The sequence below is a fragment of the Achroia grisella genome, unplaced genomic scaffold (assembly GCF_030625045.1).
Source record: "Achroia grisella isolate CSIRO2021 unplaced genomic scaffold, CSIRO_AGI_Agris_v1 utg1244, whole genome shotgun sequence".
Classification (NCBI taxonomy): Eukaryota; Metazoa; Arthropoda; class Insecta; order Lepidoptera; family Pyralidae; genus Achroia; species Achroia grisella.
In genome coordinates, this window is record NW_026712605.1 from 711769 (window position 1) to 783857 (window position 72089).

Genomic DNA, 72089 nt, shown 5'->3' on the forward strand with positions numbered 1-72089 from the left:
TCCCATTCCATAATATTGTATAAAACGGTTACTTTTGGCTTGTAGCTCTAGCTTGAATGTAGAGTACTCTACAGCTTTATTATCTTTAGCTATATTCTCTAAGAGCGAGACGAACTTCTTAGCATTCCATGGACTTCCCGGGGAACCGGATCCATCGTGTGACAGAGAGAGAAACTCCGAGCAGTTCCCGGAATTTATGACCCGGGTGTAGGTACAAGGGCCCATAATAATATTAGTACGATTTTTATTTATTAATCACTAATTCGGCAGTAAAGAGGTATATAATACTGCCCACAAACGATGTCGGTACACAGTTTCGCCAGCAATTCTTCTCAAGAAGCCTTCTTATCCGTGTGAAAAACCGCACGACAAGTTGAATAACAGTTGATAGCATCGTTCCATTGTGGTTTGGTACCGCATCGGGGCCTACTTCTTCGAGGAAGTAGCTTCAGGAGATAGGGTTGCCATCTCGTACTTATGAAATATATAAAAAGATGAAAAATTATGTCTGTTTATATTCTAACTAGGTGTGCCCGCGGTTTCACCCATTTCATGAAATTTATAGCCAATATTACTGTAAAGTTTCATTAAAATCCGTTCAGAAGTATTTATGTGAAAGAGGAACAAACATCCATCTATACATATTTATACTCAAAAACTTTACGTAAGATATATTATTTTTGAAATATAAACACATAAAAAGGTAAAAAAAACTCTGCTACCCGTATAAATTTTATTTTATTCGGTACTTTCTTTTATTTCTTTCCCATTCTAAACTCATATATCTAGATTTCAAAAGTTAAGGAATGGTAAAACAATATATTTTATATTCTACCTTCACAGCATTAAAGGTAAAATAAAAAACAAGTTGGTTTATTTTTAAGCTATAGAATAAGAATATCATAAAGAAAATATTCGTAGATACATATTTCAAATTAACGTTCGATTTTCAAAAAATACATAGAGCAAAATATTTTATTTTTACCATAATGACTCTTTCTGTCATGTATGTATTTTATGTATTGGGTATCTCGCTCATTCAGTCCTTTATTTCTCTATGTATGATAATAACAGAGTGGCATAAAAAAAATCGAGTGACAACCTTATCAATTGCGGTTTTAAGTATTACATCTGTATTATTTGAAATTAGTTATGTTGAATCACTAAATAATTGACACGCACCGATTATATTTTGTAATACAAAATTATAGATAACTATTTTTATCTATGACTTAGTTTACTTGACTTGTTCTTTGTGGACAACCAAGGCGATGCGTAATTTTTAGTTACCAGAAATGAAAAAAATAGCAATATTTCAGCTATATACTCAGCTATATAATGTAAATTCTTCTCCATTCCTAATACTACGTAAATTTAATAATGTTTGTAAATATATGTAAATTGTAATAAATTGATAAACAACCTCACTTTCATATTTATAATATTAGTCATTGAATGGAGTTTATTGTTTAAACAACGGATGCGAATTTATGCGAATGAAATATGAACAAATATATCAAATATTATCTCTGATTCATATTTAGTCTGTGGAATGAATTGGCGGGAAATCCGTTGAAGTTTTAAAACAATCCGTAATACTAGTGCTATTATGATACTGATATCCGAGATTCCATTACTTCAAAGCGGTATTATACATTCGATTTTTAAAATAATTCTTTTTTTCATGTTTTGCTTTTTTTTAAATAGTTTTACGTCCCTGTAATATCCTTTACAGCCAAATATTTGACTTTAGTATTTGTATTGCCATTATTACTTTGAGGGTGATTTTCTCAGAAGAAGCGATTAGCGGAAGACTCATTGGTTAGTCGACGTGTTTTGGTCTCGCTTTGTTAAGGGGTGTTTACCAACACTAATTCTGAGGAGAGCAGGACTAAACAGTGACCGTAGGAGGTAACCACCTCTGGCCGTATACTCCGTCAGTCACTGAAAATGCTGGTCAACTAGTAGACTTTTTTGCTTCTTTCTTTCTTCTTTCTTGCTAGTAGACTTTTAGTAAGATGTGACTATGTCACAGGAGGGTGGGATGTTACTGGCAGGTTGTCTACCATTTTTTTATAAACTTTATATTTATTATATCTATTTTTTATATGTCATGTCTTTTATTTGTATTGGGAAGAATACCATTACTAGTATTTCGTTTTTATTAAAATAGTAGTTGTGTTCCCGCTCCAGTAACAAGTTATTTAAGCTAACATAGAAGCATACGATCCGTTAAAATAATCAAATTTACATTGTGCATAATAATAATATTAATAATGACACTTTATATGGGCGTTGCTTAATTTTATTTCTCGATTAGATAGATAGATAGATAAATTCTTTATTCACAATTACAGACACATAACATACATGAGATAGAGAAAAAACACGATTAAATTGTGTTGCTAGATCACGTGAATGGAAATAAATAGTAATGATCTGAAAAATTAACATTTAAGAGCTAGTAATTACGACGAATTGGTTTAGAATAAAACAATATAGAATCACTTGGAAGAACTTTAATCAATATGTACTATATATAATATGACGATTCAATCGAAACAAACATTTACATTATACATATAATATTACGATAAATACTTACATATTGAGGTTTAACAATCATTTTCTAACACTAGTCTCATGAGAATCACAAACACATTAGTTCACTAATAAATTATACTATACTGAACCCTTACGTCAATTCACAGTTTGGCTTGGCCTAATTACATTTATTCTACAAAATAATAAACATATATACATAATCTTAGACCATTTTGCAGTCGAATTCAATGTTTGCATTTGAGGTTGTTTTTCTTATTTTTTTTTTAATGTAACTCGAATGGCAAAGACCAAATAGTCTGTATGATGGTAAGTCGTGTAAGCATCGATATATAGATTACCATTTTCCACCAAGTAGACTGTCAGGATGTTTGCCAATCGAATTATATAAAAAAAACCACTCAAATGTAAGCAACAACATTAGAACTAAGAAGATATTTGGAAAACGTTGATTTCGTATCATCTGTACATACAATATTTGATACGTAAAATTATCTATTTGAGTACAAATTCTATTTACTACCTACTTTATATAATATAGTCTACATGATATAGAGGTTTTACTAATTAATATTTGATTAATATTATTAATTGTTATAATTAAATAAATATTACGACTTATATATAAAATTAATAAAATCACGGGTTCCCACAATGTTTATTTATTAATATAAGTTTCTGATAATTCGGAAGTTTTACAAGCCGCCAAGAACACGAGTAAACACATGTGATTTTATTAGTTTTACATATAAAAAATGGTCACGTCAAATTGAAAAAAGTATAATATTGTGACTCGCCATCAACAAATACTTTGAAATACAATAAGTAACTAGTATTTGAATTAATCTAAACATTTCATTAAAGCATTGGATCTTATCTATTTGAACATTTATTTACCACAAAAACTCTACTTATAATAAATTGTTTATGGTTACAATTGAACAACATAAATGTACCTAGTCTATGAAATACATTTATTTTTTATTATACCCAAAGAGTTATACTTAATACAGAGCATAAAACTCCTTGAATATACCTATTCTTTATATAAAAGTTTATAGATATTATACTAACTTTTTTGTTGGCCTCTTACTCTAGCCATAAAGTTCTGTCTGTTAATAAAAAAAGTAAAAAATATTGTTCACTAGAATAAGTTCCTATATTTTAACACCGAAAACAATTTTTTTTTAATTATTCACGCCAAATTTGTATTACTTCTACCACAGAACAAAGAACTTATATAATACCAATGTTTAATACGACATATTTGCAAGCAATTGTTTTTAAGAGTGTTCTAATATACAAGACGGGTCTTGCATTGACTTAGAACAAAACAATTTTTGTTATATGGACTTTTTTTGTGTGGAATTTTCGAATTTTTGATGTTCTCATAAATTATTAGAGATCATGTATCGGGATAAAATATGGCTAACAGACTGGTCTTGTATATGTATTATATCGCATCTAAGAAACGGTTTAATGTTTGTTTTCTTATTTTATTAATATAATTAATCGGGTTTTAACACGAAGAATTTTATGGCAAATAAAGGTATTTACCTCTCTCGACGTCTCAACTAGGTTGCACTAGCCGTGGTCACGAGCAGACTGGAGTAATAGCGAATGTCACGGTTGATAGCCGGCAGTTTGTTCAACTACCGTCATTAGATTATCCGACGAAATAGGGACTGACGGTTCTATATTAATAATGTGTACTAAACGCGAAAGTTTAAAATATCAATTTTTCTTACTGGCAACTCCACGACAATTTTGAACATTAATATGATGACCTGAACATTTATATTAAATAATACATTTATATTGAATAATTAATGATATAGCATAACTGTTATGTAATTTGCTTGCTCTGAGCCGTATGGATCTAGCTGCAGTGGATCTTCAGCCACCTTGTAAGTTCTCCCTTGGGTTTGGAGAACCATGTACACTCACCTCCCTTTTTGTCCGCTGTTATGGCTGCGAATGAGTATTGGAATTTAAAAAATAAAATGCTCTATCCATAAAGCCGAGATATTCGAGCTATTACTCCGTCATACAATGGTTTACACAATTTATTTTTATCTAACGATTTTACAAAATCCTACTTATTAAATACATTTACTAACATCCTTTTTAATTTAAATACCCGAATTTGTCTATACTTACCCAGCTACTATCCTAGAACGTTGTAACATGAAACGTATTTCACCTTTCTATCCCCTCGAAAGGTTGAAAAATTTGCTATATATTAATAAAGACCATTCAATAATGTTTATTAATAATTATTAGGCAATTAAACTGCGGTATGACAAAAATATTTGCAAGTTATGTTATATTTATAGAAGAGAATAGTATTTATTGACTCATATACAATAATAATCACATAAAAAATAAACAATTTACACATATTATAAAACTGAGTCAATGTAGACCACAACACAGCATAATGCTGTTAATATATTTCATAAATTAAGTTTTTATCTTTTCATCTGTAGATAATAAATACAGAAATAAAATAACAGTAATATTCTTTTTTATTTTTAAATATGGCCACATTTTTATATGTTTTTAAAGTACATCATAAGAAAAAAATATTGATATAGATAACTAAAAATGTGCCTGTACTTGCAGGATAATCAATTTTATAAATTAATTATAATAATAAAAAAACTGAGTTTATTCTGCTGGAAATCAAATGTTATTGAGTATATACTCTCCCATAATTAATAGTAAAACTTTCAATACTATTTCCAACATTACAGTATTTTGACATTTTCAGAAGTAGACAATAATGGGTTTATATAATATTTGATGTTTTTATGAAAAAATTAAGTGTTAGTTTTTCTACAGGAGTGGATTATTACTGTTTCTAAAGAAATCACACGTTTAATTTAATATATTAGCACAAATTTTTAATTATATATTTCTATTACCTTTTTAAATTATAATATCTACTTGCGTTGTTCTTTGTTTTTTGCCTTGTGGGCAGGCTAATGTATTTGGACCATACCGCCTAATATCTTAGGTGACCTCTATGAACTTTTAATATTCCTAATTTAAAATTGATATGACATTTAAGAGACGTATACCTGATTGTACTGTAACATGATCGAATAAGTATAATAAATATAAAACTCGTACAGAAGTCTAGTGTCTCACAATTATTAGATTCACACAATTTCTTGACAGTCAATAGTTAACTCGCAATAACCAATTTGGCACAAAATTTTGAAAAAAGAATACGATTTTCTATTTCACGCTTTGAATGCGTAGCTGAAAGGAATAAAAATAATAAAGTCTAAGTTGCCAGTTGCAAAAACATTGCAACTATGTAATTTGATAGACATTTGAAAACCACTTGAATTTAGTTTAATGAGATTAAGTAATGAACGCAATGGAACACTATTTGTTAATGCCTATTGACGATATTTAATTGTGATAAAGTATAATATTTTGCTATTTCACAGAAATAAAACTAACTCGTGAAATCGACGCATAGGTACTTTAGCAATATGGAATTCGACTGTCTGACAATTTTTTTTTACTAATACTAATATTTGGTTTGTATGACTTGAGATCAAATTTTTGTAACTATTTAGAAAGTAATTTGCAACATATGCACCTCAATGCACCACTGTAAGTAGTGCATAACAGATGTATGTATAGGTATCTACTATTATATCTTGATTAATAATGGTTCGGCATGATATTGAGAAATAATGGCTCGGTTTAAAACAATGGATGGCTATTATGCAATATATGACATTCTGGAATCTAGAATTGGTCTTCATCAGTCATAAAAATTTAAATACTATCATCTATGAACATCTACAGTTAGTATAGTAAGAGCTTAAAGATCTGTGGTCTTTTCCATACATGATGCTACAATTCACAGTCAATAATTCTTTTGCCTAATTAAAGAAAAAAAAAACACTTGATTGTCTACGGTAGCCCGCCCGAACCGACTCTAACTCAGCTGTCACGAGGTCACGCTCTACCCAACATGGCGGCCACATCACCAGCTGACTGGGAGTGGAGCAACGCGCTCCGAGTGGGCCTGGGTGGCGCAAGTCGCGGTAGAGCCAGAACACCCGCCGAAGTCGTTCCTAATGCGCATCCAGTCACGAATTCATGTCTAGAAGCTTCCGTCGGTGTAATTCGCCGTTTTGGATCCCATCTGAAATAAATAATACCTATTTAATAACAAGCATTTATGTCTATGAGTGGCCCATTGTTCGAAATTGGAGCATAATTTTTTTTTCCCATATTCGTCCATCTCCTTTTCAGTGATGGAACAGGCAAAGATCCTTAGACCGTACAGCCTTGGACCATAATTAATTTAACATTCAGTAAGATATTATAGACAAATAATATTAATCTATTCTCAATTTAAGCACAGACTTTAACAATAAACAAAAGAGCATATATGTGGGTCGTGATTGATAAATGTGTACTGTGTGTAATATGTTTATTTTTAATTATTTAATGTATTATTCATACTTAATTAAAAAACAATGTTTTGTGCACTCCTTCACTATTTAAATTATAAGTATGCGAAATTTCATACTACTCCGTAAGAGCGATTTTAATAAAAAGGGGTACAAACTTTTTGCTTGACATATTAATATATAGATTTCGTTCGTACCATTTCTTTATTAAATTGTATTCTTCAGAAATATACCAGGGAGGAATATGGAAATCAGATCAAGGAATTAATCCAAAAGTTTCCGACGGGAATACAACAGAAGTTAACATGCTATTATATCTATGTCTGTATGTATTATATATGTATATTGCTAACAATATGCCACTCATAGATATGAGTGTGTACATATACAAATTAATAAAATTTAAGTATCTGTAATTTTAAATTACCAGCTTTTCACTAAATGCGTATAAAAGTCTGTTTGTTCTTGCTAATCACTAAAAGTGCGGGACCGATTTTAATGAGACAATCACTAGCAGAGATCTAATATTGTAAGGACTTAGGTTACTTTAACTTAAGAACAAAGATAAATTCTTCATGCATAAAGTTTCAGGTTTACTAGTTGAGCATATAAACGCAGAAAGTTATGTTTATTCAATTCCTTATAGGACCAGGGTCAATTCGAAAGTGGCGGTCAAGCAACTATGATTTATCATAGTTTTTGCAGTATAAACAGCATATTATATCTTAGTATATAACTAGCTGGAACGAGCAATATTTTTCATTCCAGCTCCGCTCGTATTAGTCATAGCGTAATGTTATCTATACATATAAATAAAATTGAAGTGTCTGTTTGTAATATTGAAATACCCGCTTTTTACTACATGCATATGAATATAAATACGGTACATACACCAAAGTAACATTTACAATTTTTGTTTGTCTGTCTGTCTGGCTGTTCCGGCTAATCTCTGAAATGGCTGGACCGATTTTGACGAGACTATTATTGGCAGGTAACTGATGTAATAAGGAGTAACTTAGGCTACTTTGATTTTAGAAAAATAAAGTTCCACGCGGACGAAGTCGCGGGAACAGCTAGTATAGTATATATTTATATATTGTAAACACGTACAACATTTATTTGAAAAGAATACGAGCTGAATTTCTTGTCAATTCTTGTGATCTCGTAATCATTCCGAACTGATGGTAGATTTGACATATCATAAGAGTCTGTAATAGACCTACATGAATACAGATATTTTGAATTTGAATATGTATAATCTTCCTCGATAAATGAATTATCAAATACTAAAAGAATGTTGATAAACGATTTAGTAGTATCGGAAATTACACCCGATAGAAACTCACATACTTTATATGTATATAATTGAATATATGGAGTTATATGTGGGTGTTTACACACCCGTACTGACTTGTGTGGTTCCTGCCAAGGTTGTTTTGATAGAGCTAAGTGTAATAAGTGTTCTTATACGACATTTTTATTTATATTATCATTACTTATAATTAGCCTGAAATAAACAAAATAAAATAACTAAAAAATATAAAATAATAAATATATGACAAAATAAATATATATATAAATAAATTAGTGCTAATTGGTGGTTTGTACTCGCACGTTTCGAATTATAAAATTACAATGATTATTTAAAAGAGCAACACGCAAGTTTCTTCCTCGTTCTTCTTGTGATGAGACAGCTTTCCGAATGAGCGGTAGATTAAAAAAATGTAATGACTATTCAAAAGTGTTTCAATGTAAGTTTATTTGAATAAATGATTTTCTATTCTATTCTATTCTAGTTGTCTAGTACTACTATTCTATTCTTTCCGAAGAGAGCGGTAGATCAAAATAATAATAACTATGACTATTCAAAAGTGCTTAAATTAAGTTTATTTGAATAAATGATTTTCTATTCTATTCTATTCTAAAATATTATTCGTTACAATGAGTTTAAGAAGTGAATCCTTAGAATTATAGGTATACAATCAGATTTATATTAAACTAATTATTCCCGCGACTTCATCTGATTACATACAGATAGAGATCAATGTATCTTCACGCCAAATAAAGTTTGGGGTGGACAACCCTTATTATTTAGGGGTATGAAAAATAGATAGTAGCCGATTCTCAAACCTACTGAATATGCATATAAAATTTCATAAAAATCGGTCAAGCCGTTTTAGAGGAGTATGGTAACTAACATTGTGACACGAGAATTTTATATATAAGATTATGAAATTCAATTTTTATTTTAATCTGTTAAGGGCGATATCAACTCTAATAAAATGTACTGATATTAGATCTGTGTAACAGTTTAAATCAACCAAACATAATCTTAACGTTTATGAGACATAATAGAGTGACTGAAATTTATTGTAGCAAAGAAATTTATAAATTGCCCACGCAAATACCAACTCACTACACTAGGTGCAGTGAAATAATTAATTGTCTGTGGCAAAATTATTTACATTGGTATTTGCGCTTAGACTTAACAAAGTAGTTTCAAGTTAATATTGTGTGTATCAACTACAAAATAAAGAAGGTTGTCATATCGGCGAAATATTTATGTATATTGTAATATTGCAAAAAATAATTCAAATTCAAATTTGAAAAAGAATATTCTTTTCCAAATGTTGTATTAATTTCCCGCGTCTTAGTGTTGTTGTTAAGATTGCAAGTCGATTTAGGCTGTACGGTCTAAGGATCTTTGCCTGTTCCATCACTGAAAAGGAGATGGACGAATATGGGAAAAAAAAATTGCAAGTCGATTTTAGAGATTAGTAAATGTTTATTCTTAATTTTCATAAACATTCCATATTCAAATATTATTTAATTCTAAATTTAATAGGTACATATTATTATATAACTAGTATTTACATAACCTAATTGTACAACTATGAACTAAAATAAAAAGCTTAAAAAAAAAAAATATAATATGATGACTAAAATATATTTAATTATGCGAGATACGAGTCACCCATTACGAAAAATGTCCCGTAACAAATTTGGACGGCGAAAACGTATTAATAATTATCATAATTATAAAGTTTGATTATATAATAATATAAAGATCTATGTTTTCGCTCCTAAATCTTGTAAACCGAAATGATATATTATCAAACTTGATGGAAAGTATAAAAATGGAAAGATAGAAATATTATCTACTTAATGGATTTGGAATTTAAAAAATATAACTTAACTTAACCAGCCAAAAACTCACGAAATCTTTAATACTGTTTAAAAAAAAAAACAAACTGAAGCATAAATAGATCGACGGAACATAAGATCTTCCAAATTCATCACAATTTTAAATTTCCTTAAAATATTATGTCGATCTGTATCAACCATTATCATATTCATCTAATACATCCAATTCACACGAAACATCAAACGGATGTTGGGTAATTGTGAGATCGTTTCATCCAATTTAGATGAAAAAGGACGTGATACATGCAGATAATATTCTATTACATTATATGTAGAATATTTCGCAATTCAATTGAGTGCTTCTAACATTTAGCAATATACTTACGATTTGTCTCTGTATATTATCACATTTTAAAGTATTGAAAGGTTGATTTGAATAGACTATACGATATTAAAATATATATGTAACTAGCTGTTCCCGCGACTTCGTCAGCGTGGAATTAAATATAATTTTTCTAAAATAAAAGTAGCCTAAGTTACTCCCTATTACATCAGCTACCTGCCAAAAAAGTCTCGTTAAAATCGGTTCAGCCATTTCAGAGATTAGCCGGAACAAACAGACCGACAGACAGACAGACAGACGAAAATTTTAAGAAGTGGTTTTTTGGTGTATGTACCATATTTATATTCAAATGCATGCAGTAAAAAATTGTTATTTCAATATTACAAATAGACACTCCAATTTTATTTATATGTATAGATAAAAAGTCCATTATAATTGTACATAAAAGCTACAATAAAGGCGGAAATTTCTGTCTGTATATTATTTATAATGCATGCACATGCAATATATAGATGAGAAGGAAAATAAAACAAACAATTCAAGAAAGAACAAGAGGTAAAGAAGAGTCGTTCTCTTCCAGATAACCTTATGAAAGAGAATGTTGCTAAAAATAAAGATGTTGTTTTTAAGATAAAATCTATCTCTATTTTTGGTTGTCTATTATTTGTTACTGTTTATTGCTGTTTAAGACAGAACACGGCCAATGTCCGTAATCGAGATATATTTCATCTATATGTCAAATTTCATAAAGATCTGTACATACATTTAGTCGTGAAAATGTTATAAACAGACAGATCGAGAGACGAACAGACTATTATATTTATAATATTAGTAAGGACGTGAAGTTATAGTAATAAATATTAGTAATTATTGTCTCCACATTCTTTCAACTATCAATTAATATATCTAAAAAATAGTTATACATTACGTTTATATTTATACCCCAGTATTAGCAAAGAGGCATAGTTATCTGTTAGTAAACGATTACTATAGTCTATGGATACCATAAATATATAAAATAAAAAAAAAACTATACCGTAGTCATATCTACTCGTTCTTAGGTCACAGTACAGTTTCCAACATTTACGAGATTGATATGTCTACAAGTAAAGTCAAAACGGGCTCAAGGCGACACACTGTCACTTTTGCTCCTAATTAGTGGTCCTAGAACATTCTCGATATAAACACCTTTATTTCATTATAAATCGGTACTAGCAGATACCTATATCAGTTTCTTAAGGGTCGGCAACGCCCATGTCTCAGGTGTCCATAAGCTACGATAACCATTTACCATCAGATGGGCCGTAGGCTTCTTTTCCACCATCGTAGTATAAAAAGAAGTATGTAATCAGAGTAGAACCCCACTAAATTAAATAAACAAATGACAACCTTAAGCCTGTGTTTAAAAGAGACTTGCAGATTGTGCCAAATGGAAATATGCCAAATGGAGAGAAAACGCCAATACACAGCCTATGTGGTTGTAGCCCACTCATGTATAACCTCTCATCTGCGAAGGAGCCAATTTTTGGACTCGGACACTATAGCCCTGTCTGTGAGAAGTCCTGTAATTGGTCTCAAAGATCGCGCGTTAATGTCATTTTGACAGCTAACCGTTGAAAGGTTTAAAATATTTCTTTTGAAAAGTACACGGTCTATCCTGAGGAGATAAAAACCATCGCTAATAAGAATATCCTTCTCTTCCTATCCCATTCTTTAAAAAGAGAAGATGGTGCATAACTTTTATGACACATATCCATGGAAAGTCATAAGGAAACAGGACTATGAGAAAAGTAAAAGTAGAACTAAAGACCTTTCCCTTTAGTTCTACTTTTGCGATTGGATGAGATTTAACTGATACTTTATTTAATTTATTATAATTACAATATCGTCGATTAAATAGAAAAATGACATTTTAGAAAATGACATTTTTCTAATTTCGAAGCTAGAATTGCTTCCTTTTATATAAGTCAATCAAATTAACCACGGCGTCTTAATCATTATCTAAATACTTTTAAAATGATATCCACTACTTCTGTGTAAATTTAAAACTTTAAAGGAAAAAATAATTTAAGTAAATTTAAAAACTTTAATTGCTTGTCTATAAGACAAGACAAAATGTACATTTTGAATATTGCCAGTTTTCTATTTAACCGACGATATGTAACATTCCACCACCAAAAATGATTTAACATTGCAGATATATAAAACCTGATATATAACTAAAAAGAATGCCTAATTTTATCCGAGATGATCAAATAGCAATCATTGCTGTGCCAACAGTGTGGTCTGCATGCAATCGAAGAATGTTCTCAATTCAGTGCGACAGCATCCCAGCATCTAATCTAACATCTCATCTGCAGAGGGGCACGCACCGTACATATTTTCGTTATGTAAACGCAGATTAAATTAATATCATATAGATCAAATAATTTTATCAATGCGCAGAGTAGACAAGTAGGTAAATATTTATAGTATACAAGAAAAGTTTCTCAACCAATATTGTAAAATTATGTTTCATAAATAGAATTGAATGAAAAACACTATTAAAAAAAAATCTAAATTGGGCCCGACATCGCATAGATAATGTATTCATAAAGTAGACTTGACTTTCATGTACATATTTCACAAGATACATATCTTAAAAAAATCTATATTCAAAATCGTAAGCGTATCATAAAAAAAATACATATTATATAGGGACTAAGATGTTAGTATTATATAGTAAAGGACATGCCACGTAAATGCAGATGTAAATAAAAAATAATAGGTAGTAGAGAGTCCATCAAACTTTATGCTAATTTTTTTTTATTCCAGTACATATCATATTTAAAAAAACTTAATACATTTACTGCGAATTAACTCCAATAATTATTTTTGACTTAGTTACAAGTTACTAGTAACTGTATAGAGTTTACATATGTATAATACTAGTTACTCGCCTTGGCTTCGCCCGGGAGTATATGTATTATACATATAAACCATCCTCTTGAATCACTCTATCTATTAAAAAATACCGCTTAAAATTCCGTTGCGTAGTTTTAAAGATTTAAGCCTACATATACAGACGGACAGACAGACAGCGACAGCGACTTTATTTTATACTATGTAATGACATGATAGTAGAGACAAATCAATTTGTTATAGTAATTTCGAGTCGCAGTATAAGATTTCTACTGTCACATTGGAACGTATATAAAATTCATATGCGAGTAGTATATGGCCTGTAGGTCTTAACTATGAAGTGTCCTGTCTGCTTCCAATTATTTAATCTAAGTTCACGGAACAGTCCGCGAGCCCGTGGCACGGTTGCGTCACCTGTAACCTTTCACTGAATGCCGGCGCGACGCTGCGCACACGCATCTCCTACAATATTTGCGGCAGCTTGTTTATTAGAAAACAATGACGGTTTTGTAAGTCTAATGAGTGATTTAGAATTAATAGGAACCACTTAGTTATGCAAACATTACTATGTAATAATAATATTGATAGGTGAAGCAAAATCTCTATATTCCTTTTTATAAAAATAGGGCGGACGGACGAGAATAAAATTTCACAGCAGTATACATATATATATGTATATGGACTGGCTGATCCAGCAAACATTCTTTTGCTATATAAAAGGTAGTAATATTACTATAAAACATAGGGGTTGATCGGGTGAAAGTATAATAATAATAATCAAAGTCGGGTTTTTTCAAACAAGTTTAAATCTAGAACGCCTGGAGCGATCCTAATTGGTTTTAATTTGTTGTATTTGTCGCCATCACGAATAACAGAATAATGGACAGTAGACGTAACAAAAACTACCGGGCGACCAATGCAATGCATGCATGGAGAGGTCCTTGTTATTATTAATTATTTATTTATTATAGCAGCTAAAGAAAAATTTGAACGTACGGATCCAACGTGTAGACCCTACATACTCAAACAAAAAACATCAAAGAGATTAGCAATGATTGTAGCGTTATCAATAAAAATATATTACCCTACTATTTACATGGAGAATTAAATTTCAATCAACTACATACATTAATTTATGTCGCAGCATATACTGCAGCAACATGCAATGGAGCCATAGTTAAAACAAGTAAGATGAGATTTTTTTTGGAAGTTAGGAATAATAATAATCAGATATATATATGTATAATTTGTGTTAATATAAATCAACACAGGTGTACAGGTCTGCTTCACTTGGGACTAGATAGCGCTGTATGAACTGTTCAGAGATATTAAAAAGTAGATAGAATCAAAATATTTATCATAACGGTACATAATTATCATAACAAGAAGAAAGTAAATTTAACTTATAAACTAAATTTAACCAAATGGCTATTGGCATATTGTTTTTACAGTGTCACAGAATTTATTCAATTTAGTAATTCAATGCATAACCTATAATAATTATATATGCCAATAATTGCAATGCTATATTGATTTTAATTTAATTATTGATTAATTAGAATAATATAAATATAATAATATATAAAAATTTGCACGCCTGTATGCAGGCTGAATACACTACACATTATATGTAATATACCTATATGCAGTGTATTCTAAATATAAATGATTTCATTTGAAGAATTGTTATTATCGTAATAATTATAATTATTATAGTAAGTGATTACTTATATAAAATTACCACAAGAAATAGTGGGCAATCATAATAATTTGTCGCATCTGGAGGCGATGTCACGATCAGCGCGGTCGACCTTTGGATCCACGAATGTAGTGAAAGTACTAAGCCTTAGGGCAAAACGCTATTGGTGCGAGAAACCTGTCGCTTGCTTTTCCTTATTCGATATATTTAATTGTATTATAATATGAAGCGACAATCTGAGTATCTCTCTAACTTCCGATAGCTGGGCAAATAAACACTAAGGTCTATTGCAGACTCTTATAATATGTGAAATCTACCGGCAGACAGGGAAACTCCGAACAGAAGCCGGGACTTAAAAGATGCAAATTTAAGTAGGAAATTACTAGTGTTGCTTTAGATACAAATTCAAATTCAAATTCAAAATATCTTTATTCATCTAGCTCTATTGCAGACTCCTATTATTTGTCAAATCTACTAGTCACTTCGTAATGATTTCGAAATGAGAAGAACTGATAAGACACTCAGCTCGTATTCTTTTCGAATAAATGTTATACATAAAACAGATTAATTTTTTTATGTCAAATTTGGGAGAATAGAATGACCTCCAGCATATGCTATTGCAAAAGCAAAAACTCTAATCAGTGTTCGTAACCCTAACAGACCAGTCCCACAAGCAGCACCCGTTCTCTAGTACGACGGATGAGCCACATCATTGCACTCAACCATATTAGAGGTATACATTTTTTAGTACAATAAATATAACAAAAATACTAGTTCAGATTCTTGTCAGTTCTTCTTAACAGATGTAGCTAGCCGAACTGGTCGATACGTCGGTTGGACTCCATTTTCCGCAATTGGCCTCTCATTCGGGCCGTTGTGCATGTAGTTGGTCGATACGTATGGTTAGTTATATTAAACCTAAATGAAACTATGTAAAAACAAGTTTTAATTGACCCTCAAATAGAAAATTCTAACAATAGTTAAAAGCCAACACGATTACGCATGCATTTATACTAAAAACACATCACAATCGGTTCGTTTAGCAGCTACGATGCCACAGACAAACACACCTTTTTCGTCAATAGTTCCATCCAGAAAAGGCTTGTTCTGAATAATTGCCGGCCTTTTTATGAGGACTTAGTTAAAATCTATACAACAAAATATTTGCGAATATTTAATTATAAAAAAAATAGTTTAAAATAATCCTAACCTAAAAAGTATGAAACAACAAATATTCTGATCTTAATTGTTAAAATTACTATTCAATAAATACCACACTAATACCCGTTTTCTGTAATGATATTACTATATCTATAAAAAAATTACGTAAAAATTTTTAGTATAATACTAACAATAGCATAATACTTTTCTCGTTGAGGTATAGAAAATATTTGCCTATTGACTTCTCTATTGATGCACAAATCAAAGACAACAATAACCGGCGCAACAATATTAGTGTCTACTCCACAGTTTCCTGTTCCGCCTCATGCACTTGAAGTTTGAAGAAACTGTCGTTAAAAAAGTGTGAATTTGGAGGGAAAGTTTTCTTTTTGTTGCTATGTTCATGCTACAATTACTTAAGCGTATTCAATCTGTGCTCGTCTCAATTACCAAGCTATATTCAACTGTAATTCGGAGAGGTAAAGGTTATTTTTGCGTATGGTGTTTTAAGATTAAGTACTTTTTTATGGCGATAAATGTATGAATGAACGTTTTTTATTCGATTCTGCTTTACTAAATGTTTATTGAATTATTTAGCGTGCTATTTTATTGGAATTACCAATATATTGTATTGATATTATTATTTACAACTATACTGTGTGTTTACCCTAATTATGACTCTTATTTATATAGTATATATACTAGCTACTTGCCCCGGTTTTGCACGGGTGTGCATGTATTATATATATAAACCTTCTCCTAGAATGTCAGGTTGACCTCCACGCGGTTCCCCCTGGAAACGATGTGTCACGATGTCACGATGGGCTAACTAACCTGACCTCATGTTCATCTTATCATCCTCCACTGGTGCCCCGCCAGCGTAAACCGTTAGCACAGGCGGGTGCTGCATTCCATTATCATCCATAAAAAAAAACCTTCTCCTAAAATCACTCTATCTATTAAAAAAACGTTTAAAATCCGTTGCGTAGTTTTAAAGATTTAAGCATACATAGGGACGGACAGAAATGTAAAATATTATTATTCACTTCACTAGCTATCATATCATATCATATTCACTAGCTGTTACCCGCAACTTCGTTCGCGTGGAATTTAAATTTTTTATTATAAAAAAATAAAATAAATAAATAACTCTAAAACTAGCCCAAGTTATCTCTTATAACATTAGCAATCTGCGAGTGAATGCCCCTTCAGAATTGGCCCAGCCGTTTCAGAGATTAGCAAGAACAAACGGATAGACAAAACTAGTCCCGACAAATCGACCAACTTATCCGGTGACAAATCGTGTCATGTAGAGACGGTATAATGTTACCACGTGCGGCAAAGAAAGTATCTACCATGGCGAGATTATGTAAAACGACAGATAATATAATGTTACATAGTATATATTGTAGAAATATGTAGTAAAACTATTTATAAAGCCATAAATGTTTTAATGGTAGACAGAGAAGTGACATATTATATACCCCGGCGGGGCACCAGTGAAGAATGATAAGATGAGTGTGAGAGTCAGGTCAGTTAGCGTATAGTGACAAATTCGTTAGGAATTTAACATGATAGACTTCAGAGGGACTGCGTGGATGTCAACCTGACATGGTACATTACAATGGGGTTATTAAGGGTGAAAGGGATTGTTAGTAATGGGAACTAGTAACTCCCATTGCTAGCAATGTACCATATTAGGTCGCCCTCCACGCAGTTCCCCCTGGAAAGCATCGTGATAAATTCTTGGTGAATTTGTGACTTGACCTCATGGTCATCTTATCATCTTCCACTGGTGCCCCGCCAGCGTATACTGTTAGCAGGCGGGTGCACCATTATCATACACAAATACATAAAAATGGGATTATTAAGCTACGTTACTAATAATTTGTTTTATATGTTTTTGTTAAAGAATATAAAAAAAAATATCTTCTGTAACTTATCTAAATGGTCAAGTGGCATTTTTTTTTTACGAACACATACAGAGTTATGGTAGTGTAGAGAATCATCTGGTCTGGGAATTGAACCAGCTTCCCGAAGCACTGGCTTACTGCTTAGACAGAGTACCCATCATCAATTTTATCAAAAGAGTTTCTCAACAGTAAAACTAATAAATGTATTATTTCTAGGTCACCATTCTTTGTGGCCATTGCCCATAAAAAAGGTACTATATGAAATCGAAATGCAAAATATCTAATGATGCAACAGTTATAAACAATGTAATCATAGAATGTCACTGAACTGAGAGAAAACCACGTAGGTGGGCGCAATCAAATATAACCCAACCCAAAAAATGAGAAGTAGATTCTCAATATGGTTGTAAACTTTTTAATGTTTGTTACTTCTTATCTCAACTTATCTTCTTATTATTTAAAAGAGCAACACACAAGTTTCTTGCTCATTCTTCTTGTGATGAGTCTGCATTCCGAATGAGCGGTAGAATAAAAAAACTTGACTTATAGAATAAAAAGTCCTTATATTAAGTTTATTTGAATAAAGATTATTTCTATTTCTATTTCTTCATAATACGTCATTTATAAACACATTTAAAAAATCTTTTTTATGAGAAAAAATTTCAACGTTCAGATTGGTCGCAATTTTTTTTAAGTTTTAGAAGTATTTTTTTAAAATTAAATATTAAATTAATTAATATAGGAAGAAGAAACGGTCCAGATATAGACATATGATAGAGTGACACAAAAAGTAACCCGTACACTTTTCTATGGTAAATAATAATATAATTAACACAGTGCCATCTAGTTCCAAGCTAAGTAGAGGTTGTGTTTTTGATACAAGATAACTGTTATATCTTATATGTGTTATATGTTACACTTAGATATTTTTTTTGTAAATGCATACATATTATTTATAGAAAACCCTTAGATCACACAGACAAACACAACGAACAAATACAAATACTCAGCAACAGTGGTACAGACCACAGCGGCTTAGCTTTACTTCTGATGATCGCGGGTTTGATTCCTCGCACGATGCCAACATTTATATTTAACTATGCATGTATTGATTTGGATATTTTTACGTATATTATGTATGTATTTACAAATAAATATATTTCTATCAGTTGTCTATTACCCATAACACAAGCTTCGCTTGGGACTAGATGGCGCTGTGTGAATTGTCCTGGATTCTATTATATACGGATTATTGCGAAATTTTCGCTGCACTGTACTGTAACGTAAGTCTAAGTAGTTACAATAAAACGTTACGCCACGAGGTGACTAATAAAACAGTTACAACTAAATTGTTTAACATATACGACCTAACCGGCGGTAATCTAAAAGAAACGAGTTCTTTTTATATACTTTCTACAAACATATTAAGTTGTTACATAAAAATAGAAACTGCTATGTTGACATCTGTGTCGCGGATAGCACAAATCATTTCGAATTAAAATTAGTTACACCTAATTCTACCTATAATTACTTAATTTACACTATAAAAAAATGAACGGATATATCTAAGTCCTGGATTAAATAAAAAAAAATGGAGTCGTCCAAATTGACGACGTCGGTGGTCCAGCGATATAGCAGACTCCTTCTGATGGTCGCGTGTTCAATTCCTCGCACGGTGGAAGCATTTCTATTAATGAGTATAATTGTTTATATCGATCTGAGTGTTTTCTATGTATATTATGTACGTATTTAAAAAAATGTATCTTAGTATTTACATGAGTTGTCTAGTACCCATAACACAAACTCTGCTTGGCTGGAGACCAAATAACGCTATGTGAATTGTGATTATTATTAAATACATAAACTTGTACATAGAAAAAGACTTATAAAAATAAAAAAATAAAAAATTATATCGTGCAAGTATCTAACCCGTAACCATTGGAAGTAAAGCGATGTACTCAATCACTACTTCACTGAGGCTGTCAATTTTGCCCCTAGCGTCTTTAAAACCTATTGAGTGGTTTGAGACTTGACAGCAAAATTTTAGGGCCTCAAGGCATAATAAGGCAAGGCATTACATGATCATATATTTTATCGGATTAGGTGATTATTTTGCGGAAGTTCATTTAATTACTTAATGGATTTATACTATTTTGTTTAATCCGTCATATGTATGAACGGGTGCTGCTTTTGGGGATTGGTCTGTTCAAGTTACGAACACTGATTAGACTTTTTGCTTTTGCAATATCATATGCTGGTGGTCACTCTATTCTCCCAAATTTGAATTTAGAAATGAATCTGTATTATTGTAAACATGTACAACATTTATTTGAAAAGAATACGAGCTGAGTTTCTTGTTACTTCTTGTTCTTATCTCGAAATAATTTCGAACTGACGGTAGATTTGACATATCATAAGAGTCTGTAATAGACCTACATGAATAAAGATATATTGAATTTGATATTTTTAATTTACTTACTGCTGTTACCATGCAGCAAGTGTGGGAATTACAAATATTCAGTTCAGAATCTTGAGAACCGCTACTGGAAGCATTACGACCTTTATTATAATATATATATATATAGCTTAACATCTCAAAATTAATAACTAAACGGGAAGCACTAAATCACTGGCATTTCCTGCCTGAATTAGTACTATTTGTAATGCCAGGATTAGTACATTCAAAAACCCTAATAACTCTAATAGCCTATTGCTATTGAGTAAAAACAATATATGCATCATGACTAAGGCCCTCACTGGTCACTGGAAATTAAATAAACAAATGGCAAACTTAGGCCTGAGCGCAACAAATATTTGCAGATTTTGCCAAATAGAAGAGGAAACACCACTACACATCCTATGTAGTTAACTCTACAAGCATAAACGAAATATGTCCTTCGTAAAGTGTACACTCTACACTCTCCTGAGGAGATAAAAACCATCGCTCCTAAATTAAATAAACACATGGCAAACCTAGGCCTAGGCGTAACAAAAATTAGCAGATGTTGCCAAGTATAAGAGAAAACACCACTCTATCCTGAGGAGATAAAAACTATCGTTATTAAGAATAGCTTTTTAGCACGTAGCTGAACCCCTTCTATTCCTAAGAATATCCTTAAATTCTCGTCCTTGACGGGCCTAAGCAGCTCTATAAAAGGGCGAGCACAGTAGATCTATGCAGACCACAGTGCTACAGGTTCTTTTTACCTGAACTCCTTTTATAGAAAAAAATACATAAATATATATGATATATGACCTGTGTATAATGTAGAGTTCACATATTACATAAGTGTTGCGTCTACGCATACCTAACATAATCACATCAAACACACCTTGATTCGTAAAACATTTCCGTGTTTGAAACGCTATAACATTCTATGGGATTGGTGACATTGCAATTTTATTTACGTACAAAAATGTACATAAATAAAATGAGAATTAAGCGCTAATATGGTTATTAAGTAACTAGGTAGGTGGGAAAATTTTGACCTGGCCTATGTAGGCATCCTACTGATAAGTAATAAATAGACGGTAAGCGATAAATCTTATATATAAAATTCTCGTGTCACAATGTTAGCTACCACATTCCTCTGAAACGGTTTGACTGATTTTTATGAAATTTTATATGCATGTTCAGTAGCTCTGAGAATCGGCTACTATCTATTTTTCATACCCCTAAGTAATAAGGGTAAGGTACCCCTATATTTTTCTGTCAATTTTTTTATTTATAATGTGGCATTAAAAATTGCCATAAAAGTATTTTTTAAAACGATTTTAATTTATATAGCAAAACAACATTTGCGGGGTCAGCTAGTAATAATAAATAAATAATTCTGGACAAGTAACACAGCGTCATCAAGTCTCAGGGTATGTAATATTATATTATCTGTGCTCAGGGTAAGCAGAGCTTGTGTTATGGGTACTAGAAACAGATATAAATACTTACATATTATTTGTAAACACACACATAATATACATAGAAAACACCCAGACAGATACAAACAATCATACTCATGAATACAAATTTTTGCATCATGCGAGAAATCGAACCTGCGACCATCGGAAGTAAAGCGGTGAGCTAAACCGCTAGACCAGCGAGGACATCAAATTTTATGGATAGCAGGGGGAGAGTCTACCGTCTTCTTTGGAATACAATTTCGACTTTATATTAGTCTTTTCTCTACCGGAGAGCCAGTTAGAAATATAAATTTTATTTTATTTTTGTGTTGACCAGATTTGAACTCATTACCCTTTGCTTGTGAATCGGACTAGTAAACCACTAGACCACAACGAACATATATTGTTTATTTGAAAATAATTACCGAATAAAACGTCTCGCTCTTGATCACTTTTTAAAATATGATCACTTTTTAGAACAAAAGTGCGTTAATTAGATATTTTATAATTAGATAGAATTGTGTCTAAACATTGCAATTATTTTAGCGAAAGTGAATTGTACGTTTTTATTTATAATAGCATGAAGAGCCTACGAATTACCTAACATTAAATGTTAACTGAAAGATATAAATAAATATAAGTAATAAAGTTTAACTTGAAACATCTTGCTGTGTATATTTAATAGTGCCTTTTAGGATCCTGAAAAGATAAAAAGGAGTCCCTAATTTATGTTGACTGTTATATTATAGATATCACATAAGCTCATCACCTTACTTCCGATGATTGCGGGTTTGATTCCGAATGCGATTGTAGTCAAACGCGCTCGATTACAAATGCAAATGGAGCCGCGCTCAAAGTCTATATCTATATATATATAAATGAATTGCTGTTCGTTAGTACTATTATATAAAAAATATCTATTAAAAAGAGCAAAACACAAGTTTCTTGCTCATTATTTTTGTGATGAATCTGTATTCCGAATGAGCGGTAGAATCAAAAAACTTGACTATTCAAAAGTGCTTATATTAAGTTTATTTGAATAAAGATTATTTCTATTTCTATTTCTTCATAATACGTCATTTATAAACACATTTAAAAAATCTTTTTTATGAGAAAAAATTTCAACGTTCAGATTGGTCGCAATTTTTTTCAAGTTTTAGAAGTATTTTTTTTTAATTAAATATTAAATTAAATAATATAGGAAGAAGAAACGGTCCACTAATAAATAATTTTCAAATATACACTATATGCTCACTAGCATGAGGACTTCAAAGTAGAGGTAGAATCAAAATATGACTACTCAAAAGTGCTTGTAAGGAGTTTATTTGAATAAAGTTTATTTCTATTTAGTCTCGCTAAAACTCGAGGACGGCTGAATCAATTTGGCTAATTTTAGACTTCGCGGGGACGCGGGATCATCTAATCATAATAAAAGAAATCTGAAATTGGTCTGACGCAATTTATAAATGATTCCATGCAGCCGTAAAGGTATGTAGGAATATCTGGGTAATAAAATAGTTACTTACTCAAGGCATCTGTGTAAGAAATGCAGGAATGCCGGGTCGTCGGTTCTAACGGCAGACGCTAGAGTCTTCGATGCCGGTCGCCGCTTACGCCCTTTCGAGTTTGTAATACTGCGCGGTGAGCCTTTCGAATCTGCAACATGATTCAATTAAATATTTATAAGATGTACGCAAGAATCGTAAACTAAAATCGGTTTTCATCTAAATTAATTTCATCATAGCCTAACTAGTAACATGATTTCGAAGCGACTGAGTTTCCCTTAACGGCTATGAGATGGCGCTGTTTTGCAATTTATCTATACATATAAATAAAATTGGAATGTCTGTTTGTAATATTGAAATAACCGTTTTTTATTACATGCACATGAATATAAATACGGTATACACAGCAAAATAACATTTTTTACAATTTATGTCTGTCTGTCTGTTCCGGCTAATCTCTGAAATGGCTGGACCGATTTTGACGAGACTTTTTTGGCAGGTAGCTGATGTAATAAGGAGTAACTAATATAACTTTTATTTTTGAAAAATTGTTTTATTTTTGAAAAATTCTTTTATTTTAGAAAAATAAAGTAAATTTCACGCGGACGATGTCGCGGGAACAGCTGGTCAGAAATATAATAGCACAGAATGATTACGAAATTTGATTTATGTAGAAATTAAGATTTAGATACCAAAATCAAAACCAAATTTGAATATACACTTATGCAATATACTTTTGTTTTACTTTTTGTTATCTTATTTATGTACACATTGTAGTTTCTATTATATATATATACACTACTGTTACACTACATTTTATTTGTTGCTATTTCTCTAGTTTCGAATATAAGTTTTCAAAAGAATTCATAAGAAAAAGGACTTTTATTATTTTATTTATTTATTCATCCAACACAATACAGATTGTGTATAGGATAACATGATACTCGTTGTAACATACTTTTTTTGGACTACTCTAATGCTGTTGGTCGCAACTGGCCTTTACAGCTTCACCGGACGATAGATGGCGAGTGCAGATGGCACTCCAAGCCCGCGGAAGGACTTATGGAACGGCTGAAGGCCAGCTCCCGCCTGACGGATACGACTTTAATCTGAGGGCACCTCTAGGGATTCTAACCTCGGCTTAGGCGGTCGTAATATCGATACCCGTTTGAATTCGACGGGGGATCAATCAGAGGGTTTTAGTGGTGCTGAAACCAGGGATACAGTAAATTTTCATCTATAATATATTAGCAACGTTATGTCAGCTAGCATACTACAGCAGGTCCTTCTAAGTCTTTATGGTCATCATTATAATAGTCATATACGGAATAGTGACTTATTCAATAAAAAAAATAGTAATTACTGAGTATACCAATATATGTTGGTACTAGTCAATTGCTTTTAATTTTAAAACTGATAATATCAATGAATCAAACGACAGAGACATACCAAAGAAAAGTCTCTTTCTTGTCGCATGCAGCAGGAGATCCGGTGGAGGTGGACCCAGCAGCTCCATGATGCAAGCGAGCTGTTCCGCTTCATTCTCTCCAGGGAATAACGGATAACCAGTGTGGAGTTCCGCAAGGATGCAACCTTGAACCAAAAATATTTATTTATATATAAATATAAATCATAAGAAAGAGAAGAATTTACCAAATATATACTATGTTTGGCTAATTCTTCTTTAATATATCGTAACTTTCATTAAAATAACAAGGTTTACATAAAAGAACATGATTGCAAAATCATTCGACAAAGTGAAAAAATTGGGTTATAAAATCTTCATATAAGAGAAATATACTGAAAAACGTTGTCAGAATTAACGTTTAGTTTCTTATATTAAGTTCAAGCAAAGCCGGAGCGTATATCTAGTGACTAACAATTTTAATTAACCACCATCTTTAGATTATAACGAAACAGTTATTAGTAAACGCATCGGTGTCTTGAGTAATAATGCTTTTGCTAAATAATGTTCATTTATTTTATATGCTAATTAACTATAATAGCAATCCGCATCATTTGGTATATGGAATATTAAATAGGCAACCATATGACGAGATCGACAGTATAATCATAGGTTAGAGTAATCCATCTTATTAACTCACGGCGGCAATTACATGATCTTACATCATAATGCAGACTCCAATATTATTAACTAGCTGACCTGCACAACTTTGTCTGCGTCGTATTTTCCTCGTTTCTGCAATATTTATCTTTTTTTTTTTATAATACTATAGTGGCAAAACAAGCGTAAGTATACGGCCCATCTGATGGTAAATGGTTACCGTAGCCTATGGACGCCTTAAACACCAGAGGTGTTACATGCGCGTTGCCGACCCTTAAGAAACACTTTCATATACCCTTCTTGAAAAACCCTTTGCTGTAGTCTCCTGAGAAAACAGGTAGGTAGTTCATTCCACAATCTAAGTGTACGCGGGAGAAAGCGCCTCTGAAACCGCACTATCCGAAACCACTTAGACAGCGTCGATGGTGAGCGGTGTCATGGTAAAAGGTAGCCGTAGGCATCATGTCGAATCCCTCAGAACAGTCCGTTGTACTTTCTTTACAGTTCCGCTCCTATTGGTCGTAGTGTGATGTTAGATAGCCTATACCCTTCTTTGATTAATGTTTATAATCAGTATAACTACGTCTGGATCACATTGTATCCATTTTTGCAATATTTTTCTTTACGACTTTTATTGGCAGGTAGCTGATGTAATAAGGAGTAACTTAGGCTACGATTATTTTAGAAAAAATCTTTTATTTTAGAAAAATAAAGTTAATATCCATACGGACGAAGTCGGGTACAGCCAGTTATTAATATGTTACAGTGCTAGCTGCTTAGTTGTTCAATTGCGGCACAATGTTAGTTACCATACTCCCCCGAAACGGCTTGACCGATTTTTATTAACTTTTTATGCATATTCAGTATCTTTATTTATTATAGTGACAAATGCAATGAAGTATATCTAAATATTATATATATAACTCAAAGGTGACTGCCATAGTGATCTATCAACACACAGCCCAAACCACTGGACGGATCGGGCTGAAATTTGACATGCACGTAGATGTCATGACGTAGGCATCCGCTAAGAATAATAATAATAAATATCAGTATTACGTACTCGTTTCGGACCCTTAAGCAACCTGTAAGGTTCCTTATTCATATCTTTATCCATATTCTTCCCGAAAAACCGCATGTTGTAGTGTATTACAACATGGGGTTTTTCGGGAAGAGTATGGTACATGCAGCAAAATAATATTTTTAATTTTTGTCTGTCTATCTGTTTGTTCTGTCTAATCTGTGAAATTGCTGAACCTGATGTAGCTGATGTGATAAGGAGTAACTTAAGCTACTTTTATTTTAGAAAAAAATCTTTAAGTTAAAGTTAAATTCCACGCGGACGAAGTCGCGGTTACAGAATAGAATAGAATAGAATAGAAAATCATTAATTCAAATAAAATTTACATTGAAGCACTTTTGAATAGTCATCACATTTTTTTTAATCTACCGCGCATTCGGAAAGCTGTCTCATCACAAGAAGAACGAGCAAGAAACTTGTGTGTTGCTCTTTTAAATAATTTACCGCTAGTGTTAAATAAAATTTGTAAGAAAAATTAAATTAAATTTGTGTAATTATAAATGTGTGCGTATAAAAAGCCTAATTTAATTATAATAGTCAATATTGTCCGGGTGGAGCGGACCGGTCGCAGCGCGTCGGCGGCGCATGTGAGCGGCAGAGGTCACCTTTCTCCTGACCACTTTCTACAAACTCATAGGTTACGCAACGATGGGTCGTACTCGCATTATCAGCTTCCACGACACTGACCAACTCTTACAATATTTTTCGGATATAATTGATAAAGAATAATAAAATAAAAGAATTAGGTAGACAATAAATACTCGAAGCTAAGGACCATCTCGATCACGTCAAGTTTCAAACAAAATAACAGTGGCTCATAATTGGACCATTAATTTTGAAGCTATGATGGCACAGATATACACACTAATCAACTCTAATAGTCAGCTTTTCGGAATTTAATCATTACATAGTTTAAAACAAAGTCGCTGTGGCTATCTGTCCCTATGTATGCTTAAATCTTTAAAACTACGCAACAGATTATGAAGCGGTTTTTTTTAATAGATAGAGGAAGGTTTATATATGTAATACATGTACATCCGTGCGAAGCCGGGGCGAGTGGCCCGTTCGACCAATATCAATTAAAGTTCTCAAAATAGCGCTAGGTGAAATGTACAACGCGCTATAGTTTCGTTTTCTTTAAGTATACCACTGTACGGAATATTGTAATTTTTGGGTTCGATTTACACCCAAATATATCTTTGTTTATTATCCAGTTCGGTGTTGTTTGATTTCTTGGCCTCGAGTAGTACATGGCTAGTTATAAAATAAAAGAATTAAGTAAATTGAAAATACTGCAATAATTGCAGCTAAGGACCACCTCGATCATATCAGCTTTCAAATAAAATAAAACTGGCTCATAATCGGACCATTCCCTCGGAGCCATGACCTACACAAACACACACTGACCAACTCTTATAGTCAACTTTTCGGGATGTAATAAATTATAAAAAGAAAAATATTTCGAATAAAAAATAAATCTAATAATTATATTTAAGGATAATCTCGATTATGCCAACTTTTAAACAAATGAAAATCGGTTTAATTGTTCCTTTGGAGCTACGATGGCACTGACACATAGAAACTTATAACACGAAGGGTGTATTTGCGTCGGGGGATAAAAATAGAGAAAAAACAACAATATTGCCCATTGCAAATGTTTATCGTTTTACAATTATAGTTTTATTTTTGGAATCAAAAACCGTAAAAAGGTAATAATCAGCACCCTTCCATGGAGCTAAGATGGCCAGACACACAGAAACATCTAACACCCCTCTTTTTGCGTCCGATCTAAACAAAACAGAAGAATTTAAAATTAGGACAACCCAATTAATTCCGTACAATTGGTAACACTACCTTCCACATAATCATTCAATTCTCACTCCAATAACGTTATCCGTCTCGGTTGAACGACGTAGATTAGATAAGGATAAAAAATGTAGATTTTATGATTTAGCAGATCACCCTTTAACGTTTTTGATATTGGATGAGTGAAATACGTGTGTTTTATTCGAGTGTGTGTATGTTTTTGTAGGTTTTATATATTTGTATTCTCATGGTTTCTAGAATTATGCTGACGAATTTTAAAAATAAACATTATGTCGACGACTTCATCTTCAAAGGACTTAGGCCCGACGCTACACTTCTGTATATACTAATCTTATATTTTTTATGCTTCTTGTGATGAGATAGCTTTCTGATTAGTAGATAAGTTTGCAATATTGGCCTTCTCGATTATTATATCGACGCAAAAAGAGGGATGATACAAGTTTGTCTGTGTGTCTGTGCCATGGTAGCTCCAAACGAATGTTCCGATTTCAGGCCATTCTTTTGTTTCAAAACCGACGTGATCGAGATGGTCTGTTAGCTACATTTATTACAGTATTTTAGTATGGACTTAAAAATGTGGTGGAAATTGGAAAACGTAAAAATATGTAATAAATAGGTGTAACTGTTGATATATATATTATATACCACCTACAAAAAAAAGTACTCACACAGTTAGCAATAAAGATATATTCAATTAATGATTTTTTTATTCTATTCTATATTGTAAATTACTACATTAAACATATTCTTTTCTGCTTGTGCATGAATACCAAATATTTTCATTTTAGACGCTGGCAGACGATACGTTTGCGGTCTCAATGGTCTATCGCTTTAGCACACCGCCTTCCATCCGATGCTCGCGGATTCGATTCCTCACACCGTACACGAACATGTTTGTTTATAAAGTTTCCGCACTGAATATTTGTAGTTTCACACATGCTAATGGTAGCGGAGTGTAACAAAATAATATAGATACATCTAAAAAGACAGGTCCAAACGCACTTAAAAGGTATGTTAAGAAATTTGGACTGAATCGGCTTGATGTTGGTATTTACGACGGTATATTATCCTATATATATAGGATATATTATCCTACACCACGGACCAGAAGACGCAGCGTGGGAAGGCCTCCAGCAAGGTGTACTAACGATCTGGTCAAGATCGCTGTAAGGCATTGGATGCGAGCAGCGCAGGACCGATCGTCGTGGAGATCTTTAGGTGAGGCCTATGTCTAGCAGTGGACGTCTTCCGGGCTGCGATGATGATGATGATGATTATCCTATATCGTGGCTAGCAATTTGTTTTTATTGTGCAGTAGAACATACGCTTCGTTATAATATACGAAAGGGCTGGCATTATCATATTATGATAAAACTCCCTAATCAAATTAAAATTAAAAAAAAGAAAACAACACTCACCCATACTCCACATATCTATGGGGGTCCCGTACGGCAGCCCGAGTATGACCTCGGGGCTCCGGTAGAACCGCGACTGTATGTAGGTGTACACCCTCGCGTGCGTGTAACATGAGCTGCCGAAATCTATCACCTTTATGGAGGAACTGCCTCTCGCCTTCAACAGGATGTTTTCCTGCAAACATGTCAGTTAGACCTTGTAAATTAACTAGCAGATCTCCGCTGCTTCGTCTATGAAACTATTTAATAGTGCTTGAAAAATTTTCCATGTGTGTGAGAATTTGGATTCAATATTCTCATTTTCCAAGTTATATCTTTCTATATTGCCAATAATATAACATTCAAGTCATTGCATATTTTTACGTTTACCAGACAGCTTCATCTTTTACTCATTTTTGAAAAAAAAATCTTTAATGTTTCACTCCTTTTGGGTGTAAATGACGATATGAGAATTTGTATTCTTTATTCTCATTTTTCCGGTTATTTCCTATTAGTTTGGCTAGTAAGAAATATCCGGGAATATGAGAATATTATAATATTCTCATATTCCCGGATATTAATGTTTTCAGGTGTTATATATATGTATGACTATATGTCTATTATTGTTAATATTTTGTCTGATCTGCAAAACTTTCAAACTATGTAAGTAACTATTAAATAAAAGTGTGGAATATTTCTAACGAACGCTGTATAAGGTAATTAAAATGATTTTTATGTATTGAAATACTTACAGGTTTCAAGTCGCAGTGTATAATGTTTTCTCCCTCTAACAGCCTCAAGCAGCGAAGCAGCGAACTGGTGAATCGTCTGATGAGGCTCAAACTGAATCCCTGGTAGTTGTTCTTTTTGATCAGCTCGTATAAATTGATACTGGAATAGTATACAAATAAATAAGTTTAAAGAATAAAAAGAACAAATTTTATTTTTATTACAAAAACTACTGCACGGATTTTGATGTAACTTTACAGTAATATAGCTTATGCATCAGAATAACACATAGCCTATAAAGTTCACGCGGATGAAACCGCGGGCACGACTAGTATTATATAAAAAAAAAGTTCTTCAATTAAACATATGTATGTACAGTACTCACCTCATAAGCTCAAAACTGATGCATAAATGGTTTCTAAAGTAGAAATAATCAAGCATATGTATCACGTTGTGGGATTGGTCTTTATCCTTCAGTCTGAGGTGATCCAGCACCCGGACCTCGACCAGGGCCTGGTGGTGGAACCGTTTCTTGTTCCTGATGATCTTTATCGCCACCTGACTGCCAGAGCGATGGTCCAACGCCCTGATCACTTGACCAAATGAGCCTTTCCCGATCACCTCCAATATCTCGTATCGATATGCTATGTGGTCGTGGATTTGCTGAAAACAAATGAGAAATATTTACTATAGTATTGCGTTTAGTTTCTTTTATTTCTCATTTCTTCTTTCACATTTCTTATTATTTGTCACTAACGTCTGATTGCTAAATTATACCAGTTTAGTAGAGCACTGGTTTCTCGCAAGACAGCTGACCCCTGGTACAAATATACTAATTGCAGCCAGCATACTATTTTTTTATATAATTGGAATGGAAAACATAAATAGAGACTGACGGGACTATTTTAATTGACACTTATGAAAAGCATAATAAAATTCCAGAGGATGAAGGTATTTCATCAACCAAATCCCTGATTTCTAAAAAAAAAAACCAAATGTATAATTCTGGTAAAATTCACAGTACCCTAGGAAAAAATATATCTAATAATAAACGAATTCACTAAAAATGACTATGAGGATAAATTATATGCGATCAAAGTGGGAGCGCGAGCTATACCAGAAAATTCTCTCAATAATCTATTAAAAGATCTTGGCTTATCTAGAACTGCAGTATGTTCTATACTAGAACGTGTATCTAAAGCTGTACTAGGAGGCTCCTAACAGATTTGGCTGGGTAGGGAGAGAAAGATGAGCGGTGAAGGTACGTCGGCAGAGGGATCCCTTAAGCCTAGAACCCGGTTCACAAGTCCCGGTAACTGCTCAGAGTTTCCCTCCCTGCCAAACGATGGCCCGACAAATGTACAGTAAATCCATCAATGCTAAGAAGTTAGTCTCATTCAAAATTGACTATTTACTGCATTAACATAAAATAGATCTAACTTAATTTAAATCTTCATTCAAGCGCTATATTATTCATAGAAAATTGCATAAAATCCAGCTTCAGATTATGTACTTACCTAAAAAGTAGCTGAATAGGATTTAGGGACAAAGAGAGTTAAGCTCAGTCTGCAGAATACTCGTATAATAGAATGCTTTTTACATCCTTTTGTATAAAATTTCTATGCAACTATTAGGTAACTACATTCTGCATTTGAACCTATTTTGCATTGAAGACCTGATACAACCATAATGGAATGTATATTTAAGCTTGGCTGTAATTTTTTTTTAATTTAGAGATATCATATAACTGTTATATGACTTGACATAAAATCAAAGGTATCACAAATCCATGGGTTTCAAAATGTCATAGTTTCTATTACATAACTAGGTAGTATGGCGTAACATTCCATGCATGTAACAGATGATGATCATAAGATACAGACGTTAAAAGATGACCCAGATTTTCTCAATCACTTAGTAATTGGACGAAAAACGAAAATTGGATGTATTGCACACAACACGAAAGATTGTTATGTTGTTAAAAATATACTTGGAATGACTGAATGAGAAACGATAATTGAAATATTTGCATATTGCAAAAAATACGAAATAGATTTTTTTTTATATTCTTGTTGTACATTATTACCTGACTTATAGTGATCAGGTCATTGAGTTCCCTAAAATATGGTTAAGCGCAGTGGCTGGCTCATGCGTCATACTCGTGAACAAGTGCTTATAGGGACTGGTCTGCACTAATCACTACGACTGATTTAATTTTATTCTGCATTTAATATTTGACCCCAATAAATTAGTGCTAGTTGGTAGTTTGTATTCACACGTTTCTACTTAAAAATGAAAAGTTACAAAAAGTTTTAAAAGAGCAACACCCAAGTTTCTTGCTCATTCTTCTTGTGATGAGACAGATCCCTGATTGAGTTGTCAGACTTGCCCACATTTGGTACTTAGGTAATAATATTAACAATATATTAAATATAATAAACGTAACAGGGACGAGCCATGTCATTTCTCATATTATCATTATTTCCATCATCGCCGAGTCAATTAGAAATATAAGACGACATAAAGTTTTTGGTGTCGGCCGTTTTCGAACTTATGACCTTTGGACGCCGGGGTAATAAACTAGGTTACGACTGTCTCAAAATAAATGTCAGTTCAAGTAGTCGAGTAAATTGGTGGAAGTTTTATCGTGATCCTGATGGCCAGACTTCCTTCTGTGAGTTCATTACACGCTAGCGGATGTTACCCTGTAACTTCATGAGCTTCGGGAAACAAGGTCGACTGCCAGGGATGTCAACTGTACGAGATATTCTAACAAGTACAAGATTTTGACCTTTGTTTACAGGCTTGTACAAATCTGTACGAGATTTTGTCTCTTTATATCTATCTATTATAGTAAACTCTACATACTAGTGTTGACTCTTCTCTTGCCGACAAGTCAACACTAGGCTTCCAAGCTATATCCTAACTCTATTCAACGTCTGATGATGCCTCGTTCAGAGGTACACGTGTCGCAATATGAGTGTAAACTCAATGACGGTCGGAATTTGATCGCCATTCGAGAAGGGCGTAACGGTAGTCAAGTTTCCTGATTTGTGGTCTCACACATGGTTATTGTAGCAGAATTAAACAAAATAATATAAATCCATGAAGTAGTGAAATGGACTTCCGGAAAATAATACCTAATTAGATTAAACTGATTAAGTATTTGAAATCTACCATTGTTAATTTATATTTATGTATTATTTATTGTAGGAGGATATTTTCATCCTCACACAAATTTGTACGAATTATATGGAATAACATTATTTTATTTAATTCCGCTACACTTAACATGTGTATGATAACAAATATTCAGTGCGGAAACTTGACCATCGCTTCTGGAAGTGTTACGACCTTCTCTATTGGTGACCAAATTCCGACCGTTATTGAGTCTACAACCTTATTGCGACACGTGTTTTACCTTTGAACGGGACATCATCAGGCAATGATTAGAGATAACTTGGAAGCCTGGTGTCGTTGCCAAACAGGTAAGTAATAAAATATTATATAAATCCATTAAGTAAGAAAATGGACTTCCGCAAAATAACACCTATTTCGATTAATAAAAAGCGTTCAGTTTTAGACTTACGAAAATCAGTCAAAGTGCTATGATGTACGAAACTAGAATGCCAAATTGAGGTAATGTGCGAGATTATATTCGATTTAGGAATTCTTACTAAGCTTTTTGAGGTTGGCAACCCTGTTTACCGTCCCTAGTGTAAGATGTCTGCGGGAAAAACTATATTAGCGACCGAAGGATGGCTATTCCTGTAATACACAATTACTTAAATGGCCTCTTTGAGTAATCTTATTTTCGGTCAATACTAATTTACTTTTATAATTGACCATTGATGTTAGGTTGCCTGGACAAGGATTTTATAGATTTAAAGTAAATTTTTAATGAATAAAAATGTAATTCAAATTCAAATTGTAAAATCATTTATTCAGTGGGATATTTTAGCCGCTTATAAATGTAAATTTTTTTATATTACAATTTAAAAAGAATTACATTTATAAGCGGTAAATAATGTTACATAACAATGTTGGTATTTGTACAGAAATAATGTTACATAACAATCGACAACTGTTAAACAATAGTTAAATCAAATTCAAAAATCATTTATTCATGTTGGACATTTTAGCCGCTTACAAACATAAAGTTTTTTGTATCAATATTAATTGTCTACCATCCAGTTCAGTATACAGATTCAATTGAGAAAAACTGGCAAGAAACTCAAATAAATTGAACATTATAGATGTATTGATAACAATAGGAAAATGTAAGATGGGGTGACACGGCAATGCTCAGTAGACAATATTTATTTTGTCTTACTAGACATTATTAAATGCATATATTATATTGATATATCTATATATATAGTAAGTTTACTTACTTTATTGTAACTCCCGTTTTCATCATCAAACCCACAGTTGTTGGGTAGATTGGACTTAGCCTGGACCTTATTCGCTTCCAGTCCCAGAAACCACACCTCAGGGTATTTCCTGATCTCGTTCCTCTCCCATTCAGTTAGTCTGTCTCCATACAGTTTCAGAGCTTCTGTGAAAGAAAGAGAAACCTGTTGTTATTTTGGATAATGTACAAAATGGAAAATTGACAATTGACATTTTTTCTTATGTTTTGAAGAAACTTAAACTTATTTTTTTAATACAATTTTGTATTTGTTGTAGTTTCACAATATTCAAGTTTGTTGCCCATTCTTCTTGATCGTCTGCTTTACGAATAAGACGTCCAATCAAAAAAATATTATATAACTATTAAAAAGTGCTTATATAAGGTTTATTTTAATAAAGATCATTTCTATTTCTGATTACAGTAATATTTAATTTAGCTGCTGTTATGACAGTATTGTAATTTTTTATATGTGGTAGCCCAGCTCAACGTTTTCGTTGAGTAAAATGAAGATATATTTATAAATTAATGACATTGTGTAAGAATAAATAAACATATTATATGTAAGTCTATAAAATAATATGTCCGAAATATATTTTATGACATTATTCACTACCTTTGGGTATACAAAATTTAGTTGCTTTTATAACAGTAGTCTAATGTTTTAATGTGATAGGCTAGCTCTACATTTTTCTTGAGTAAAATTAAGTCCTCATTAATATTATAAATGCGAAAGGAACCCAGTCTGTCCATCGGTAGAGCTTTTACGCCAGAATTACTGAACCGATTTAAATGAAATTTGGTACACAGATAGTCTAGACCGTGAGAAAGGATATAGGTTAATTTTATTGCGAAAAAAGGATTAAAGGGGGAGTTTAAAGGTTGTTTGGTATTATCGACATGTTTCAAGCTAGAAGCTTCAAAATATATTTTAGGCTATTGATTAAATATAAATAAATATGACATTCAAAGTTTGCAAAGAAATTATCCCCCGTAAATAAAAATAGACGTAGAAAGTTTGTATGGAAATTCGTCATTTTTTATTTTTTGCCTATTTATAATTAGCCTAAATAATTAACAATGCTATCCAAGATAAATATCAAAAATACCACGTGGACGAAGACGCGAGCATAGCTAGTGAAGAAATATATATTATCGGACACTTCTCACTGGCTCTGTATATACTCGTAATTAAATACAATGTGAAGAGCTCGCCTGTCGTCTGGGCCTGACGGTCGCCCACGATGTACTCGTTAGAAGGCAACCTGTGTACAACATGTTTGTATCTGATACAATAGAATGTAAATATAAGTACTTGTTTTATTATAATAGCGAAATGCCCACACTAAATTTATTAATCATTAAAAAAAACTTTCACCAAACCAATATAATATATAAAATTCTCGCATCACATTTTTCTTGTTTATACCTACTCCTTCGAAACGGCTTGACCGATTTTGATGACATTTTCATATGTATATTCAGTAGATCTGAGATTCATAACTTATTTTTATATATTAATTTTTATTATGTTAAATGTGGCTCACAATAAAAAATCACTTTTTTTTGACAATTTTTTTTATTATGTGGCATTAAATAATATATACAACCCTAAATTTTAACCCTTCTATCACCAACTCCTATTTTTTAATTGCACTATTTATTTATATGGCAAAACAACGTTTGCCGGGTCAGCTAGTATATAATAGTATGATTAAAAGAAACTTTCAGCACACTTACAATAACTATTTTCTGGTAATATATACAAGATATGTTACATATTTTTATATCGCATTTGTCAATGTTTACTAAATCATAATTGCATGGTCAATAATAAACTTTTTCAATTTGCTATACAAAACAAAGTTCAAGCAAAAAACTTATACTGCAAATTTTTAGGAGTAACAACAACAACAATTATACAAATATTTAGAGAGAACCATAGAGAACAAACAGAAAAATGGAAAAGAAGGACAGTAAAAGAGAAGTTACAAATTTAAATAAAGCTTGATAGCCTGAACGGCGAGAGAATAATGAATAATTTAGATGGTGTGTTTAGATAGTTATAATTTTTTTTTTAAAAAAACTCACACAGAATGTTCAGAAAAAGATACAAAGTATATAAACATAACTATATATTATTGTTTAAAAGAAATGACTTAATAAAAGTATGACAGTATATAAATAGTATCTGTGCCTCCGATATATGCAAAAAAGTTTAGCCTCTATGATTATATACTCATTGGTTCAGGAATTATAATATAAATAATACCAAAGACAACGGCTGTATGGGTAAGCCCATCCAGCCAGCCCAGCCCAGACTCTTTGCCTTTCCTTTATGGATGAACAATTTATTTGTTTCAAACTCATTCGTTCAGCTATTTAATACGCCGCTTTACTTTCGATAGTCCTAGTGTTTTGTAAAAAAAAGTATTGAAGTATTTCTATCAGTTGTCTAGTACCTATAACACAAACTCTGCTTAGCTTGGGAATAGTGGACGTTGTGTGAATTGTCTAGAAATATTATTATTATAAATTTACTATAAAATACTATAAAATTGAAGAATTCGTTAACGACAATAATGTTTTTATAGAAAAACTTAAAATCCATAGCACTGACAATATTATCTGATTACACTAATAATGAGTGCGTAGCGATTTCTATGTTGATTATCGCATGCCTCTTTCTTGTTATACTGTAATTATTATATAAATAAAACATTTATTCAAAAGAGCAACACATACGTTTCTTACTCATTCTTCTTGTGATGAATCTGCGTTCCGAATGAGTGGTAGAATCAAAATATGACTATTCAAAAGTGTTTGTAATGAATTTATTTAAATAAAGATTATTTCTATTTCTTATCAAATATTTGTATTTACGACTATGCTTGTTTGTATCGGTGTGGTTGTTTTCTATATATATTATGTATGTATTTACAACGAAAATATATCTAAGTATTTATAACTGTTGTTTAGTACCCATAACACAAGCTCTGCTTAACTTGGGACTAATTGACGTTGTGTGAATTGTGTAAAGATATTATTATTATTAGAATCAACATTATAATCAAATATTCATGAGTACAATTGTTTGTATCGGCCCGGTTGTTTACTATATGTATGTATTTACAACAACAATAAATCTGATGCTACGTTTACATTCAGCCGCTTCCCCTGACACTCGCGCTGCTGGAAATATTGCCGGGCAACAACTGAGCGAGAGGGCTGAATGTAAAAACACGCTGCCACTCGCGTTGCCAGTCCTTTGACTCGCGCACGAAAAACCGACAATCGAGGGAGCGCCGGGCAGCGCGAGTGGCAGCGCCAATGACATGCGAAAATTTCCACTCGTGTTTACACTCTCGCGCTGCTCACTGCCCTGCCTACTCGGGCTGAATGTAAATTGGGCATAAGTATTAATAACAATTGTTTGAAACCGCGGGAACACAAACTAACGGACTCTAATATATAATCTGTGCTTACAATGCTACAGGGTAGATTTTGAACAAGTACCCATAACACAAACTCTGCTTAGCTTAGGACTAAATGACACTGCATTATTGTTATTATTATCATTGTTATAAAGTTTACATTAAGATTGTAAATTCCATAGCAAACTAGTCCACAGTGTCCGCGCTATTTATTACCGGGATCCTGACTCAATAAAGCCGGCGTTGGCACACTTCCAAAGGTAGGGCTGGATCCCTATCTCTATATGTATGAAACACGTGTTAAATCAACCAGGGGCGTATTTATAAGGCTCGTATGACGTCATTATACGTAACGATGTAATGATGACGCGGACTCGGATTTATAAAGAGTAACAAAACCTTTGCTATTATTAGGTATATATCAATGAATAATAAAAAATCTAAAAATATGTTCACGCTTTTGTTTGGGGCAAATGTATTTTATTGAAATAATAATATAATAATAATACATATGAAATCGCAGAATAACAATTGAACTTACTACGGCTTTAACAAAGAAAACTGTAATATACAAGAAACCGCCAAACTGAAATCCTTCTTGTAGTCCGTTGATTGATTACGATAATTCGAGTAAAATGAATTAATCTCTCTAATCGTGTAATCGATATCTATTCAAACCGGTACGTTTTTATTTATTGTATCTGTGCTGTCAAATGAGTATTGGCGGGAAAGTGAATAGACTAATCACATTACAATTCTTCTGTTTTAGTTTAATCTATGTAATATCATTATTATTTTTTTATTTAGTTTTTAGTGTCAGAAAATAAGCCAGGAATCCTGTTTATAATTCTATATAAATTGTGCTGTCATGTAATATATATTAATATAGACATTACAACTTTTATTCTGTGAAATATAAAAACTTATCACTTGATAATAAAAATAGAAAGTATATGACAAAATATACTTTCGGGCAACTGTATTAACGTTATAGAACCTTGTAGACTTATTTTTGTTTTTTTTTTAATGGCAAATACATAGGTATACAAAATGATAAAACTAAAAAAGTGTTCATCAATCCAAATCCATCAATAGATGAACCAATTTATTTTTCACAAATGTTTTATGGTATTTATTTAAAAAAGTAATCTATACCAAGTACCATGGATAAATGCAGGCACAGTTAGCACTAAGTGTATATTATATACTTCTGAAAATAACACATAATTCGATACATTATATGTTACCTATATATAAAATTCTCGTGTCACAATGTTAGTTACCATACTCCTCCGAAATGGCTTTATATTTATGAATTTTATATGCATATTCAGTAGGTCTGAGAATCGGCACCAGTGGACGATGATAAGATGAGCGTGAAGGTCAGGTCAGTTAGCCCATCTTGACAAATTCACCAAGAATTTATCGTGATGGTTTCCAGGGGGGGCCGCGTGGTGGTCAACCTGACATGGTACATTGCTAGTAAGTCATGAGTCCACATTACTAACAATCCCCTTTCCTCTTGCTAGTTATATATCATAGTTACACATTTTTTGGTACGAATACCGATGTAAATGTATGTTCACTTTGTGACACTGCGTATTCATAATACGGTCAAGGTCAGGTCACCCTCATTGTGTAGGAACACCTGCAATGTATCTCTGCAAAGAATAAGAAAATTTGCTACTATATGCGCCTATAAACATTCTAGAATATGTGTTAATTGTTAGAACTAAGAATCATGTTGTAATATATTAACAAATTGATATATCTATTCATGATTATTTACACTGCATACATCGGAAAGTGAGGTAGTGTCTGTTTGTAATTTCAAATTTAATGTTTTTCAAATGCGTATATAAGTACAAACGGTACTTACATAAAAATAAAAAGAAAAAAAACTTCTTTTTACAAAATATCTCTATCTCAATCGGTTGCGTGCTAAATAAGTATTAAGTATATGGTTAAAAAAATGATTATGCTTTGTCTACACTGAAAACCAGAGAGCTTAAACTGTTTGACGTTTAATTGAGTATATTTGTATTCACATACAACAATTAAATACTTTTTCCATATGCTGGTGGTCACTCTATCCTACCAAGTTTGAATTTAAAAATTAATCTATATTATTGTAAACATGTATAATATACAAAAGAATACGAGCTGAGTTTCTTGTCAGTTCTTTTCATCTCAAAATCATTCCGAACTGACGGGAGATTTGACATATCACAAGAATTTGTATTAGTTCAACATGAATAAAGATATTTTGAATTTGAATTTGAATTTTATTGTAACATTCAGACATACGCATACAATTTTAAAAAAACATTTTTTTTTTGTATTTCCATTAATGTCTACCTAATTCTAATCCCAATTCTATTACTACTATATACAATATTATGTTATCTGTGCTACTATGTATATACATATATATGTATATTGATTCTTTGTATTTATGTTATTTACAAATGTATTTTACATAGATACTGTTTAGATATATATGTAATATATGTATATATGTATATACATATATTACATATATATCCTCTGAACCACACGTTACAGACTTGCATGTCTAGTGTGTGGTTCGTCGTAATGTGTATTGAATGTAAAAGTGTTTTATTGGCCAATAAAGTTTATTATTATTATTATTATATTACATCACATTTACTTGACATTTATTATATATATATATTTCTCCCAATATCTTTTTAAATTATAACCTAAGTATTATTCTGATGTATAGGCTATATTATTGTAAAGTTTCACCACAATCCGTTCAGCGAATTTTGCGTGAAATAGTAACAAACATCCATCCGTACTCACAAACATTCGCGTTTTATTATATATATATATATATAGTTTAAGACAAAACAACGAGATACCTAGGTCAAGGTCAGGTTGGCTGGTGTGTACCTTCCCGCCTCATTACGGCAACCCGGGTTGAATAAATAATTTAAATTTGTAATTCGGGGTTTCATCGCGTGTTTTTGAGTTAATTGTCTTGAATAATGACAAGCGGATCTCTCCCAATGCGAAATTGTAAAGTTTTTCAATTATATTCTCACTGAAAACGGAATCAGAATATATTTATTTATTTTACTTTAATGCACACAATTAGTACAGTACATTTGGCTTAACACCATACGGCATTTTCTACTAGGCAACCATAGGTGGTGCAGAGAATATACGGTAACTGTAACTGTACGTGAAGATAGTGTGAGTATAGTTTGCCGAGATGAATATCGAGCGAGTTTCAATAGCAGCAAAAAAGGAAGACGTTTGAAAGTAAATGAATATATATAATATATTTGTTTTTATTTGTTTAATAAAGATAAGTACAGTTATTTTTATACATTGACTCACCAAACTGCAGAACAGTTCCTTGGCAAGATATCGCTTAGTATTTTTTTTAATACTTACCTACCTGTATACATCTATACACGTTTTTACAGAAATTTAGCAATAATTACACACAATTACAATTAAAATACATTTTTTTTAAAACGTTATCTAAAAGTGTTCTTTTTAATTCAACTTCAGTACTGGTCTACTTAAATTAGAATTTCGTTGTAACCCATCTAAATTGTTATATATTTTTGGAACCAAAAACCCCGTTTTCTTTACCCGCAATAATTGATAGCTCTCGGTTGAACAAATTTACTCTGCGTGTTATTTCTCGTATTATAGATATTTTTTAATACAACTTTGGTTTTTTTAATACAAATTTACCCGTTGCTCTTCAGTTTACCCGTGATCATGGCGGTTGAAACACTGCTGAAATATCGGGAACTCAATAAAAATAAAACATGGTAAGATCCCGTAATTTACTAATTACCTATAGGTATTACTAATGACCGCGTCAAATTTTAGAATAGAATAGAATAGAAAATCATTTATTCAAATAAACTTACATTGAAGCACTTTTGAATAGTCATTACATTTTTTAATCTACCGCTCGTTCGGAAAGCTGTCTCATCACAAGAAGAACGAGCAAGAAACTTGCGTGTAGCTCTTTTAAATAATTTTATTATTACTTTACATTTTTAATTTTAAGTGTGTGAATACAAACCACCAATTAGCACTAATTCAATTAAATACTCAAATAGAAAATATATTGAATATATAACCAACTGGTTAAACAATTAATAAAAGGATATCAGTCATAGTGATTAGAGCAGACCAGTCCCTACAAGCAGCACCCGTTCACGAGTATGACGAATGAGCCAGCCATCACTGCGCTCGACCATATTTTAGGGGGCCCAATGACCCGGCCCACCACGCCGCCAAACAGTAACAGAACAGTTTTAAATATCGTAATGTGTTCTAATGTTATTATATATCTACATAAACTCTTTGACATATGTAATGAGAAGGGTGGGTATAAATTGTAGAGTTGCACGTTATATTAACAAGTTACGGGCCCGTACGCCCTCTATGCGTGTTTAAAACGTAAGCATGAGGGCTCCAGTGTAAATGGACATTAATTAAATGGGATCTCATTTTAAGGAAGATTAATTGTTTATTGGCTGTCATGAACAGAGCGTTTTGTTACTGATTAACATATTCAGTGGAGTATATTCGAAAATGTTTCTGATATAACGATAATCGCAATTTATATGTTACCAGCTTTTCCCCGCGGCTTCGCTCGCGTTAATTTATCCCCTTAGGGGTGGAATTTATCAAAATCCTTTCTTAGGGGATACCTAGGTCGTAGTAGCTTTATGCATGCAAAATCTCAGCCCGATCGGCTTAAAATTGACCAAGTTTCATACCAACTTTCATCCCCTATGTTATTCCATTGGGGGTAAAATAAATCAAAATCCTTTCTTAGCGGATGCCTACGTCATAACATCTACATGCATGCCAAATTTCAGCCCGATCCGTCCAGTGGTTTGGGCTGTGCGTTGATAGATCACTACGTCAGTCACCTTTGAGTTATATATATTTAGATTTATATATTTGCGGTCATCAAGTTATTTCATTCACAGACTTGGTGGTAAAGGGCTTAGTACGCCGCTTTACTTCTGATGGTCTGGGGTTCGATTCCTCGCACGATACAAATATTTGTATGCATGAGTATGATAGTATAGTCTGGATGCTTTCTATGTATATTGTGTATATATTTACAAAGAAATGTATTTATTTATTTATATCAATTTTCTATAATCCATAAAATAAACTCTGTTTAGCTTGGGACTAGATGACGTTGTGTGAATTGTCCTAAGTTTCTATTATTAAATAATAATAATAATACTATGGTACACTATACACACGTCCTTTTCACATATTTGTGAGAAATTACACATATTCATTAACGAGCACAAAATTTAATATATACTAGCTGCACCCGCGACTTTATCCGCGTGGAATTTAACTTTATTTTCATAAAATAAAAGATTTTTTCTAAAATAATGTAGCCTCAGCTACCCGTCAAAATCGGTCCAGCCATTTCAGAGATTAGCCGGAATAAGCAGACAGACAGACAGACAAAAATTGTAAAAAAAATATTTTGTTGTATGTACTGTATTTATATTCATATATAGTAAAAAAACGGTTATTTCAATATTACAAACTGATACTCCAATTTTATTTATATGTATAGCTGATGTATACATATACTACAGGTGTCAACAGTACCAACGCCACCGCACCGGTTTATCTGTGGCTTTATGCTGAGTCGGTTGTGTATACACCGATGTGGCACATAATGCTACCTCTACTTTTTTATTTGTATATTATTTTTTTCTATACCTTCATTGTGCTTTGTATGCCGTAAATGTTGAATAAAGAATTTTTCTATCAAATAATTAAAACGCCTGAACAATGTGAATAGCAATGTCTCGTATTTGTGAAAATACTATATTTTTTGATATCTATGTTTGTAAGGAGAAATAAATACATAAATAATTACTATATTATATATTAGTGTAATATTTATCGATTAATTAATATCACGATGGGAGTTCATATTTCACGTTCAAGAACATACGTAAAGTTGAAAATTAGTTTAGAAATAACTATACGTATAATAATAATGTAATTAATCGCTGTTTGTATATGGAAGATACATATATGAGAAAAACTATTATTGGAGTCTCCCAATAATAGTTTTTCTCATATATCTTTAACAACGTAATAAAACGGATAATAATGATTGTCAGAATTACCTATATTTGTGTGTACGTTTGTGCGTGCTATTCTCAGATACAACTATGCCTAGTTGGGTGCAGTTTTCACTAATGTAATAAGTTTCTCTTATAAGTTAGTTTTGACGCTCTCAGTGGTCTAGCGGTTTAACACGCAACTTTACCTCCGATGGTCGCGGGTTCGGTTCCTCGCACGGTGCAAACATTTGTTTTCATGAGTATGATTGTTTGTATTGGTTTGGGTGTTTTCTACGTATATTATGTATCTATTTACATAAAAAATATCTGAGTATTAATATCATTTATCTAGTACCCAAAACATAAGTGCAAACTGCTTACCGTGGGACTAAATGGCGCTGTGTTAATTGTCCGAGGTTATTTATTTATTATAAGTTAGTGTCTGTTTTCTTCAGATCGGTTTAAAAACAAACAAGTTATAAATAATTGTTAATAATATAAATTAGGTAGTGAAATCCAAATACAACAGGTACCATTTGTGGACTCAGGTATGTTTGCTGGAGGAATATTCATTGTTTAATTTATTGTACTATTGAAATAAAAAATATTTAGAATGTATTGTAGATTGATTTTAATAATGTCGCCACGGAATGTACTAGAAGAAGTGCAAAATGTATATAAAATAACATCGATGTTCTATGCCTGACGTTCCAAATTTGAATATTTATAATTTTATTTTTAAAGATATTAAATGGCTATTTGCGATCGCAAACATGATAGTCAGTAAATCATTATTTACTATTAGTATGTAATATTATCTTATCTGTGCTATTAGCTATGTACATGTGTTTCAGAATTAAATTATTTATTCTATTCTTATAATCAACTAGCATTTCATTTTAAACATTTTTCCTAAATGCTTTCCATCCTGAAAGCATACACTACTGCCACTCTTCTATAAAAAACAAGCCAGTTTTAATACAGTCAACGTGGCTTTTGATTTTCATTGAAAAGTTTTGAATTAAACCCCTTTGCCGAAGGAACAAGAAAAACAAAAACGAATGAGAAAAAATAAAATTTACGCGCCAATTTTACCGTAGCGCGGGAGCTATTTTTGTTTGCGTTGACTTTTATAAATTGTCTGATGGATTCTCTGAGTGACATTGGTCTTCTGCATACCCCTTGGAGGTGATGGTTGGGGCCTTAACAACAATAATACGAACAAAAACCATCCACATACAAAAATATCTATTTGAAGAGGTTGTTTAGTACAGTGCTATAGACATAGTACAGTTCCGATAGGTTCGCGGGTTTGATTATTCGAGCATTGTAAAGATTTGTATTCATCCAGATACTTATATTAAAAAAAAATACGTTTCGTCATTTTGAAACACAACCAGTTTACAAAGTAAGAAACCTTTGGATTGGGCGATATGAAAGTTTCAAGAGAGGAATGAAGCTGTTTGCTCCGTTAAAATTAATTTCGAACTCTTTCATTCTTTGCTGCCCCTTGTACGGAATCCTTGAAAATGCTTCTCGAATGCTTGTAACTCGAGTCTTTGCAAAATATTTGCGATGTAATGTAAGTACCTACTTACTTAAATTCTTATAAATAATCGTAAAACATTAATTTTAAACGAACGATTTATTAAAGTGTCATAACTTTGCAATTTGACAGCTAAATCTCACCCTACAACTAAATACATATATATATACATATATTCATATATACATGGGCGCACCGACCCCATACAGAGCCTGTGTGCGAAACCTATCCTACAAGTTGGTGTTGCTGTTTGCTATAGTATATGCTATTGAGTGTAATTAATTATAAATAGAAAACAATAATTTCATAACAATCATACATGCGCCTGTGTGCTCCGCACACTTCGCACACAGGGGAGGTGCGGCCATTTTCTCGTTCCCCGCAAAATTTTTCATTGCTTCTCCGATCTTCTTCCTCGATTAATGGGGTAACCAACATTAAAAGAATTTTTGAAATCGGATCACCGAAAATTATCGCGAATTAACAATCCCACAAACTTTAGCTCTTTAGAATAATGTTGTAGTGGTTATTGTAGTGATTAGGTAAGTAGATATGTGTAGATTAGGTAAATATTATTAGGTAAATTTATACCTCGGTATATGGGTCTCCATGAGGACTTTCTCTAAGGAAAAAAAGGTATTCGTAGTCCGCATCTTTAAGTTGTTTCTTCTTAAACTTGAACGGCAAAAGGCACAAAGAATACGAGAACTATATATTAATGAATGTTAGAAATGAACAATAATATTTTCTTCTCTAGTTTTTTTATTTACCAACATGTCATACTCTTGTGTTACTGTTTTTTTTTCTATTTTCAAAAGCGAGATCTTATTGCTGTGACCTGGAACCAATACCCTCTTTACCATAAGAGCACACGGGGCCCGTAACCAGGGCTCCCATTCTCAGGGGGCCTCCGAAGGACTGACAATTTTACTCACACATTTATTAATAATAATAATAATAATAATAATTTATTTGCTTAAAAAACACAGTATAAAAGATGGTAATTAAAACTTAGTATCATGTGTTTTGCCATAGTAAAGGCATGCAAAATATTATTGTTTAAAATTATGCATAATTAACTATACAGAAAGAAATAATAATAATAATTATAATAATAGTTAAATAGGTTCTCTCTAGTCGGTATTTATACATTGTCAAAAAAATTGTTTAAACTGTAAAATTCCTTATTTTTTAACCATTCTCGTAATGTCTTCTTAAATAATATTTTCTTATTCGTCTTTAATGTCTCAGGAATGCAATTATAAATTCTTATACACATATTTTCACAGTTTTTTGTGTACTGTGTCATTGTATGGGTTTTAGCAAGTACCAATCTATTAGGATTTCTGGTATTTCTTGGATAAATGTCCTTTGCTTTCGTAAATGAATTTAAATTTTGTTTTACAAAAACAGCTACCTCATATATATAAAGCGATGGAAGTGTCAGTAGTCCAAGTTCTCTGAAACGTGTTCGACATGACTCGTACGGTGCAAGACCACACAATGCTCTAATACACTTTTTTTGAGCAATGAATGCCCTATTAATATTTGTACCATTTCCCCATATTAATAGTCCATAACGCAGTACAGATTCCACGTATGCATGATATGCAGTAAGTGCAGTCTTTCTGTTCGTTATGTTTTTAACACGCTTCATTGCATATATAAACTTATTAATTTTGTTACTAATATTTTCGATTTGTTTTGTCCAATTAAGTTGTTGATCTATCATTATACCCAAAAATTTTGTTTCATTAACTGATTCAATTTGTATATTTCTGTAGTTAACATTAAGATGACAGATTTCATTTTTCAATTTATTAAAATTAATATAATTAGTTTTATTTACATTTATTGTCAAATTATTCATGTTAAGCCATTTAATTATTAGGGTTATAGTTTCATTTATATCAATTTCGTGGTCTTTCAATGTTTTATATTTTTTATCAGTAGTTACTATAATAGAAATGTCATCTGCAAAGACAATGCATTTATTTGTAGTTATTTCAATTAAATCATTAATATACAGTAAGAATAGTATGGGCCCCAATATACTTCCTTGTGGAACTCCATATTTATTTGATCTGTATCCAGAAGAATAAGGTGTGACAATATTATATTTATCCAATTTTGTGATTGTTACACATTGTTTTCTATTGTTAAGATAAGAAGCTATCCAATCCAGGACAAGGCCTCTTATTCCAACGTTTACCAGTTTATTCAACAATACTTTGTGGGATACACAATCGAAAGCTTTTGAAAGATCGAAAAATACAGCTGTAGTGTATTTTTTGTCGTTTATATTTGTCAAAATTGTTTTTATGAGAGAAAATGAGGCAAGTGTTGTCGACTTATTTTTTTGGAACCCATATTGGTCTTTTGAAATTATTTCATATTTGTTACAGAAATCCATTAATCGCGTCAACATGCATTTTTCAAAGATCTTTGAGAAAATTGGTATTAATGTGATTGGACGATAATTTGCCATATCATCTTTATTACCTTTCTTATAAAGGGGTTTTACTATGGATGCTTTTAAAAGCTCAGGGAACGTTCCGCTTGAGAAAGATAAATTAATTAGGTGAGTTAAAACATCTATTATCTCGTCGATGCTGTCTTTTATTATTTTTGTACATATTTCATCATATCCTTCAGAATTTGTATTATTTAATGATAAAACCTGTCTTTTCACTTCGTTCTGTGAAACTGGTTTTAGAAACATTGAGTGACTCACAGTTCGTTTAGAGTTCATTTTATAATATTCCTCTTTGTATCCATTTGTTATGTCAATAAAATGGTTGTTGAAAGCTGTGGCTATGTCTGTAGGTTTTGTCAATACTTTATTACTAGTCTTTAAAATATTTATATTATTATCACATGTCATGTTGTGGATTTCATTTGTTATAATAGTCCAAGATGCTTTGCATTTATTTTTACTCCTGTTAATGAATTTAATGTTTGCGTTTCTTTTGAGATTATATATACATTTTTTTAATACATTGGAGTATGTTTTATACTTAGTTTTATTTTCTAAAGTCTTATCTTTGTAATATTTATATCTCAGTGATCTTTTTACCCTACTGCTAAGCCTTATGCCTTTACTAATCCAACTGATCTTTAGCTTATTAAATGTATTAATTTTAATTTTTAATTTTGGGAAACACAATTTATAATTCTCAAAAGATTTTTGTCGGGCACACTACACTTTTTTCACAAATGTTATTAGAAGGCATTTTTTTTTATTTGGTTGTTTGGGCTATTGTCAGATGTTTGTAGCACCTGTAGCACAGCGACCTACATAGATCTATTGTGCTCGCCCGTTTTCAAAGTTCGCTACCTAGACCCGTCAGGGACAAGAATTGAAGGATATCTTAGGAGCGATGGTTTTTATCTCCTCGGGAAAAAGTGTAAACTTTCCAAAGGAGATATTTCGTTTATGCATGAGTGGGCTACAACCACATAGGATGTGAAGCGGCGTTTCCTCTTCAGTTTGGCAGAATCTACAGATTTTTTGTGCATAGGCATATACTACGCCTATTTCGCCTATCCCTATGTTCTTATCAATTTTTTTTTACTTTCCAAAAGGAGCCCGAATTCTTGTGTGCCCAAAGGCCCCAGCCTAGTTTAAGACGGCGGTGCCTGGAACAGGACAGAACGCCTCATAGCGGTACTTTATCGGGCAAACCGTGATGGTCAAATTAGGTATGTAGGCTGAATAACAAAATTCAGGAATGGACTGCGAAAATTTATCGGGCTACTACTTTACATTGTATAAATATCAACTACCAATTCCAATCTAGTCTGGCGAATATGTAGTAGTTTCTTATATCCTCACGAGTTAAGGATATGGTAATAAAAGGGTCATATCATCTAATCCCACGGGTATTAGATTGCTTTACTTATTTGTAAACCTTCGCGTTTAGTATATATCATTGGAGTGTCTGTTTGTAATATTGAAATAACCGTTTTTTACTACATGCATATGAATATAAATACGATACATACACCAAAATAACATTTTTTTACTATTTTTGTCTCTCTATCGGTTTGTGCCGGATAATCTCTGAAATGGCTGGACCGATTTTGACGGGACTTTTATTGGCATATTTTAGAAAAATGAAGTTAAATTCCACGCAGACGAAGTCGCGGGTACAGTTAGTTTACTATAAGATTATTCGACTTAAAACCCGTTTAAGTATTTAAATTCAAAAGACATAGTGTAGGTAACACCGATTTTAACCAAAGTCTTTTATGGCCAAGAACAAAATATTAAAAAAACACATGTATAGTTACTATAAGCTGAAAGCAATTCTTTCAAGTCAACCCTAGGCAAACGGATTTAAATATCGAAAATTATTTGTGTTAAAAGACGTTTAACTATATTAATAAGATCAACAGATGAATGATGATAAGTTTGTGTTTTCGATTATTAAAATATTTTAAACGGTATGCAATTAAAATAAATATATTGATTGCAAACTGGAGCTAAATTGAAATACCAAAATCTGTTAATTACAAAAATCATCAACAAAATTCCTTTGAAGACTCCTCTATTCGAGTAGTGTACAAAAACAATATTTGAACTATTCATTAAATTAATGGCAACCAAGTGTCTGGGTTATTTAGTGAAGTTTTGTCTTTATTGACTCATTTTAGTATATTTTAGATATTCTAGTAAATATTATATAAAATATTTTAATATGAATAGAATAAATCTCCCTTTAAAAAGAACCTCACGCTTTAACATCTTATTTATGTGAAATTTTCTTTATATACATATAAGGTGTTTTCTAGGTGATACATAAAAAATATAGAATAATTTCATAATAATAATAATCTCAGGACAATTCACACAGCCCCGTCTAGCTAACCAAAGTTAAGCTAGCTAAAGCTTGTGTTATAAGGACTAGATAACTAATATACAAATACATGAATATATGTTTTTTAGTAAATACATAGAAAACATCCAGAATTCCAGACCGACACAAACAATCATACTCATGAATACAAATGTTTGTTCGTGTAAAATCGAACCCTCGACCATCGGAAATAAGGCGATATTCAACCGCTAGACCATCGAGGCCGTCAATTTTGTTAATTCTGTTACACATTCTATTCACGGGGACGAAAAACCAACCTAAAAAGGTGCCGTCTCGGGGAAAATTAGTTTATTCGTGATCTAATTTGCCTTCGAAACTCTGTTGTATACCTAAACCTTGGCCAAGGTCAGAAAAATATACAAGTACACAGAAAGCTAGAATAAATGTAGCTAGCGAGTCTTTCTCCAATTAAGTATGGCTCATTGACCTACATATGAGATCAGAGAGCCTCTCCAGATCAGCGTCTCTATCCTCACGATCAATTGCGTCGAAAATGCTTCTCTGACCCAGATTTTTCTTTGGGGAATACCTAGTCAAAGGTCGAACGGGCAGGTTTGCGTCGCTGCGAAGCCGAAAGTGATTTTCGATGCCTATTCTCTCATTTATTGGAAAATATGAGGAAATAAGGCGAGTTTATGAGCGCGTTACATTTTAGTGAGAGTGTTTTTATTAACGTTGTAAAACAGAATTGTTAATAGAGTTTCGGTTAATAAAAAATATTAATTTAAGATTTATTTACCCAAAACATAAATTACACTTCAATATTCCGAGTAAAGTAATTAAAACTCGAGATATTTTCTAATAACCGTAACATTTCTAATAGTATTGTAAATTCATTATTCTTTGAGATACATCATTATGTCGATAGATAGATAGTATGAAGATCAGGAAAGGTCATAACTGATGTCATATTGAAGGCGTAGGTGATCGCGGGTTTGATTCCTTGCACGTTACAAAGATTTGTATTCATTAGTGTGATTGTTTGTATCCTTCTGGGTGTTTTCTATGTATGTTATGTAAGTATTTACAAAAAAGATTTAAGTATTTATAACAGTTGTCTAGTACTCATAACACAAGCTTTGCTTTGCTTGGGTCTAGATCGCGTTATGTGAATTGTCTTGGGTCATTATTTTTATTATATTAGATATATTATGTGTGCAAAAATAATATTATAGTAATAAACAAACAAACAAACAAGTGATCTGTCTTCATTCTCTGTCTTGACGACCTCGGTGGTCTGGCGGTCAAGCACACCGCGTTACGACCGATGGTCGCGGTTTCGATTCCTCGCACGGCACAAACATTTGTATTCATAAGTATGATTGTTTGTATCGGTCTGGATGTTTTCTATGTATAATATGTATGTATTTACAAAAAAAATATCTATGTAATTGTATATGTATCAGTTATCTAGTACCCATAACACAAGCTCTAGCTAGCTTAACTTGGGTCTAGATGGCTCTGTTTGAATTGTCCTGAGATTATTATTATTATTATTATCCTCATCCTAATCCTCTACCAATGTCTCTCATATCCTATTATATTTCATATATTTTGTAAGTTGTATGTTTTTATATAATTTTGTAGAATATAATGTTTTATTATGTTTTTACAACATTACAATCTACTCGTGCACTACCCTCGCTTCACTACCACCTCTGTCACATCGTTAGGTTGGCTGGAAGAGATCTCTTTCAGAGATAAGCCGACCCTTGCTCATATTTTTGTATAACCATCTTTTTTTTTATTTATGTATTATATTATCATTTCTTATTAACCACTAATTAAGAAGTGGCAACTAAAAGCAAATTGAGGCAGAATGATTACAATAATATTAGGTAGGAAAGATAGGATAAGGCACTTCCCTTGCTAAGCTGTGGCTGCGGCACTGCTCGTAGTCTGCTGGTGGACCGGCTGGCTTTAAGCAATTGGTGGATAGCCTTCCGTAATTGTTGATGTATTTTATAGTTGTTGTAACTAGCTTCTCCAGAAACAGATAATACCAGATATATAAATTTCTTCAATATATTCCCATGTAATTTTGAGGTAGATAAATATTCTTCTTGCTAAGCGTTAGCGGCGGTGTTTTATTAATACTGTTGACCGGCTGGCTTCAAGCAATATTACTTTATATTAATTGATATCTTGAAAATCACGTCGTGGTCACCATGTTCCGAGGTGGATATAAATGATAATCTGACTCCAATTTTAAATGATTATATTTTAAAAAGTTACAAATAAATTTTATGCGCACGTCATATGTAGTGGACGTCGAAAAGGGTACAGGCGAGCCAACCTCAACCGGATTGGACCTACAGCGAGCCGATCGCTAGTGTTGTGCGCCGACAGTAATAAAGTTATATATTATATATATATTCTATTATCTGTGCTCATATGTACACCACTAGTACAGACTAATGCACTCATTCCATATTCAGCTATTATAAACAAATATTATAAAGAAATACACTCGCTCTGCGGTTACAACACTGCGCGCCACTCCGCTGTTCGTCTCGGCGCTGTCGGTGTATGAGTCTGCGGTGACTCATAGCAGACTCATACACCTAACAACGCCTTTTCAGGGGGAAAGGGGATCGATAGTAATGTTGGACTGATGATCTTATTGCTAGCAATGTACCATGTCAGGTTCACCTCAGTGCATTTCTCCCTGGAAACCATCGTGATAAATTCTTGGTGAATTTGTCACGATGTCACAGGTGACATAAGATGAGCATGAGGGCAGGTCAGGACCTGCCCTCATGCTCATCTTATCATCCTCCAGTGGTGGGGCGCCAGCGTAAACCATTAGCGCAGGCTGATATATAATTCCATTATCAACCATAAAAATGTATATTCAAGTACAAATATGGTCCTTTATATATCGTAATTACGCAACAAGTCTAATAAAATTGGCGACAAGGACGCCGGCACCCCGTCCCTAAATGAGTATGTTTGTGAACTCAATACTAGACAAATTGTATAACTTGATAACGAAGCTGATCCATAATTTCAATATGTAATTGGTATTCGAAACTGAATTTCCAAGGTGCCCGGAGCTGCGGGTCTTACTAATAATATACATACACAGATGTATAATTCATTTATTTATATTATATACTAGCTATACTCGCGATTTCGTCCGCGTGGAATTTAACTTCATTTTTCTGAAATTAAAGTAACCTAAGTTACTCCTTATTACATCAGCTACCTGCTAAGAAAAGTCCCGTACAATCGATCCAGCCATTTCAGAGATTAGCCGTAACAAACAGACAAAAATTTTATAAATTGTTATTTTGATATATGTCGTATTTATATTCATATGCATGTAGTAAAAAAAGGTTATTTCAATATTACAAACAGATACACCAATTTTATTTATATGTATCGATTATATAAATATCGCCCAATTTACAAAATATGTTATAAATTCCAATTTTCCAGATTCCAATTCCAGAGAGCTTGGCTACATCTAAACATTACTTGCCTTTTTACTTTTATAGTCTAATAAAAGTAAAAAGGCAAGTAATGTTTAGATGTAGCCAAGCTCTCTGCCCATCCCACAAATAACGGCTTAAAGCTACATAGAGAGCTTATTGAAATTCCACGCGGATAGCATTCCTGTCGGCAGCCAACAGTACCCAATGATGTAAATCTAGCGATGCAATATCTGCAATGCAACACATGACCTTGAACGATGCCCGCCATTTGCATACGAAACTAGCATACGTTATACAAAAACTAACTGTATAACGTTCATTAGCCAGTTAAAATTATTAACCACTAGATTTTCCGCGTAACTTCGCCAACATCACATATATTTGACATTTACAGTTATATTTCGCCTTATTTATGTAATTACTTTTTAAATTATAACCTAGCGTATAAACTAGCTGTCCCGCGCAACTTCGTCTGCATTACAGTTTCCTAATATTTATATATTATACTAGCTATACTCGCGACTTCGTGCGTGAAATTTAAATTTATTTTATAAAAAAAATTTGTTTAAGTTACTCCTTATTACATCAGCTATCTGTCAAAAAAAGTCCCGTCAAAATCGGTCCAGCCATTTCAGAGATTAGCCGGAACAAACAGACAGACAGATAGACAGACAAAAATTGTAAAATGTGGTTTTTTGGTGTATGTACCGTATTTATATTCATATGCATGTAGTAAAAACGATTATTTCAATATTACAAACAGACACTCCAATTTTATTTATATGTATAGACTAGCTGTACTCGCGACTTCGTCCGTGTGGAATTTAACTTTCTTTTTCTAAAATAAAAGTAGTCTAAGTTACTCCTTATTACATCAGCTATCTGCCAAAAAAAATCCCATCAAAATCGGGTGACTGACGTAGTGATCTATCAACGCACAGCCCAAACCACTGGACGGATCGGACTGAAATTTGGCATGCAGGTAGTTGTTATGATGTAGGCATCCGCTAAGAAAGGATTTTGACTAATTCTACCCAAGGGGATAAAATAGGAGATGAAAGTTTGTATGAAACTGTCAATTTTAAACCGATCGGGCTGAGACTTTGCATGCATAAATCTATTATGACGCATCCCCTAAGCAATTATTTCGATAAATTCCACCCCTAAGGGTATAATTAACGCGAGCGAAGCCGTGGGCAAAAACTAGTTCTGATATATAACCTTTCACCATAATCCGTTCAATATAGGTTTTGCGTGAAAAATTAACATTGATCCATACTCACAAATTCCTGTTTATAATATTTGTAAGATGTATTATTCTGATGTGTAATATAAGCTATAATACTGTATAGTATCATAAAAATCCGTCTAGTAGTTTTTCCGTTAAAGAGTAACAAACATACATACATCCCATCCATCCATACTCACAATCTTTCGCATTTCCATCCATCGCTCTATTGCCTTAACTTTGGCGTCTATAATATTAGTAAATTAATTCGAAAAAATAATGAGCTAGAGATGTTATTGAAAGCTCTTGAATACATTAATTATAGCATCAATATTCATGTAATTAACGATTTACTCCAACGTTCGTATTATTTTTATATTTGCGCTCGGGCTCCGCCCTTGTGTGGGCGAGTTCTTAGGATCGTAATTGCTTGACGGGTGAGGACCGTACATCGACCGACCAAGAATTTGTTACTAAGTAACAATGTATAGTTCAGTACCATTCTCTAGACGAGTTTATTCCCCATTCCTCTTGGCTAAATCTGCGTACAAAGTATATAATCGTAGATAATAATAATGAGCCTAGACTAGTGTTTCCCAATTAGTGATACGCGTATCCCCAGGGTTACGTGAAGCTGCATCAAGGGGTACGTGAGGCTATCAGTAAAACAAACATACACACATTTATAACATTAGTGTGATTGCTACAATAAGAGGTACGCATAGTTTGAGGTCTTTTTTGAAGTGGTACGCAGCTAAAACTATTTGGGAGCTGGCCTAGACAATTCGTACAGCGCCTTCTAGTTCCAAACTGAGCAGAGCTTGTGTTATGGGATATAAGATTATTTAATTATTTAATATAAGACATACATATTTCATATATATGTAGCCGTTAAATATCTTTGTGGCATAAAGGTATAAAAACTGTTTTTATTTCAACTTAGTAGCATATTTAATAGTTCTTCCTATAGTATGGTTGAGTGCAATGATGGCTTGCTCATCCGTCATACTCGTGAACGAGCGCAGCTTGGACTGGTCTGTTCAGGTTGCGAACACTGATTAGATTTTTGATTTTTTTTTTATGTAGCATATGCTGGTGGTCACTCTATTCTCCCAAATTTGAATTTAAATGAAATAGTATTATTGTAAATATGTACAACATTTTAAAAAAATTCGAGTTGAAATCATTCCGAAATGAAATCATTCTGAACTAACGATAGATTTGACATATCATAAGAGTCTGTAATAGACCTATATGAATAAAGATATTTTTAATTTTGTTTTTTGAATAGGGTAAGGACGTCATAGACGACTATACAGCGTAGTCAATTGTAGAGTCCAAAGGCACGTGTCTACATATAATAGCAACGTGATATTCAAATTTATAACATTATCCCGTGTGATATATTCCGCCGTGAATTATTTGCACATCGCTCCCGTATTCTTGTACATAGGTTGGTACTACTCCAGCCTAGGGTTGCCATCTCAAACAAGAAACATGAAAACCTCGTATTATATTTACCGTTTTTTTTTAAGTTACAAATGTGAGCGAGAGTTAATAAATATTACGAAATAATGAAATATGGCTTTACATGCGGTTGAAGTGGGTGCGGAAGGTATACCAGCGAAATCTTTCTAGAATCTTCCAAAAGATCTTGGCCTATCTAGAACTGCTGCTGGCTTTATATTAGAGCGTGTATCAAAAGATGAACTAGCAGTCTCATATCAGATTTGACTGGGCAGGGAGAGAATCAGGAGCGATGAAGGTGAGTATTTTATACTAGAACGTATCTACAGGTGCACTAGCAGGCTTCTATCAGACTTGGCTGGGCAGGGAGAGAATCAAGAGCAGTCAGGGTGATGACGTCAACAGACGTACGTTAGCAAAGGGTCAAACTTACACCCGGGTCACAAGTCCCAGGAACAATGCATCATTGCAGTTGTGTTACTCCAACCACACAGTAACACCTGGCGTATCCTACACGTAAGACTTAGGTATTGTAAAAGTGCTCAGAGTTTCTCTCTCTGCCCATGATGGACCCGGCACCCACTCGGCAAATTCATGGAATGCTAAGAAGCTCCTCTCAAATAAGACACTTTTATTCATGTAAATCAACTTTTTATTTAATTTAGTATACGGAATACACGGCCGGTCGGATGGCAACCCTACTCAAGGTGCTGTTTACGCAGCTTTTCCTCAGCAAAACAATATATCCCATTAGCAATTGGCATGATTGTATCATTCAACGATGGGAAGGGGACGCCATAAGCATTTCTAAGAATGCACTAACGTGTACCTCATTATTTAGAGGTTGGCTGAGAGAAAACTCTTGTAATGTTAAGCTTGCCTTTTAACGATCTGTTTTCCTTGTTATATTATGTAATATTTTCTCGTGTATATTACATACTAATATTACAAAAAATTATGTCTCTTTGTAACCTTTTCATGATTAAACTTGTAACACGAACTTACATATTTGCTGAAAGAAAACTCGTATACTCGTAAGTTTGATTTTTACAACCTTTTTCTTTTCTAAAAAAATATGTAATAATTACGTAATATAAAGCAAAGTCGCTGTCGCTATCTGTCCGTCCCTATGTATGCTTAAATCTTTAAAACTACGCAACGGATTTTGAAGCGGATTTTTTTAATAGATAGAGTGATTCAAGAAGATTTATGTGCATAAAATATCCGGGCGAAGCCGGGGCGAGTAGCTAGTCTATAATATAAAAATGAATGTGTTGCTAAGCGCAAATCTCTAAAACAGCTGAGCCGTTTTCCCTAATCCTTTCTTTAGAATATTCTTTGAACTACGTAGATGGTTCTAATGGAGAGAAAAATTTAAAAAAATTGCCTGTACAAGAATTTGCCTAAACAAGCGATTGGTAATAATACTTAAAAGTCAATTTGAACTTTAATACCATACCGTAAAGTTCAAGTGTTAGTGAAGAGGTTCCGGGATTATATGCCGTGAAATTAAGAGATGCAATCCACCCTTGTGAAGCGGGGCGGGTCGCTACTATTTAAAATATAAGGGATACAGGAAGTCTATCGGTAAAGCCAAATTCTCAAACGATCCAAACATTTATATAAATAGTATTCGTTGAGTGATCGAAATTCAACCTGAATGCTAAATTACATTCAGCAAGACTATAGACAAACAATATTAATCTATTCTCAATTTGACCACAGACTTTAACAATAAACAAAAGAGTACATATATATGTATATGAGTCAAATACATGGTAGTATATGTAATGTACTTATTAAGCATAATTAAAAAAAAATAGCATTCTCCATATAAAGTATAAGCATGTGAAATTTCATACTCCTCGTAAAAAGAGAGACAAAGTTGCTTCACGTATTAATAACAATTAGCGCCAAAATGGTCTAGTTACGAGTGTATCTGTGTGCCAACTTACCACACAGACACCCCTGGTTCGATTCCGATCATAGACTTTTTGCTCCCCTCCGATCGATCCGTCCAATTCAAACGGAGATCGATATTACGACGGCCTGAGTCGAGGTTCGAACCCCTAGTGGTGCCCTCAAACTAAAGTCGTATCCGTCAGGCAGGAGTTGGCCTTTAGCCGCTCCGGAAGTCCTTCCGTGGGTTTGGAGTGCCATCTGCACTCGCCCCCTAACGTCCGGTGAAGCTATAAAGGCCAGCTGCGACCAACAGCATTAGAGTAGTCCGAAAAAAAAACGTATTAATAATATATAGATAATTGCAAACTAATCATATTACATGTATTTGTCTGGGTGTTTTCAATATATTATAATATGTATAAAGCGACTTCGATGTACCGTAGAAGCGATGACACGTCGTACTCCCTTAGCACTTATTACAATGTCCAAGTTCAAATTCCTTCTCCTAATCTTAAGGGTTACTTAAGGCCAGTCTGATGGACCAGTTTGTTAATAACTCTTAAATAAAATAAGTAGTGGTCTGTGAATTATTATATTTATTACAAGGAACTTTAATTGTCTAATTAATAAGGTACGCATGCGGTGACGTAGGCGCAAAGAAAATTGAAAAGTGACCCGGCCTAGAGGCTGTCAATAGTTCATGTTCGATATCGCTGGAACAGTCTATATATGTTCTATCAGTTATTACGTCCGTACTGAAACAAATTCTGAAACGCTACCTCATTAGCAATAGGATTTAGTCCCCAATACTGACAAATCCCTCACATCCCTTTCCTCGATAATAGATATAATAAGGTTAAGGGAGCAGGTTGGATAATGTAATACTTATTATTCTAAGCAACATGGCCCTTTGATATATAAAGATTTGATTAATATTTGTTGAGCGTAATAATAGAGCTGATTATGTGGGATGGTGAAAGGTCATAAAGCCCACGCACGGTAACGGTGAGCAAATACCTCGATTATGAATTCTATTACTGTACCTGTAAAGTTGAATTTTCAATCGACAAAATGATTGGAAATATATGTGTGTATCATTGGAACCTTTGCCATTTTGAAATATATCGTGCAATCCGCTTAATTGTTGGAAGCGATAAATCTAAGTAGATTAAATGAGGCGTCCACTGTGGTATGGCGGTTTAATACGGTGATTTACCTGTTCATGGTCGCAAGTTTGATTGTTCTTCTCTTCGATATTCTTGATTTATTATTGTTAATGTTCGATTAACATGTCTTTATATATAAAAATTATGTGACACTTTGTTTGTGTCTCTAAATGGTCTCCTAAACTACTGAACCGATTGCAAATTTGATATGCACTTTGTGTGCAATTTGATCCAACTTGAAAGAGATAGAGGATAGCTGACATTTCAATTTATAGTCGCAATAATATTTTATTTGTTGGCCGGGTCTGCTAGTATATTATAAAGTTTTTGTAACGCTATTGTGTATATAAATAAAGTACATACGTTTGTCTGTCAGTTCAGTACTCATAGTACGAGCTATCTTTGTTAAGTATGTACAGAATTTAAAATTAATTCATTGATGGTCTTGGTGGTCTAGAGGTCTGGCACGTCGCTTTATGGGCTATACTCCGATGGTCGCGGGTTCGATGCCTCGTGCGGTACAAACAGTTGTATTTATGAGTATGATTTGTATTTTATTATGTATTTACGAAAAGTATATATATGTAGTTATATCAGCAGTTTTGGATCAATAATATAAGCTCTGCTTAAGTTGGAACTAGATGGCGCTGTGTGAACTGTCTAAGGATATTATGAAAGGATAAGAGTGGAATACAGGCCACTTATTTAGTCTATAATCAATTTTATACGCTTAATATTTCAAATAAATTCTATTCTAAATTGTCACTTCTTTCTATTGTTCTTTCGGTTTCCCTTCCTGGCCCTAGTTAGTAGTGTTTCCTTCTATATGTACATATTACGACAATTCCCTAGTTTCCTTTAAAGCCCACAATTATTTATTCTACAAATTATTCTATAACAACAACTTGCCTGATGTATAGAAAGGTCTGGCGCGTGGTGACGGCGGGGGGTGTGGTGGGTTGTGGTTGTCGTCGCGTGGTGGACTCGCCACGGCGCCCTCGTTGTTATTCACCGGCGGCCCAGGACCCTCGCCGGCGCCTGCTTCCAACTGCAGCTGCGAATATCATTCAACATTTATTTCCGAGATCATTCAATTCAAGTTTGCTTTTGATATAAACAGGCAGTCCTCGTAATTACGACATGTTTTTTTATGATAAAGTTACTATCTATTTTTCATGCCCCTAAAAGTGATAAGGGTTGTCCACCTCAACATTTTATGGACAATTTTTGTTTATTTTTTATAATGTGGCATTAAAAAACACACACCCCTATATTTTCACCCTTCTAGCATGAACCTCAATTTTTTTAATTTTTATTTTATAGCATAACAGCGTTTGCGGAATCAGCTAGTTATATATATGGAGTGGAATTCTCTACTAGCGCCTATTTTTCTCCTCTGCCTCTTACAACATTGGGTCTTTCAAATCAAGAGTGAATAGACACTTGATATTTGAGCTTGCGTGTAACAGCTTAGACCACATTATCATTATGGCGTCAAAGACAATGCTTTAAATTTAATCAAATCTTATTTATCTGATAGTGTATAGAAAGTAAATCAGCGCTACGTCTAACGGGTCAATTGTGCAAATGGGTGTACCTCAAGGATCTATTCTCGGTCCATTTTTATTTCTAGTTCACATTAATAATCTCCCATATGCCATGCAGGATAGATGCGGCATAGTGTTATTTGCAAATGATGATACTTCATTGATTTTTAAAGTTAATAGAATGACTAATAATTATGACGATGTAAATAGTGCTTTGCGGCGTCTCCTGCACTGGTTTACAACTAACAATCTTATGTTAAACGCTAAAAAAACAAAATGTGTTAATTTATCTCTGTCTAAAAGTTTTAATACTAATTGCAATATTAAATTAAATGACGAAAAATAGAATCTACTGTCTTTCTAGGAATCACACTAGATAATAAAACACAATGGGGTGCACAAATTCAGAGCCTTGCAGCGAAACTAAGTTCAGCAGCTTTTGCCGTGCGTAAGTTAGACAGTACACTGATACTGATACTGCTAGAGTAGTCTATTTTAGTTATTTTCATAGTTTACTCTCTTATGGAATATTACTATGGGGAAAAGCGGCAGATATTAAAAATATATTCATATTACAAAAACGTGCCGTTCGAGCGATCTACTGTATGAAGAGTCGTGACTCATTAAGAAGAGAGAAATTCAAAGAGGCAAATATTCTCACCGTTGCTTCTCAATTTATATATTCAAATATCCTATATGTTCATAAAAATCTTGACTTATTTCCAAAAAACAGCAATATTAATAATATTAATACAAGATTTAAAGACAAACTTGCTGTCCCCAAGTATCGTTTAGAAAAAGTTAATAGGTCTTTTATGGGAATAGGTATAAAAATTTATATATACCAAAGGATATGTTGGAATTACCCTTAAATAAATTTAAAACATCTGTTAAATCATATTTACTGAGCAAAGCCTATTACTCACTAAACGATTACTTGAATGACGAGTTTGCATGGCAATAGTTGTTCATGCACTGAATTTTCATTTAATGTTAGACACACCTATATAAATAAACATTGTAAATAAACTGGCTTTAAAAAAATATTCAATTGAGTTTCTTGCCAGTTCTTCTCAATTGGATCTATATACCGAACTGGACGGTAGGAAAAAAAATAAAATTATAATGTAAAAATTTGACGTTCATAAGCGGCTAAAATGTCCTACATGAATAAATGATTTTTGAATTTGAATTTGAATGTATGAGATTGCGGTCAACTGCGCTCAAATTTCATATACAAAAAATATATATATATTTTTATGGATGATAATGGAATGGTGCTCTCACCTGCGCTAACGGTTTACGCAAGCGGGTACCAGTGGAGGATGATAAGATGAGCATGAGGTAAGGTCAGTTAGGCCATCGTGACAAATTCGTTTCCAGGTGAATCGCGTGGAGGTCAACCTACATGGTACATTGCTAGCAATAAGATCATCAATCCCCTTACCCCTTACTTAAGGCAGAAACCTGTTAGGTTCTCGAAAAACTCGACGTAAGTAGATGCCTCTATTTACGTCGTTTCGGTTTAGGTCGCGTTTTCATATGTTTACATGTAAACTCAAGTTAGGATCCACACGGACTCACAATAAAAAAATCTGCAGTTATTACAAACGATACCTAATTTATTATCAAAAGTAAGTTCGACGATAGAAATCGAATAGAATACCTAATCTACCTAAATCGAAATGTTTCAAAAACGGGTATAACGTCATGCCTCCTTACCTTGTAGTTCTACTATCAGTAGATTAAATTGATTCAAAGAGATATTGCTAAGTGATCTCAATTTCTGCCTTTGACAGTTTACAATCGATTAATTCTTGATTATTAAATCACGTCCAAACAGCAAATTTGATAAAATCTGTCGAAATAAACAGTCGAGAGTGCCTTTTAATCATAATCAATCAATTGATAACCATCTTTATTGTTTTCCGTCGAAGATCGTTTCTTTAATATTTGTATTGCGTTAAAAATGAATATCAGTTATTATTGCGCCTTATTTTCATCTTATTTTTATGGATGATAATGGAATGGTGCAATCACCTGCGTTAACGGTTTTCACTGGTGAGGCACCAGTGGAGGATGATAAGATGAGCATGAAATTAGTTAGTCTGGAAACTATCGTGATAAATTCATGGTGATTTTACCACGATAGTTTCCAGGGGGAGTCGAGTGAAGGTCAATTAGTACATTACTAGCAATTATGAATCCACATTATTAAACAACCCCCTTCTTTAATTGGGCCTAGGTGGGGTGAGGGTAGTGACAGTAGTTGCTAGGGACATGACGGGATGCGAGATTTCTGAGGTCGATATCCGGGACTGGGTATGCTGGCGGAGAAGAATAAGGAAACCTGATCCTAGCCCGTGAGATATATATTCAGAAAGAGAGAGAGAGAGAGGTTATTGCGGCATATTTATTGAAATGCATTGAAAGAATATTAATCATTGTTTTATCCTAATTTCCCCCAGTAATAAAGTTTTTGTATACTACATATGGTGGCAAAAAAGTATACGTCCCATCTGATGGTAAATGGTTACCATAGCCTATGGGTAGGGTAGGGTGTCACGTGCACATTGCCGACCCTTTTCTCTTTTGTATTTAATTTATTTTCTCTTTTGATAAAATAAGGAATGAAGAATAATCTCATAGATATTATTGAGAATAGGCGGGAAACATGTTGGGGCACTTGATACGACACGAATTTGTATTTAATTTCCAAATACAGGCAGAAATCACGTACATTTTTATTTTATGTATAATTTTCTATCTATTTGTTTGTGGATATGGTTCAGATTCCTATCTGGCTTCTGGGTTGGTATATCCTGTACGAATTGTATAATCTATACATCTATGCATATAAATAAAACTTAAGTGTCTGTTTGTAATATTGAAATAACCGTTTATACACTACATGCATGTGAATATAAATACGGTACAAACGTCAAAATAACATTTTTTATTATTTTTGTCTGTCTCTCTGTCTGTTTCTTCCGGCTAATCTCTGTAAATCTTCCGGCTAATGGCTGGACCGATTTTAACGGGACTTTTGGCAAGTAGCTGATGTAATAAGGAGTAACGTAGGCTACATTTATTTTAGAAAATTCTTTTATTTTCGAAAAATAAAGTTAAATTCAACGCGGACGAAGTCGCGGGTACAGCTAGTAAATAATACGTAATACTTTTTTATGTAGGTAGCTATATATTTTATATAAAACAGACCTACCAAATGGTAACTATAGATACGGGTATGCTTCGTTAGCGATACCAAACGAACTTATTTAGAAAACGAAATAATTTTACCATTTTATTTTTCTAGACAAGGAAAAGCTGGCATTTTAGAAATACGAAAAAAGTAATATTATCAAGAGTAATAATAATAATAATAATAATCAGAGGTAAGTATAGAGAACGTTCCATAAATCTCTTTAAATAACCGCAAACACGCAAAATTCAATTAATGAAAATTAAATTGAATATAATATAATTAAAATATATAATGACCCTGATTATATATATAATGATATATATATATATATATATTGTATATATATATATATATATATACGAACTTGGCAGTTTGTGTTTGCAATATATACATATATATTAATAGTTATAAAAAGTATGACAAAAAATTGACCTAAAACCTACATTGTGATGATTTTCAGAGAAGTTAAAGGTATATTAGATAGATAGATAGAGATTTACGTTGTTTACATCAATAAATACACATAGGAAGAAGGCGATTATTAGAAATCTGGACTGTTAGAATAACCCCAATGTTAGCAATGCACAATGTCAGGTTGACAAACTAATAACAAACCATCTTAATTGACAACCTCGGTGGTCTAGCAGTTTAACACACTGCCTTACTTCCGATGGTCGCGGGTTGGATTCCACGCACGGTACAAACATTTGTATTCATGAATATGATTGTTTTTATGTGCAATATGTCTGTATTTACGAAATATGTAATTGTATCAGTTGTCTAGTACCATAACACAAGCTTTCTAGATGGCACTGTTTGAATCGTCCTGAGATTATTATTATTTTTAATGCAAGATACATCGTTGGATGTTACGTTGGATTTAAGTATTCTTAACAAAATGTAGATGGACAGATTACCTAAGGATATTTATAGAAATAACTGTGGTACGAGTTTTCAAGCTCTATGGTTTGGCCACAGATAATTATAGTAATTTTGTGTATACATAATGACTTAACACGCGACCCAATCACGCAACCATAACTTTTTACTGTTTGCAAAGCAACGCAATGAATCATTAACGTCGGTTTACTGTCGTCTTTGATACATTAACGTTACCTTATCGTTTAATAGCATTTTATAGTTATTTCATAATTTTCCCTATAGAATTGCATTCTTATTTCAAGAATTCGTAAACATTATTTTAAATGAGTATTGTAGGGACTGGTCTGCTCTAATCACTACGACTGATTCTGATCTTATTGTGCATTTAATATTTGACCCCAAAAAATTAGTGCTAGGTGGTAGTTTGTATTCACACGTTTCTACTTAAAAATGTAAAGTTACAACGATTATTTAAAAGAGCAACACGCAAGTTTCTTGCTCATTCTATGTTACTTGTGATGAGACAGTTTTCCAAATAAGAAACAGATTAAAAAAGGAAAACTATAACTATTCAAAAGTGCTTAAATTAAGTTTATTTGAATAAAGGATTTTCTATTCTATTCTATTCAAAGGGAAGAACCTAAAAATTTACTACGTGCTGGTCTGTTCGGGTTACGGACACTGATTAGACTATTTCTTTCTTTCTTTTCTTTCTATTTCCTTTTGACAAAATTGCAATAGCACATGTTAGTGGTCACTCAATTCTGCCAAATTTTAATTTAAAAATGAATCTGTATTATAAACAAAGTTGTTTTGATAAGAATAAGACTTGAGCTTCTTGTCAGTTCTTTTCAGTTTGACAGCACTTGGAACTAATGGTAGATTTGACATATCATAAGAATGCATGAAGAACGATATATTCATTCTTTATTTTTGCAAGCTCGTTTGAATACGAAATAATTTGTTACGTAAATATGTACATGCCTATATCTGAACATGTACTTTTTATTCGATGCATATAGTGCACTATAACCGGTTCATGACTTGCCACTATGGTATAAGTGGGAAATGATATGATGAGCATGAAGTCAAGTCAATTAATTAAAGGCGAATATTCCAGGAATTAGTCCCAATTTTCCAGTCACAATCGGGTCACTAGACATCGTTACTAACAACGGCTTAAAAGCGCTTAAAACAACCCTTGGAAGGTAACTAGAATGAACTGGGGGGAAATGGGATTGTTAGTAATGTGGACTAATGAACCCATTACTAGCAATGTACCATATCAGGTTGACCTCCACGCGGTTCCCCCTGGAAACCATCGTGTTAAATTCCTGGTGAATTTGTCACGATGGGCTAACTGACCTGACCTCATGCTCATATTATCCCTCCACTGGTGCCCCGCCAGCGTAAACCGTTAGCGCAGGCGGATGCACCATTCCATTATCACATACAAAAAAAAAAACTAGAATGAACTGGAGAACTGTATTATTTGTAAAGAGAAATTGCTGGAAATCGTTCCTATATAGTAAATCCGTAATTATGTTTAATTTTAATATTATTGAAATGGTCCAATGATCGTAAGTGGTAACGAGCTTCCTCCCGCGTACACTTAGATTGTGGAATGAACTACCTGCCGACGTTTTCTCGAGAGACTACAGCATGGGGTTTTTCAAGAAGGGTATATTAAGGTTTCTTAAGGGTCGGCAACGCGTATGTGACACCCCTAGTGTTTCAGGCGTCCATAGGCTACGGTAACCGTTTACCATCAGATGGGCCGTATGCTTGTTTGCCACCTAAGTGGTATAAAAAAAAATATACATGAACAATACTAACAAGTTATAATTTGGCTTCAAATTACTATCACTGCCAAATAACCTACAACTGAAACACAGCTTACAAAGCAATCTGCTTTACTTTTTACATACAAAGCTGCTTAAAAATAAAAATGATAAAATAACAGTATAATGTCACAGAAAACAAGGAAACAAATATTGTTTACGGTATCAACAAGCAAAACAGACAATTGTTTATTTATAGCAATTCCTGGTATCTACAGCGTACAGTGTGACGTGCAAAATGGCGCCAAATCGCATTGCGCTAACTTCTGTTCCAAAACGTTGAACACGCGACTGTAAAATCACGGAGTCAAGTAAATTATAACCTATAAATGTAGGTATGTAGTTTTAGTAAACTGTGCCAATATTTCGAAACTCATAGCAAATAGATAAAGATTTTTTATTTTTTTTCTTATATTTAGATTATTGTGATATATTTATTATATCTTTGGAAGAATAACTAAACATTTATTTCTTAATATAGTGTTTTAAAACGAATTATTTTATGGTAAATAAAGCTGCACGGACTGGTTTCTTATTATTTACAACTATATACACATATAACTCATACAAACATGATTAGCAATGTACTTTTTCGGTAGGTACCTACATAAATTGATTATATATATGTAGACTATTTATTATCTACGCCTATTACGTTCTACAAACCACATTTTTAGCTAATCGTAGGAATTTCCTACTCATATACAAATAATTTCCACAGCATTAATTCAACAAATTACAGAACATTACGAAATATTCCGCTAAATGTATAAACTTATGACTTTATTTCCTTAGCCTGCGTTAACTCAAAACAACAAAGTTCAATGCCACCATAAACCAAAGAAGGATTACTTTCCTTACTCTAATTAAAGCCAATGAAAACAAATTACATCTATTACGGTGCTAGTTTAAACAATGGCCATCAATGGTACCAACATTTCACTAATAAATCGTGAAAATAAACGTCCGCAATGCAAACACAATATAGTTTTATGTCACAAACAGTGTCCCTTCAATTATGCCATCAAATTACCTAATTACTGTTGGTATGCGGAAATAAAAAGCAACTGAAATTCGTCGTCTGGTGGCCATCGTAAATCAGGTTTATGGCAGTGAACGGTGTTTTTTATGTCATTTTCTGGGGCAGTATCATTTAATTATTTTATTTCAAAATAGCGAAAATTTTTGTCTATGACCTTTATATAAGGTGAAATAATTCCGACATAGATACATATATGTTCATTGATTACTAGAAATAATTGTATATGAACTATATATTATAATTCCAAGATATGTATCTACAAGTTTATTCCTGCAACATTTTTAGTTTTTTAGGTAAATAATAACCTACACACCAAACGTTGAGGGCTGTTTTGTTGCTTAGTTGTAAAAAGGTAACACATATAGCATCAATTCCTCTTATTTAATCTATTATTCATTCGGATTCAAGATTCGGTTTTTTTAACTTTACAGTTTATATTTTATAGTTCACTTCGCTCTATTTTACTTATTTGATAGTATTTTAAATATTTCATAGTTGACGACATATTCAGATGGCGAGGTATTACACCGGTCCCCTTTAATTCAAACGGGGATCGAAATTACGACGGACTGAACCGAGGTTCGAACCCCTAGTGGTGCCCTCAGACTAAAGTCGTATCCGTCAGGCAGGAGCTGGCCTTCAGCCGCTCCATAAGTCCTTCCGCGGGTTTGGAGTGCCATCAGCACTCGCCCCCTAACGTCCGGTGAAGCTGTAAAGGCCAGCTACGGCCAACAGCATTAGAGTAGTCAGAAAAAAAAACTGCCGCCCACCACGACCGGTCAACTTTGTAGCATGAGACTAGTAATTATATACAAGGTATAAAGGTGTAATATTTTTTTTATTATTCCACTTTACTTCATGGATAAAGTTAATTCTATCACGGGTCCTCGGCTTAACCCTAAACATAATAGGTTAGGGTTAAGCCTTTAAAAAGATAATAACATTAAAGGTAATTAACTTTTTAAATTGTTGAGCCGAAAACTAAAAGGAAGGAAGGAATAATAAAATAAATATTCAACTTTCATACATAATGCGCGATTACTTCATTAATTTAGTTTAAAAGGAATATGGCAAATATAATTTGAACTTTTTTTTCCTGATTTACACTTTGTTTCTTGATGAAAGAGCGTCGATTTTTTATAGCATAAGGGACAAACAAGCTTGCAGCTCACCTGATGGTAAGTGATTACCGCCGCACATAGTAGCTGCAACACTAGAGGAATTTCAATTGTCGTTGTTTTAGAAAGGAATAAGCTCTTTTCTTCAACGTTTCAATATCGTATCGGTTCGGAAATAAAGTTATAATGAGTATTCCACCTAGCGTTCGACTTGGTATACCCAATACAATCCAGAATGTTCCAATAAATACCTTCCCGCTCCTTTTGATATATATCTACATTCATAGTATGTATATGCGCAACATTCTACGTCAGCTGTGACGTCATTGTCCTCAGATCGCTTTACACTGGACTGCTAAGATTATGGGTATAGAGTTAGAGCAATGTTCCACCGTATTTTCATCAATATCTATTTATAAATAGTAGAATGTCGATATTCGACAACATCAACTAGTTACTACTCACGTACTATTCACATGTACATTATAGCAATATTCTATTTTTATAATATACTAGATGTACCCGCGGTTTCAGCCGCGTCAAATTTCAATCAAATATGTAGCCTGTGCTATTCTGATGCATAAGCTGTATTACTGTAAAGTTTCATCAAAATCCGTTCAGTTGTCGCGTGAAAGAGTAACAAAACATCCATACTTACAAAATTTCGCGTTTATAATATTACTAGCTTTTACCCGCGGCTTCGCTCGCATAACTTCATTATTGTTTGCTAAATGGCGCTGATTTATAATTGATTATAACTTCATTACTTCGCTAAAGTAGCAAAATGTTGATATTTTATTTTTTATAAAAAAATATTTATTTTTTAATAAAATATATCCTATGTTCATTCTAATACCTCCAAGAACATGTGTACAAAAATTCATGATGAACGGTTCAGTAGTTTTTGCGTGAAATCGTAACACACATCGCTACTTTCACATTTATAATATTTGTAAGGTTATACTATAGATATAGATATATACTATAGATACCATTTTGAACATTATTTTAATTTTAATTGTGTAATTTTACATGTTACTGATCATATAGAATTGTCCAATGCCAATTAATAATCTTCACCAATAGTATGTAATATTATGTTATCTGTGGTAATACTAAATAAAATTAAATTTTAGTTCTATATAACCTATTCATCAAGGAACGTTATAGGCTATACATGTATAACATCACGCTATGACCTATATGAGCGGAACTGCAATGAAAAATTACAATAATTAAATCTAAATTATTACATAAATGAATATATAAATTCTCATAGAAACAGTATGTATCTACTACTGGCAAAGTATCTATAAAATATTAATTTTGCTAAATGCAAAAACGTTGTCTACATATATCAAATGTATAAATTAAAATCGTTCACCAATTCACTTAATGGAAGCTTGTTACGTTAGTACTGGTATAGGCCATTTAAGGTCCAAATTGGTGGACCACTTAACGTAAACGTTTATACCTAAGGCAAAGTTAATAAAATATACAGCATTATTACTGTTCTGGGAGCAAGATTTCATCTATATATAAACAGAAATAATCTTTATTCAATTAAACTTGTTTAGCCTTTGATAGCCAAGAAGAAGACTTGCTTAACCAAACAAGAAGAAAAAGAATAGCTTTTAGTATGGAACTTAACTAAGGTACAGTTTGTCTATGACCTCACACTAGGTTATGCCTTTATCGTGGAAGACACAGCTAGGACTTTAATATTGGTACGACTATCTCAGACGATAATAATGCTTTTAAAAACAGTTGTCTAACTTTAAAATTTAAGATATTCAAGTTTCTTTGATCCAAGCTATTGAGTAATATAAATTCTCAAGACAATAATTATAAATGAACAATCATATGAGTAAACAAAATGTATCAGTTATAGTGATAACAGCAGACCAGTTCACGAGAAACGGAGGAGAGAACGGATGAGGCAGATATCTTTGTGTACAATCATATTACAGATGTTTGTACCATTTTTTTGTGTAATTAGAATAGAAAGCAAGACGGCCCGCCTGATGGTAAGTGGTAACCATCCCATATATAATACATGAAGATCACTGTGGACGTCGTTTTATCATGTGACGCCTTTGATACCGCCCATGCATTAAAATTTACAAGAGCAAATAAATCATTTTTTTATACTACGTAGGTAGCAAACTAGCATACGGCTCATCAGATGGTATGTGGTTACATGCTGGTGGATA

General features: G+C 32.8%; 1 protein-coding gene across 1 annotated transcript; it reads right to left on the bottom strand.

The window, feature by feature from the left end:
* Positions 1-6051: 6051 nt before the first annotated feature.
* Positions 6052-49045, bottom strand: LOC131854717 (dual specificity tyrosine-phosphorylation-regulated kinase 2). The gene is made up of 8 exons (XM_059205858.1): positions 48896-49045; positions 35058-35240; positions 31049-31326; positions 30687-30825; positions 29959-30130; positions 25017-25160; positions 23589-23718; positions 6052-6733 (listed from the first exon to the last, which is right to left on the bottom strand). The coding sequence occupies exons 1-8, from the start codon at positions 49043-49045 to the stop codon at positions 6544-6546; spliced, it is 1386 nt and encodes a 461-aa protein (XP_059061841.1). The 3' UTR covers positions 6052-6543.
* Between the last annotated feature and the right edge of the window lie 23044 nt (positions 49046-72089).

Excerpts from the sequence above, each read along its gene's own strand:
- LOC131854717 (XM_059205858.1), bottom strand. The coding sequence starts at position 49,045 with ATGACATGTGATAATAATATAAATATTTTAAAGACTAGTAATAAAGTA. Across the intron at positions 30,826-31,048 it reads ATCAGTTTTGAGCTTATGAG|TATCAATTTATACGAGCTGA; the intron begins GTGAGTACTGTA and ends ATACTATTCCAG. Across the intron at positions 30,131-30,686 it reads TACACTGCGACTTGAAACCT|GAAAACATCCTGTTGAAGGC; the intron begins GTAAGTATTTCA and ends ACATGTTTGCAG.